Raw genomic sequence first — 57,716 nt, 5'->3', positions numbered from 1 at the left:
TAGGGTATTTTTGGGCTGCTTTAGGCTGGTTTTTGGGCTACTTTTGGGGTGTTTTGGGGCTATTTTTGGGGTGTTTTAGGGTATTTTTGGGCTGGTTTTTAGGGTATTTTTAGGCTGTTTTGGGGCTGTTTTTTAGGGTATTTTTGGCGTGGTTTTTGTGCGTTTTTTGGGTATTTTTGGGGTATTTCTGGGGCTGGTTTTAGGGGTATTTCTGGGCTATTTTTGGGGTGGTTTGGGGCTGGTTTTTAGGTATTTTTAGGGTATTTTTGGGCTGGTTTTTAGGGTATTTTTGGGGTGCTTTTGGGGCTGGTTTTTGGGGTATTTTTTGCGTGGTTTTTGTGTGTTTTTGGGTATTTTTGGGCTATTTTTAGGGTGGGTTTAGGGTATTTTGGGCTGGTTTTTGGGGTATATTTGGGCTGGTTTTTTTTGGGTATTTTTGGGGTATTTTTAGGGTATTTTTGGGGTATTTTTGGGCTGGTTTTTAGGGTATTTTTAGGGTATTTTTAGGGTGTTTTGGTGGGCTGTTTTTTAGGGTATTTTTAGGGTGTTTTGGGCTGGTTTTTGGGGTATTTTTTGGGCTGTTTTTGGGCTGGTTTTGGGGTATTTTTGGGGTATTTTTAGGGTATTTTGGGGGTATTTTTGGGCTGGTTTTTAGGGTATTTTTAGGGTATTTTTAGGGTGTTTTGGGCTGGTTTTTGGGGTATATTTGGGCTGGTTTTTAGGGTATTTTTGGGGTATTTTTAGGGTATTTTTGGGGTATTTTTGGGCTGGTTTTTAGGGTATTTTTAGGGTGTTTTGGGCTGGTTTTTGGGGTATATTTGGGCTGTTTTTTGGGGTATTTTTTGGCCTGTTTTAGGGCTGTTTTAGGGGTGTTTTTGGGGTGTTTTTGGGGCATTTTTGGGTATATTTGGGCTGGGTTTTGGGGTATTTTTAGGGTATTTTTGGGCTGGTTTTTGGGGTATTTTTTGGCCTGGTTTAGGGCTGGTTTTGGGGTATATTTGGGCTGTTTTTTGGGGTGTTTTTGGGCTGGTTTTTGGGTATTTTTGAGGTATTTTTAGGGTATTTTTAGGGTGTTTTGGGCTGGTTTTTGGGGTATTTTTTGGCCTGTTTTAGGGCTGGTTTCTGGGGTATATTTGGGCTGTTTTTTAGGGTATTTTTGGGCTGGTTTTTAGGGAATTTTTCGGGTATTTTTGGGTGTTTTTGGGGTATTTTTGGGCTGGTTTTTAGGGTGGTTTTAGGGTATTTTGGGACTGGTTTTAGGCTGGTTTTTAGGGTATTTTTAGGGTGTTTTGGGCTGGTTTTCGGGGTATATTTGGGCTGGTTTTTGGGGCATTTTTGGGCTGGTTTTTGGGGCATTTTTGGGTATATTTGGGCTGGGGTTTGGGGTATTTTTAGGGTATTTTTGGGCTGGTTTTTGGGGTATTTTTTGGCCTGTTTTAGGGCTGTTTTAGGGCTGTTTTAGGGCTGTTTTTGGGGTGTTTTTGGGTGTTTTTGGGGTGTTTTTTGGGGGGCGTTACCTGCAGCACCTCCACCTTCCTGTAGCTGAGCTCCGGGGGGTGCCTCAGGGTGAGCCCCGGCCCGAAGGAGCTCTCGCCGCGGTTCCGCAGCGTCAGCGTCAGCTCCAGCGCGTCCCCCTCCCCCACCAGCAGCACCTCCCGCCTGGGGAGGGGTCACAGGTGAGGGGGGGGATGGAGAGAGACCCCCCCCCCAAAAAAAAAACCCCCAAAAAAACCCCAAAAATTGGGGAAAACAGCCCCGAAAATAGCCCCGAAATAGCCGGAAAATAGCCCCGAAGTAGCCGCAAATAGCCCCAAAATAGCCCAAAAATAGCCCCAGAATAGCCCCAAAATTAGTCCCAAAACAGCCTAAAATTAGCCCCAAAATTAGCCCCAAAACAGTCGAAAATAGCCCCAAAATTAGCCCCAGAATAGCCCCAAAATAGCTCCAAAAGTGACCCAAAAATAGCCCCAAAAGTGACCCAAAAATAGCCCAAAATTAGCCCCAGAATAGCCCCAAAAGTGACCCAAAAATAGCCCAAATAGCCCAAAATTAGCCCCAGAATAGCCCCAAAATTAGCCCCAAAACAGTCGAAAATAGCCCCAAAATAGCCCCAAAAGTAGCCCCAGAACAGCCCCACAATAGCCCTAAAATTAACCCCAAAATAGCCCCAAAATTAACCTTGAAATAGCCGAAAAATAGCCGGAAAATAGCCCAAAATAGCCCCCAAATTAGCCGAAAATAGCCCTAAAATAAGCCCCAAAATAGCCCCAAAAGTGGCCCAAAAATAGCCCCAAAATAGACCCAAAATTAACCCCAAAATAGCCCCAAAATAGCCCCAAAATTAGCCTTGAAATAGCCGAAAAATAGCCCCAAACTAGCCCAAAATTAGCCCCAAAATTGGCCGAAAATAGCCCCAAAATAAGCCCCAAAATAGCCCCAAAAGTGACCCAAAAATAGCCCCAAAATAGACCCAAAATTAACCCCAAAATAGCCCCAAAATAGCCCCAAAATTAGCCTTGAAATAGCCGAAAAATAGCCCCAAACTAGCCCAAAATTAGCCCCAAAATTAGCCCCAAAACAGTCGAAAATCGCCCCAAAATAGCCCAAAATTAGCCCCAAAATTAGCCGAAAATAGCCCAAAAATAGCCCCGAAATAGCCCCAAAATAGCCCAAATTTTTCCCGCAAAAATAGCCAAAATTTAGCCCCAAAATTAGCCCCAAAATTAACCAAAATTAACCCAAAAATAGCCCAAAAATAGCCCAAAAATATCCCGAAAATTAGCCACTTTTCCCCATTTTATTCCAATTTTCCCCCCAATTTTCCCCAATTTTATTCCAATTTCCCCCCATTTCTCCCATTTTTTCCCAATTTCCCCCCAATTTTCCCCCATTTCCCCCAATTTTATTCCAATTTTCCACAATTTTTTGCCCAATTTTCCCCCAATTTTCCCCCCATTTTTGTCCGATTTTCCCCTATTTCCCCAAATTTCCCCCCCAATTTTCCCTCAATTTCCCTCCCAATTTTTCCCAATTTTATTCCAATTTCCCCCCGACTTTTCCCCCAATTTTCCCCCCACTTTTCCCCAATTTCCCCCATTTTTTCCCAATTTTCCCCAATTTTTCCTCCATTTAACCTCAATTTCCCCCCCAATTTTCCCTCATTTTATTCCAATTTTTCCCCCATTTTATTCCAATTTCCTCTCATTTTTCCCAATTTCCCCCCATTTTATTCCCACTTTTCCCCCATTTTATTCCAATTTTCCCCCAGTTTCCCCCCCAATTTTCCCCCAAATTTCCCTCAATTTCCCTCCCAATTTCCCCAATTTTATTCCAATTTCCCCCCCACTTTTCCCCCAATTTTCCCCCCACTTTTTCCCAATTTTCCCCCAATTTTCCCCCAATTTTATTCCAATGTTCCCCCCATTTTTTTCCCAATTTCCCCCCAATTTCCCCCCATTTTACCTCAATTTCCCCCCTCATTTTTCCCCAATTTTATTCCAATTTTTCCCCCATTTTCCCCCCAATTTCCCCCCCATTTTTTCCCATTTTTCCCCAATTTTCCCCCAATTTTCCCCCATTTTTTCCCAATTTCCCCCCCCACTTTCCCCCCATTTTATTCAATTTTCCCGCCATTTTCCCCCCAATTTTCCCCCAATTTTATTCCAATTTCCCCCCATTTTTTCCCAATTTCCCCCCCCACTTTCCCCCATTTTTTCCCAATTTCCCCCCATTTTACCTCAATTTCCCCCCATTTTTTCCCAATTTTATTCCAATTTCCCCCCAATTTCCCCCATTTTTTCCCCATTTTTCCCCATTTTTTCCCAATTTCCCCGATTTCTCCCCAAATCCTCACCCCGAGAGTTCAGCTCCAGCTCCAGCTCGTCTGGCAGGCGTTGTCGTCGCCGCAGTCGTGCTCGAAGGGCACCTGGCCACGATTTTGGGGCAAATTCGGGAGATTTTTAGCAATCAAAACCACATTAAAAAATATGAAATAATACAAATAAATCAATGTAATCATTTAATAATTAAATCCCTTCAAAAAAGCCCCAAAATCCTCAAAAAAAAACCCCAAAATCCCTCCGATTTTCCCAAATTATCGCATTTTTCCCCAAATTTTCCCCAATTTTTTCCCAAATTCCCCAAAATCCCCCAAAAATCCCCAAAATCCCCCCAAATTTTCCCAAATTGTCCCAAATTTTCCCAATTTTCCCATTTTTTTCCCTATTTTCCAAAAAAATCTCCCCAAAATCCCCCCAAATTTCCCCCAAATCCCCCTAATTTCGCCCAACCCCCCCCAATTTTCCCCAAATTTCCCCAAATTCCCCCAAATCCTTGAAAATCCCCCATTTTCCCCCCATTTTTCCCCCAAATTCCCCATTTTCCCCCAAATTTCCCCCATTTTTCCCCCAAATTTCCCCATTTTTCCCCCAAATTTCCCCATTTTTCCCCATTTCCCCCCATTTTCCCCCATTTTTCCCCATTTATCCCCAAATTTCCCCATTTCCCCCCATTTTCCCCATTTTTTCCCCAAATTTCCCCATTTATCCCCCATTTTTCCCCATTTTCCCCCATATTTTCCCCATTTTCCCCATATTCCCCCATTTTTTCCCCATTTCCCCCCATTTCCCCCATTTTCCCCATTTCCCCCCCATTTTCCCCCAAATTTCCCCATTTATCCCCCCATTTTTTCCCCATTTCCCCCCGAATTTCCCCATTTCCCCCGAATTTCCCCAAATCTCCCCATTTTCCCCCATTTTCCCCATTTCCCCCCAAATTTCCCCATTTCCCCCATTTTCCCCCAAATTCCCCCATTTTCCCCCTATTTTTTCCCCATTTCCCCCCATTTCCCCCCCAAATTTCCCCATTTTTCCCCATATTCCCCCCATATTTCCCCCAAATTTCCCCATTTTTCCCCATTTCCCCCCCATTTTCCCCAAATTTCCCCATTTTTCCCCATTTCCCCCCATTTCCCCCATTTTCCCCATTTTCCCCCCATTTTTCCCCATTTCCCCCCCATTTTCCCCCAAATTTCCCCATTTTCCCCCATTTTTTCCCCAAATTTCCCCAATTTTCCCCAAATTTCCCCATTTTTTCCCCATTTTCTCCCTATTTTTCCCCAAAATCCCCCCAAATCCCCCCGAATTTTCCCCAAATTTCCCCATTTCCCCCCCAAATTTCCCCATTTCCCCCCATTTTATCCCTATTTTTCCCCCCAAATTTTCCCCAAATTTCCCCATTTTCCCCCATATTCCCCCCGAATTTCCCCATTTTTTCCCCTATTTTTTCCCCATTTTCCCCCATTTATCCCCATTTTTTCCCCAAATTTCCCCATTTTTTCCCCATATTCCCCCCATATTCCCCCATTTTTCCCCATTTTCCCCCAAATTTCCCCATTTGTTCCCCATTTTTCCCCCGAATTTCCCCATTTTTTCCCCTATTTTCCCCCCATTTTTCCCCATTTCCCCACATTTTTTCCCAATTTTCCCCAAATTTCCTCATTTTCCCCCCAAATTTCCCCATTTCCCCCCATTTTATCCCTATTTTCCCCCCAAATTTTCCCCATTTTCCCCCCATTTCCCCCATTTTTTCCCCATTTCCCCCCCATTTTCCCCCAAATTTCCCCATTTTTACCCCAATTTTTCCCCAAATTTCCCCATTTTCCCCAAAATTCCCAATTTTTCCCCATTTGTTCCCCATTTTTCCGCAAAATTCCCAATTTTTTCCCATTTATCCCCCATTTTCCCCCATTTTCCCCCAAATTTCCCCATTTTCCCCCTATTTTTTCCCCATTTTCCCCCATTTATCCCTATTTTTCCATAATTTCCCCCATTTCCCCCCATTTTTCCCCCAAATTTCCCCAATTTTCCCCCATTTTCCCCCATTTTCCCCCATTTTATCCCTATTTTCCCCCCGAATTTCCCCCAATTTCCCCCCATTTCCCCCATTTTTCCCCATTTCCCCCCCAATTTTTCCCCAAAATCCCCCCAAATTTCCCCAAATCTCCCCATTTTTCCCCATTCCCCCCGAATTCCCGGATTCCCCCTCTTGCCGTGGCGGTCACTGCGGTGTCCGAGCCGGGTCCGAGCTGTGGCCGGAGCCCTCCGGCCGCGTCCAGGGGGTCCCCGCGGCCCCCGAGGGTCACGCGCAGCGCCAGGGGGGTCAGCGTGTCCTGGGGGCAGCCCTGAGCCCACATTTGGGGCAAAAAAAACCCGAATTTGAGAGCCGAAAATGAAAAAAAAACAAAAAAAAAAAACAAAAAAAAAAAACAAAAAAACAACAACAAAAAAAAAAACCAAAAAAAAAAAAAACCCGAATTTAACCCAAATTTAACCCGGAATTGGGAGCACGAAAATGAAAAAAAAAAAAAACAAAAAAAAAGAAAAAAACCGGAATTTAACCCAAATTTAACCGGAATTGGGAGCCTAAAGTGTAAAAAAACCCCAAAAAAACCGAAAAAAAACCCCCAAATTTAACCCGAATTTAACCCGGAATTGGGAGCAGGAAATGAAAAAAAAAAACCAAAAAAATCGGAATTTAACCCAAATTTAACCCAAATTTAACCCGAATTTAACGCGGAATTTGGAGCAGGAAATGAGAAAAAAAAAAAACCAAAAAAATCGGAATTTAACCCAAATTTGGGGAAAAAAAAACCCGAATTTGAGGGGATTTCAGCGGGGTTGGGAGCAGGGAATGAGAAAAAAGCAAAAAAAATGAAAAAAAAAAAAAAAAAAAAAAAAAAACCGAAAAAAAACCCCCAAATTTAACCCGAATTTAACCCGGAATTGGGAGCCGAAAATGAAAAAAAAAAACCCAAAAAAACCCAAATTTAACCCAAATTTAACGCGGAATTGGGAGCACGAAATGAAAAAAAAAAAAAAAAAAAAAAAAAAAAAAAAAAAAAAAAAAAAAAAAGAAAAAAAACCCCCGAATTTAACCCAAATTTAACCGGAATTTAAGCGGAATTGGGAGAAGGAAATGAGAAAAAAAAACAAAAAAAATCGGAATTTAACCCAAATTTGGGGAAAAAACCCGAATTTCAGGGAATTTCAGCGGGGTTGGGAGCAGGGAATGAGAAAAAAAGCAAAAAATCGGAATTTAACCCAAATTTAACCCGAATTTAACCGGAGTTGGGAGCAGGAAATGAAAAAAAAAACCAAAAAAATCGGAATTTAACCCAAATTTAACCCGGAATTGGGAGAAGGAAATGAGAAAAAAAAAACAAAAAAATCGGAATTTAACCCAAATTTGGGACAAAAACCCCGAAATTAGGGGGTTTCGGCGGGGTTGGGAGCAGGGAATGGGAAAAAAAAACAAAAAATCGGAATTTAACCCAAATTTAACCCGAATTTAACCGGAATTTAAGCGGAATTGGGAGCACGAAAATGAAAAAAAAACCAAAAAAAAATCGGAATTTAACCCAAATTTAACCCGAATTTAACCGGAATTGGGAGCCGAAAATTAAAAAAAAAAACAAAAAAAATCGGAATTGACCCAAATTTAACCTGAATTTAACCCGGAATTGGGAGCAGGAAATGAGAAAAAAAACCCAAAAAAATCGAATTTAACCCAAAATTGGGAGCCTAAAATGCAAAAAAAAAAACAAAAAAAAGAAAAAAAAAAAAAAATTTAACCTGGAATTGGGAGCTCGAAATGAAAAAAAAAACCAAAAAAATCGGAATTTAACCCAAATTTAACCCGAATTTAACCGGAATTTAACCGGAATTGGGAGCCGAAAATTAAAAAAAAAAAAAAAAACAAAAAAAAAATCGGAATTTAACCCGAAATTGGAAGCCTAAAATGCAAAAAAATAAACAAAAAAATGAAAAAAAAAATCCAAATTTAACCCAAATTTAACCCGGAGTTGGGAGCCCAAAATGAAAAAAAAAAACCCCGAATTTAAATGAATTTAACCCAAAATTGGGACCCCAAAACAAACAAACAAAAAAAGAACCAAAAAAATCGGAATTTAACCGAAATTTAACCGGAATTGGGAGCACAAAAATGAAAAAAAATTAATTTAACCCAAAATTTTTGGGGTTTTTGGTCCCAAAATCCCCAAATTCTTCCCCAAAATTCCCCCCAAAATTCCCAAATTTCCCAAATTTTCCAAATTTCCTCCCAAATTCCCCAAATTTTGCCCAAATCCCCCCGAAAATCCCCGAATTTGCCCCAATTTTTCCCAAAAATCCCCCAAAATTCCCCAATTTTCCCCAAAATTCCCCAATTTCCCCCAAAATCCCCAATTTTTCCCAAAATCCCCCAGTTTTCCCCCAAATTTCGCCCCAAATTTTCCCAAAATCCGCCCAAAATCCCCCCATAATTTCCCCAAATTTTCCCCAAAACTCCCGAAAATTCCCCCAAAAATCCCCCATTTTTTCCCAAAAATTCCCCAATTTTCCCAAAATTCCCAAATTTTCCCAAAATCCCCCCAAAATTTTCCAAATTTCCTTCTAAATCCCCAATTTTTCCCCAAAAACCCCCAAATTTTGCCCAAATCCCCCGAAAATCCCCGAATTTGCCCCAATTTTTCCCAAAAATCCCCCCAAAATTTCCCAATTTTCCCCAAAATTCCCATTTTTTTCCCCCAAATCCCCCAATTTTCCCCCCAAATCCTCCCAAATTTCGCCCCAAATTTTGCCCAAATCCCCCAAAAAATCCCTTGAATTTGCCCCAATTTCGCCCCAATTTTTCCCAAAAATCCCCCCAAAAAATCCTCCAAATTTCCCCAATTTTCCCCAATTTTCCCAAATTTTCCCCAAAATCCCTGAAATTTCCCAAAATCCCCCCAAAATTTTCCAAATTTCCCCAAAATCCCCCAAATTTCCCCAAAAATCCCCCCAAAATTCCCCATTTTTTACCAAATTTCCCCATTTTTTCCCCATTTTTCCCCATTTTTCCCCCATTTTTCCCCATTTTTTGCCCATTTTTTCCCAAAATCCCAAATTTTCCCAAACCCGCGGGAATTCTCCCCAAATCCTCGCCTTGTGGAAGAGCTGGAGGCTCTGGCAGTGCCGCCCCACCCCCACCCGGGCGCTCCCGTTTTTGGCCGTTTTGGCCCCAAAATCGGCGCGGGCTCGGGCGCGGCCGGGATCGAGCTCGGCGCGGAACCAGAGCGAGGCCGAGGGCAGCGAGCCTGGGGGGAAAATGGGGGAAAAAAACGGGATTTTGGGAAAAAATGGGGAAAAAACGGGGATTTTGGGAAAAAAATTAAATTTTGGGGGGAAAAATTGGGGGAAAATGGGGAAAATTTGGGGAAAATTTGGGGGGAAAATGGGAAATGTTGGGGGAAAAATGGGAAATTTTTTGGGGAAAAAAAGGGGATTTTGGGGAAAATGGGGGAAAAAACGGGGATTTTGGGAAAAAATGGGGGAAAAAACGGGGATTTTGGGAAAAAATGGGGGAAAATTGGGGAAAAACCGGGATTTTGGGAAAAATTGGGGAGAAAAATGGGGATTTTGGGAAAAATTGGGGAGAAAAATGGGGAAAAAACGGGGATTTTGGGAAAAAAATTAAATTTTGGGGGGGAAAAATGGGTAAAAATGGGGAAAATTTGGGGGGAAAATGGGAAATTTTGGGGGAAGAAACGGAAATTTTGGGGGAAAAATGGGGGAAAATGGAGAAAAATGGGGAGAAAAGGGGGGGAAATGGGGGAAAAATGGGGAATTTGGGAAAAATGGGGGAAAAAATGGGGATTTTGGGAAAAAATGGGGGAAAAAACGGGGATTTTGGGAAAAATGGGGGGAAAAAACGGGATTTTGGGAAAAAATGGGGAGAAAAATGGGGATTTTGGGAAAAGTGGGGGAAAAAATGGGGGAAAAATGGGGAATTTGGGAAAAAATTAAATTTTGGGGAAAAAATGGGGAAAAATGGGGGGGGAAATGGGGGGAAAAACCGGGATTTTGGGAAAAAATGGGGGGAAAATGGGGGAAAATGGGAAAAAAATTAAATTTTGGGGGGGAAAAAACGGGGATTTTGGGGAAAAATGGGGGGAAAAACGGGAAAATTGGGGAGAAAAATGGGAAAAAACGGGAAAAATTGGGGAGAAAAATAGGGAAAAACGGGAAAAAATTTTGGGGGAAAAATGGGGAAAAACGGGAAAAATTAAATTTTGGGGAAAAAAATTGGGGGGAAATGGGGAAAAATGGGAAAAAAATTAAATTTTGGGGGATTTTGGGGGAAAATTTGGGGAAAATTGGGAGATTTTGGGCAAAATTTGGAGAATTTGGGGGAAAATTGGGAAAAATTGGGGGAAATCGGGGAAAACTTTAAATTTTGGTGGGATTTTGGGGAAATTGGGGGCAAATTTTGGGGAAAATTGATGAATTTTGGGGGGAAATTGATGAATTTTGGGGAAATTTGGGGGAATTTGGGGAAATTTTGGGAAATTCAGGGGAAAACTGGGAAAAATTGGGGGATTTTGGGAAAATTGGGGGGAAATTGGGGGCTCAGGTGTGAATTTTGGGGTTCAGGTGAGTTTGGGGTGGGGTTTTGGGGGTTCAGGTGAGGTTCAGGTGGGGTTTTGGGGCTCAGGTAATTTTTTGGGGGGTTCAGGTGAGGTTTTTGGGGGGCTCAGGTGAGGTTTTTGGGGGGCTCAGGTGAGTTTTGGGGGGTTCAGGTGAGTTTTGGGGGGCTCAGGTGAGTTTTTGGGGGGCTCAGGTGAGGTTTGGGGGGTTCAGGTGAGGCTCAGGTAATTTTGGGGGGCTCAGGTGAGTTTGGGGTGGGGTTTTGGGTTCAGGTGAGGTTCAGGTATTTTTTGGGGGGGTTCAGGTAATTTTGGGGGGCTCAGGTGAGTTTGGGGTGGGGTTTTGGGGCTCAGGTAATTTTGGGGGGCTCAGGTGAGTTTGGGGTGGGGTTTTGGGGCTCAGGTAATTTTTGGGGGGCTCAGGTGAGTTTTTGGGGGGGCTCAGGTGAGGTTCAGGTGTGAATTTTGGGGTTCAGGTGAGTTTTGGGGGGCTCAGGTGAGTTTTGGGGGCTCAGGTGAGTTTTTGGGGGTTCAGGTGAGTTTTTGGGGGGCTCAGTTGAGTTTTGGGGGGCTCAGGTGAGTTTTTGGGGGGCTCAGGTGAGTTTTTGGGGGGCTCAGTTGAGTTTTGGGGGGCTCAGGTGAGTTTTTGGGGGGTTCAGGTGAGGTTCAGGTGAGGTTTTTGGGGTTCAGGTGAGTTTGGGGTGGGGTTTTGGGGCTCAGGTAATTTTTTGGGGGGTTCAGGTGAGTTTTTGGGGGGTTCAGGTGAGTTTTTGGGGGGCTCAGGTGAGTTTTTGGGGGGTTCAGGTGAGTTTTTGGGGGGCTCAGGTGAGGTTCAGGTGAGTTTTTGGGGGGTTCAGGTAATTTTTTGGGGGGTTCAGGTGAGTTTTTGGGGGGCTCAGGTGAGTTTTGGGGAGTTCAGGTGAGGTTTTGGCGGGCTCAGGTGAGTTTTTGGGGGGGTTCAGGTAATTTTGGGGGGCTCAGGTGAGTTTGGGGTGGGGTTTTGGGGTTCAGGTGAGGTTCAGGTGAGTTTTTGGGGGTTCAGGTGAGGTTTTGGGGGCTCAGGTGAGTTTGGGGTGGGGTTTTGGGGCTCAGGTGAGGCTCAGGTAATTTTTTGGGGGGCTCAGGTGAGTTTTTGGGGGGCTCAGGTAAGTTTTTGGGGGGCTCAGGTGAGTTTGGGGTGGGGTTTTGGGGTTCAGGTGAGGTTCAGGTAATTTTTTGGGGGGTTCAGGTAATTTTGGGGGGCTCAGGTGAGCTCCGGGCTCTCACCGAAGGTGTCAGGTGTGCCCTTGCTGACGTCAAAGCAGAGCTTGGCCACGCCCAGGGGCTCGCGAAGCTCCGCCCCCTCGGGGCACTCCCGGCTCGGGATCACCTGCGGCTCGAAGGTGACGGCGAGGCGCACCTGGAGCAGCGGCGGCGACCTGGGGACACACCTGGGGTCACACCTGGGACACACCTGGGGTTACACCTGGGACACCTGGGACACACCTGGGGTCACCTGGGACACACCTGGGACACACCTGAGACACACCTGGGACACCTGGGACACACCTGGGACACCTGGGACACACCTGGGACACACCTGAGACACACCTGGGACACACCTGAGACACACCTGGGACCAACTGGGACACACCTGGGACACACCTGGGGTTACCTGAGACACACCTGGGGACACCTGAAACACCTGGGGACACACCTGGGACACACCTGGGATACCTGGGACACACCTGGGGACACACCTGGGGTCACACCTGGGTCACACCTGGGACACACCTGGGGTCACACCTGGGACACACCTGGGACACACCTGAGACACACCTGGGGTTACACCTGGGACACCTGGGGACACCTGGGGTCACACCTGGGGTTACCTGGGGTTACCTGGGACACCTGGGGACACACCTGGGGTCACACCTGGGACACACCTGAAACACCTGGGACACACCTGGGGTTACCTGGGGACACCTGGGGTCACACCTGGGGTTACCTGGGACACACCTGAGACACACCTGGGGTTACCTGGGACACACCTGGGGTCACACCTGGGGACACCTGGGGACACACCTGGGTCACACCTGAGACACACCTGAGACACACCTGGGGCATCTGAAACACCTGGGACACACCTGGGGTTACCTGGGGTTACCTGGGGTTACCTGGGGTTACCTGGCACACCTGGGGACACCTGGGACACACCTGGGACACACCTGGGGTTACCTGGGACACACCTGAAACACACCTGGGGTTACCTGGGACACACCTGAGACACACCTGGGACACCTGAAACACCTGGGGACACCTGGGGTTACCTGGGACACACCTGGGACACACCTGGGACACACCTGAAACACCTGGGGACACCTGGGGTCACACCTGGGGTTACCTGGGACACCTGAAACACCTGGGACACACCTGGGGACACCTGGGACACACCTGGGACACTCCAGGACACACCTGGGACACACCTGGGGTCACACCTGAAACACCTGGGACACACCTGGGATACCTGGGACACACCTGGGACACACCTGGGGTTACCTGAAACACCTGGGACACACCTGGGGACACACCTGGGGCATCTGAGACACACCTGGGACACACCTGGGATACCTGGGACACACCTGAGACACACCTGGGGTTACCTGGGACACACCTGGGGTTACCTGGGGTTACCTGGGGACACCTGGGACACACCTGAAACACCTGAGACACACCTGGGACACACCTGGGACACACCTGGGACACACCTGGGGACACCTGGGACACACCTGGGGACACCTGGGATACCTGGGACACACCTGGGACACACCTGGGGACACCTGGGACACACCTGGGGACACACCTGGGGTCACACCTGGGACACACCTGAGACACACCTGAGACACACCTGGGACACACCTGGGACACACCTGGGGTCACACCTGAGACACACCTGGGGTTACCTGGGACACACCTGAGACACACCTGGGACACCTGAAACACCTGGGACACACCTGGGGTCACACCTGGGGTTACCTGGGGTTACCTGGGACACCTGGGGACACACCTGGGGTCACACCTGGGACACACCTGAAACACCTGGGACACACCTGGGGTTACCTGGGGACACCTGGGGTCACACCTGGGGTTACCTGGGACACACCTGAGACACACCTGGGGTTACCTGGGGACACCTGGGGTCACACCTGGGGTTACCTGGGACACACCTGAGACACACCTGGGGTTACCTGGGACACACCTGGGGTCACACCTGGGGACACCTGGGGACACACCTGGGGTCACACCTGGGACACACCTGAGACACACCTGGGGTTACCTGGGGACACCTGGGACACACCTGGGAAACCTGGGACACACCTGGGGCATCTGAGACACACCTGAAACACCTGGGGACACCTGGGAAACCTGGGGACACCTGGGGACACACCTGGGACACACCTGGGGTCACCTGGACTCACCTGAGCAGCAGCACCCAGCCCAGGTGAGTTTTGGGCGGTTTCAGGTGAGTTTCAGGTGAGTTTTGGGCGGATTTTGGGTGATTTTGGGCGGTTTTGGGGTTACCTGGACTCACATGAGCGGCAGCACCTGGCCCAGGTGAGTTTTGGGTGGATTTTGGGCGGTTTCAGGTGCGTTTGGGGTGAGTTTTGGGCAGTTTCAGGTGTTTTGGGTCACCTGGACTCACCTGAGCAGCAGCACCTGGCCCAGGTGAGTCCTGGGTGGTTTCAGGTGAGTTTCAGGTGAGTTTCAGGTGAGTTTCAGGTGAGTTTTGTGTGGATTTTGGGCGGTTTCAGGTGAGGTTCAGGTGAGTTTCAGGTGAGTTTCGGGTGGATTTTGGGCGGTTTTGGGTCACCTGGACTCACCTGAGCAGCAGCACCTGGCCCAGGTGAGTTTCAGGTGAGTTTCGGGTGGATTTTGGGCGGTTTCAGGTGAGGTTCAGGTGAGTTTCAGGTGAGTTTCAGGTGAGTTTTGGGTGGATTTTGGGGTGATTTTGGGTCACCTGGACTCACCTGAGCAGCAGCACCTGGCCCAGGTGAGTCCTGGGTGGTTTCAGTTGAGTTTCAGGTGAGTTTCAGGTGAGTTTTGTGTGGATTTTGGGCGGTTTTGGGTCACCTGGACTCACCTGAGCAGCAGCACCTGGCCCAGGTGAGTCCTGAGTGGTTTCAGGTGATTTTTGGGTGGATTTTGGGTGGATTTTGAGCAGTTTCAGGTGTGTTGGGGTCACCTGGACTCACCTGAGCAGCAGCACCTGGCCCAGGTGAGTCCTGGCTGGTTTCAGGTGAGTTTCAGGTGAGTTTTGTGTGGATTTTGGGCGGTTTCAGGTGAGTTTCAGGTGAGTTTTGGGTGGATTTTGGGTGATTTTGGGTCACCTGGACTCACCTGAGCAGCAGCACCTGGCCCAGGTGAGTTTTGTGTGGATTTTGGGCGGTTTTGGGTCACCTGGACTCACCTGAGCAGCAGCACCTGGTCGCGCGCCCCCACGGCCAGGTCGGGCAGGTGATCCCCGCTCAGGTCCCGCCCCCCGCTCAGCGATTGGCCGAAGAAACGCGGCTGGGACGGGAACCGGGAGCCCGCGATGCGCTGGACAGGTGAGACAGGTGAGACAGGTGAGACAGGTGAGATACAGGTGAGAGAGACAGGTGACAGACAGGTGAGAGACAGGTGAGAGACAGGTGAGATACAGGTGAGACACAGGTGAGACACAGGTGAGAGAGGACAGGTGAGACACAGGTGAGAGACAGGTGAGATACAGGTGAGAGACAGGTGAGAGACAGGTGAGAGATGGACAGGTGAGACACAGGTGAGAGACAGGTGAGAGACAGGTGAGATACAGGTGAGACACAGGTGAGATACAGGTGAGACAGGTGAGACAGGTGAGACAGGTGAGACACAGGTGAGAGACAGGTGAGAGACAGGTGAGATACAGGTGAGAGACAGGTGAGACAGGTGAGACAGGTGAGACAGGTGAGATACAGGTGAGAGACAGGAGAGACAGTTGAGACACAGGTGAGACAGGTGAGATACAGGTGAGAGAGACAGGTGAGACAGGTGAGACACAGGTGAGATACAGGTGAGATACAGGTGAGACAGGTGAGACAGGTGAGACAGGTGAGACACAGGTGAGACAGGTGAGATACAGGTGAGATACAGGTGAGAGACAGGTGAGACAGGTGAGATCAACAGGTGTGACAGGTGAGATACAGGTGAGAGATGGACAGGTGAGATACAGGTGAGACAGGTGAGACACAGGTGAGATAGGTGAGACAGGTGAGGGACAGGTGAGACAGGTGAGACAGGTGAGGGACAGGTGAGAGATGGACAGGTGAGATCAACAGGTGAGACAGGACAGGTGAGACAGGTGAGACAGATGAGGGACAGGTGAGACAGGTGTGACAGGTGAGACGGGACAGGTGAGACAGGTAAGACCCCCCCCAGGTGAGACAGGTGAGAACCCCCTTGCCCAGGTGAGCTCTCACCTGAGCTCTCACCTGTCCCAGTTGCCCCAGGTGAGCTCTCACCTGTCCCAGGTGCCCACAGGTCCCCCAGGTGAGCTCTCACCTGAGCTCTCACCTGCCCCAGGTGCCCACAGGTGAGCTCTCACCTCCCCCAGGTGAGCTCTCACCTGTCCCAGGTGCCCACAGGTCCCCCAGGTGAGCTCTCACCTCCCCCAGGTGAGCTCTCACCTGAGCTCTCACCTGCCCCAGGTGTCCCCCCTCCCCCAGGTGTTCTCTCACCTGTCCCAGCTCCCTCAGGTGAGCTCTCACCTGTCCCAGGTGCCCCAGGTGAGCTCTCACCTGAGCTCTCACCTGTCCCAGGTGCCCCAGGTGAGCTCTCACCTGAGCTCTCACCTGTCCCAGTTGCCCCAGGTGAGCTCTCACCTGTCCCAGGTGAGCTCTCACCTGAGCTCTCACCTGTCCCAGGTGTCCCCCCTCCCCCAGGTGAGCTCCCCCAGGTGTTCTCTCTCTCACCTGTCCCAGGTGTCCTCCCTCCCCCAGGTGAGCTCTCACCTGACCTCCCACCTGTCCCAGTTGCCCCAGGTGAGCTCTCACCTGTCCCAGGTGCCCACAGGTCCCCCAGGTGAGCTCTCACCTCCCCCAGGTGAGCTCTCACCTGAGCTCTCACCTGCCCCAGGTGTCCTCCCTCCCCCAGGTGAGCTCTCTCTCACCTGTCCCAGGTGCTCCAGGTGAGCTCTCACCTGCCCCAGCCCCCCCAGGTGTTCTCTCTCTCACCTCCCCCAGGTGAGCTCTCACCTGTCCCAGGTGCCCCAGGTGAGCTCTCACCTGTCCCAGGTGTCCCCCCTCCCCCAGGTGAGCTCCCCCAGGTGTTCTCTCTCTCACCTCCCCCAGGTGAGCTCTCACCTGCCCCAGGTGTCCTCCCTCCCCCAGGTGAGCTCCCCCAGGTGTTCTCTCTCTCACCTGTCCCAGGTGCCCCCCTCACCTGCACTCCCCGGGCGCTGACCCCGCCAGGTGCGCCCCTGAACAGGTAAACGGCGCCGCGGGCGTCGTCCTCCAGCGGCGCCCCCACGGCCACCTCGGCGCACCTGTCCCCGTCCAGGTCGCCCAGGTGAGCCAGGCTGGCCCCGAAGCGGCCCAGGGGCTGCCCAGGTGAGCCCCGCAGGGCCGGGGCGCAGCGCAGGTGAGGGCCCTGCGGGGGGGGACAGGTGAGACAGGTGAGACAGGTGAGACCAACAGGTGAGACCAACAGGTGAGATCAACAGGTGAGATGGGACAGGTGAGGGACAGATGAGATCAACAGGTGAGATCAACAGGTGAGACCAACAGGTGAGATCAACAGGTGAGGGATGGGTGGGACAGGTGAGACAGGTGAGACCAACAGGTGAGACCAACAGGTGAGGGATGGGTGGGACAGGTGAGATGGGACAGGTGAGAGGAGAGATAGGTGTGGGACAGGTGAGATATGGACAGGTGAGGGACAGGTGAGATGGGACAGGTGGGACAGGTGAGATGGGTGGGACAGGTGAGACGGGACAGGTGAGACCAACAGGTGAGGGATGGGTGGGACAGGTGGGACAGGTGAGCCCCGCAGGGCCGGGGCACAGCGCAGGTGAGGGCCCTGCGGGGGGGGACAGGTGAGACAGGTGAGACCAACAGGTGAGATGGGACAGGTGAGACCAACAGGTGAGACCAACAGGTGAGATCAACAGGTGAGATCAACAGGTGAGGGATGGGTGGGACAGGTGAGATGGGACAGGTGAGACCAACAGGTGAGATCAACAGGTGAGATGGGACAGGTGGGACAGGTGAGGGACAGGTGGGACAGGTGAGACACAGGTGAGACAGGTGAGATGGGTGGGACAGGTGAGGGACAGGTGAGGGACGGGTGAGACAGGTGAGACAGGTGAGATGGGACAGGTGAGACAGGTGAGGGACGGGTGGGACAGGTGAGAGGAGAGACAGGTGTGGGACAGGTGAGACATGGACAGGTGAGACAGGTGAGTCAGGTGGGACAGGTGAGAGACAGGTGAGAGATATGAGATCAACAGGTGAGACAGGTGAGGGATGGGTGGGACAGGTGAGAGGAGGGACAGGTGAGACAGGTGAGGTGGGGACAGGTGAGATGGGACAGGTGACACAGGTGAGACAGGTGAGATGGGACAGGTGACACAGGTGAGATGAACAGGTGAGACAGGTGGGGACAGGCGGGAACAGGTGAGATGGGACAGGTGAGACAGGTGACACAGGTGAGACAGGTGAGATGGGACAGGTGACACAGGTGGGACAGGTGACACAGGTGAGATGGGACAGGTGACACAGGTGAGATCAACAGGTGAGACAGGTGGGACAGGTGAGATGGGACAGGTGAGACAGGTGAGATCAACAGGTGACACAGGTGGGACAGGTGGGACAGGTGACACAGGTGACACAGGTGACACAGGTGGGACAGGTGACACAGGTGACACAGGTGACACAGGTGACACAGGTGACACAGGTGACACAGGTGACACAGGTGAGGGAGCGCTGAGGCCCCCCGGGTGTGCCTCACCTGCCCAGGTGTGCCTCACCTGTCCCTGCAGCTCGCACAGGTGCACGCGGCCGCCGCTGCCCTCGCCGTAGAACAGCGGCGCCCCCACCAGGAGCCGCACCTGGGGCTCACCTGCCGGGGGGCGGGGCTCACCTGCCGGGGGGCGGGGCTCACCTGCCGCGGGGCGGGGCTCACCTGCCGCGGGGCGGGGCTCACCTGGGCAGGGCTCCAGCGCCAGGAGCGACGCCCCGAAATAGGAGCCCACCTGGGGAGGGGGAGAGACAGGTGAGACCTGGCAGGTGAGACAGGTGAGACCCCCCCAGGTGAGACAGGTGAGACCCCCCAGGTGAGACCTGACAGGTGAGACCTGACAGGTGAGACAGGTGAGACCCCCCAGGTGAGACCTGACAGGTGAGACCTGACAGGTGAGACAGGTGAGACCCCCCAGGTGAGACCTGACAGGTGAGACCTGACAGGTGAGACCTGACAGGTGAGACAGGTGAGACAGGTGAGACAGGTGAGACCTGACAGGTGAGACAGGTGAGATCTGACAGGTGAGACCTGACAGGTGAGACCCCCCAGGTGAGACAGGTGAGACCTGGCAGGTGAGACAGGTGAGACCTGGCAGGTGAGACAGGTGAGACCCCCCAGGTGAGACCTGACAGGTGAGACCTGACAGGTGAGACAGGTGAGACCCCCCAGGTGAGACCTGACAGGTGAGACAGGTGAGACCCCCCCAGGTGTGACCCCCACGTGTGTCCCCCTCACCTGTCCAGGTGTGACCCCCCCCAGGTGTGTGACCTCACCTGTCCAGGTGTGTCCCCTCCCCCCTCACCTGTCCAGGTGTGTCCCTTCCCCCCTCACCTGTCCCAGGTGTGACCTCACCTGTCCAGGTGTGACCCCCCCCAGGTGTGACCTCACCTGTCCAGGTGTATCCCCCTCACCTGTCCAGGTGTGTCACTCACCTGTGTCCCCGTGGTGTGGGCCAGCACCGTCCAGGTGTGACCCCCAGGTGACCTCACCTGTCCCAGGTGTGACCCCCCAGGTGTGACCTCACCTGTCCAGGTGTGTCCCCCTCATCTGTCCAGGTGTGTCCCCCCAGGTGTGTCCCCCACACCTGTCCAGGTGTGACCTCACCTGTGTCCCCGTGGCGTGGGCCAGCACCGTCCAGGTGTGACCCCCTCACCTGTCCAGGTGTGTCCCCTCCCCCCTCACCTGTCCAGGTGTGACACCCCAGGTGTGACCTCACCTGTCCAGGTGTGACCTCACCTGTGTCCCCGTGGCGTGGGCCAGCACCGTCCAGGTGTGACCCCCTCACCTGTCCAGGTGTGACCCCCTCACCTGTCCAGGTGTGTCACTCACCTGTGTCCCCGTGGCGTGGGCCAGCACCGTCCAGGTGTCGCCGGGCCGCAGCAGCAGGACCCTGCCCAGGTGAGCGAACCTGGGCGCGCCCAGCGCCAGCGCCCAGGAGCCGCCCAGCGCCAGGGGCGTGGCCGAGTAACCTGCGCCAGGTGAGCCCAGGTGAGCCCAGGTGAGCCCAGGTGAGCCCAGGTGTGGATTTTGGGGATTTTCAGGGGAATTTTTGGGGATTTCAGGTGAATTTTTGGGGATTTCAGGTGAATTTTGGGGATTTCAGGTAAATTCCACTGCCCAGGTGTGAATTTTGGGGGATTTTCAGGTAAATTTAGGGGGATTTCAGGTAAATTTTGGGGATTTCAGTTGAATTTTTGGGGATTTCAGGTAAATTTTTGGAGATTTCAGGTGAATTTTGGGGATTTCCGGTAAATTTTTGGGGATTTTCAGGTGAATTTTGGGGATTTCAGGTAAATTTTGGGGATTTCAGGTAAATTTTTGGGGATTTTCAGGTGAATTTTGGGGATTTCAGGTAAATTTTGGGGGTTTCAGGTAAATTTTTGGGGATTTCAGGTGAATTTTGGGGATTTCAGGTAAATTCCACTGCCCAGGTGTGAATTTTGGGGGATTTTCAGGTAAATTTAGGGGGATTTCAGTTGAATTTTTGGGGATTTCAGGTAAATTTTTGGAGATTTCAGGTGAATTTTGGGGATTTCCGGTAAATTTTGGGGATTTCAGGTGAATTTTTGGGGATTTCAGGTGAATTTCGAGGATTTCAGGTAAATTTGTATGCCCAGGTGTGAATTTTGGGGGATTTTCAGGTGAATTTTTGGGGACTTCAGGTGAATTTTGGGGGTTTCAGGTAAATTTTGGGGATTTCAGGTGAATTTTTGGGGATTTCAGGTAAATTTTTGGAGATTTCAGGTGAATTTTGGGGATTTCAGGTAAATTTTGGGGATTTCAGGTAAATTTTTGGGGATTTTCAGGTGAATTTTGGGGATTTCAGGTAAATTTTGGGGGTTTCAGGTAAATTTTTGGGGATTTCAGGTAAATTTTGGGGATTTCAGTTGAATTTTTGGGGATTTCAGGTAAATTCCACTGCCCAGGTGTGAATTTTGGGGGATTTCAGGTGAATTTTGGGGATTTCAGGTGAATTTTTGGGGGTTTCAGGTGAATTTTGGGGTTTTCAGGTGAATTTTGGGGATTTCAGGTGAATTTTTGGGGGTTTCAGGTGAAATTTTGGGGGGTTTCCGGTGAATTTTGGGGATTTCAGGTGAATTTTTTGGGGGGCATTTCAGGTAAATTTCCCTGCCCAGGTGTGAACTTTCCCTGCCCAGGTGACCCCACCCCCGTGCCCAGGTGTGTCCCAGGTGTGCCCAGATGTGCCCAGGTGCGCCCAGGTGTGTCCCAGGTGTGTCCCAGGTGCGCCCAGGTGTCCCAGGTGAGTTCCCAGGTGCGCCCAGGTGTGCCCAGGTGTGTCCCAGGTGCGCCCAGGTGCTCTCCAGGTGTGCACAGGTGCGCCCAGGTGCGCCCAGGTGTTGCCCAGGTGTGCCCAGGTGTGCCAAGGTGTGCCCAGGTGTTCTCCAGGTGCTCTCCAGGTGTGTCACAGGTGTGCCCAGGTGCGCCCAGGTGTGCCCAGGTGTTCCCCAGGTGTGTCCCAGGTGTGCCCAGGTGTGCCAAGGTGCTCTCCAGGTGCGCCCAGGTGTGTCCCAGGTGTGCCCAGGTGTTCCCCAGGTGTTCCCCAGGTGTGCCCAGGTGTGCCCAGGTGTGCCAAGGTGCTCTCCAGGTGCGCCCAGGTGTGTCCCAGGTGTGTCCCAGGTGCGCCCAGGTGTGCCCCGGTGTGGCCAGGTGTTCCCAGGTGCTCTCCAGGTGCGCCCAGGTGTGCCCCGGTGTGGCCAGGTGTGCCTCCCTTACCCAGGTAAGCATCTCTGGCATCCTCAGCGTTGCCCAGGTGCTCTCCAGGTGTGCCCAGGTGCTGCCCAGGTGTGCCCAGGTGCTCTCCAGGTGTGCCCAGGTGCTCTCCAGGTGTGCCCAGGTGCTCTCCAGGTGTGCCCAGGGGTGCTCCAGGTGTGCCCAGGTGCTCTCCAGGTGTGCCCAGGTGCTGCCCAGGTGTGCCCAGGTGCTCTCCAGGTGTGCCCAGGTGTTCTCCAGGTGTGCCCAGGTGCTGCCCAGGTGTGCCCAGGTGCTCTCCAGGTGTGCCCAGGTGCTGCCCAGGTGTGCCCAGGTGCGCTCCGGAGCCGTTGAGGAAGGTGCGCGCCCCTCCCCCGTAGGCGAAGGCGCCCCCGGCCCAACCGAAGGCACCGACGGCGCCCAGGACAGGCCCGGCCTGCCGGACACAGCGGTCAGCGGTCACTCAGCGGTCAGTGGTCACTCAGGGGTCACTCAGGGGTCACTCAGGGGTCAGTGGTCACTCAGGGGTCACTCAGGGGTCACTCAGGGGTCACTCAGTGGTCACTCAGGGGTCAGTGGTCACTCAGGGGTCACTCAGGGGTCACTCAGCAGTCACTCAGGGGTCACTCAGGGGTCACTCAGCGGTCACTCAGTGGTCACTCAGTGGTCACTCAGGGGTCAGCGGTCACTCAGGGGTCACTCAGGGGTCACTCAGCGGTCAGTGGTCATTCAGGGGTCAGTGGTCACTCAGGGGTCACTCAGGGGTCACTCAGCGGTCAGTGGTCATTCAGGGGTCAGTGGTCACTCAGCGGTCACTCAGTGGTCACTCAGTGGTCACTCAGTGGTCAGTTGTCACTGAGTGGTCAGCGGTCACTCAGGGGTCACTCGGGGTCACTCAGGGGTCACTCAGCGGTCAGTGGTCATTCAGGGGTCAGTGGTCACTCAGGGGTAACTCAGTGGTCACTCAGTGGTCAGTTGTCACTCAGTGGTCACTCACTGGTCACTGGTCACTCACTGGTCAGTGGTCACTCAGTGGTCACTCAGGGGTCAGTGGTCACTCAGTGGTCACTCAGGGGTCACTCAGCGGTCAGTGGTCACTCAGCGGTCACTCAGTGTTCAGTGGTCACTCAGGGGTCAGGGGTCACTCAGTGGTCACTCAGCGGTCAGTGGTCACTCAGTGGTCACTCAGCGGTCAGTGGTCACTCAGGGGTCACTCAGGGGTCAGTGGTCACTCAGGGGTCACTCAGCGGTCAGCGGTCACTCAGTGGTCACTCAGTGGTCACTCAGGGTCAGTGGTCACTCAGTGGTCAGTGGTCACTCAGGGGCAACTCAGTGGTCACTCAGTGGTCAGTGGTCACTCAGTGGTCACTCAGGGGTCAGTGGTCACTCAGTGGTCACTCAGTGGTCACTCAGGGTCACTCACTGGTCACTGGTCACTCAGTGGTCACTCAGGGTCAGTGGTCACTCAGTGGTCACTCAGTGGTCACTCAGTGGTCACTGGTCACTCACTGGTCAGTGGTCACTCAGGGGTCACTCAGTGGTCAGTGGTCACTCAGTGGTCACTCAGTGGTCAGTGGTCACTCAGCGGTCACTCAGGGTCAGTGGTCACTCAGTGGTCACTCAGTGGTCACTCAGTGGTCAGTGGTCACTCAGCGGTCACTCAGTGGTCACTCAGGGTCAGTGGTCACTCAGTGGTCACTCAGTGGTCACTCAGTGGTCACTGGTCACTCACTGGTCAGTGGTCACTCAGTGGTCACTCAGTGGTCACTCAGGGGTCAGTGGTCACTCAGGGGTCACTCAGGGTCAGTGGTCACTCAGGGGTCACTCAGTGGTCACTCAGTGGTCACTCAGTGGTCACTCAGTGGTCACTCACCGCGCTGACCGTTGCGCTGAACCCCTCCTGCGCCATCTCCAGCTGGAAGGAGCTGCTGTGGGCGGGGCTTGTGCCTGGGGGCGGGGCCAGGTGAGCGGGCACCGCCGAGGTGTGACCCCAGGTGTGCCCAGGTGTGCCCAAAATATCCCCAGGTACCCCCCAGGTGTGCCCAGGTGAGTTCCCAACCCTGCCCAGGTGTTCCCAGGTGCCCCCAGGTGTATCTCAGGTGTGCCCAGGTGCCCCCAGCTGCGCCCAGGTGTGCGCAGGTGCCCCCAGGTATCCCCCAGGTATCCCCCAGGTATCCCCCAGGTGCCCCCAGGTGCCCCCAGGTGCCCCCAGGTGTATCTCAGGTGTATCTCAGGTGTGTCCCAGGTGCCCCCAGGTGCCCCCAGGTGTGCGCAGGTGCCCCCAGGTGTGCCCAGGTGCGCCCAGGTGTGCCCAGGTGAGTTCCCAACCCTGCCCAGGTGCCCCCAGGTGCGCCCAGGTGTGCCCAGGTGTGCCCAGGTGTGCCCAGGTGCCCCCAGGTATCCCCCAGGTGTGCCCAGGTGCCCCCAGGTGTGCCCAGGTGTGCCCAGGTGTATCTCAGGTGTGCCCAGGTGCCCCCAGCTGTCCCCAGGTGTGCCCAGGTGAGTTCCCAACCCTGCCCAGCTGTGCCGAGGTGCCCCCAGGTATCCCCCAGGTGTGCCCAGGTGAGTTCCCAACCCTGCCCAGGTGTGCCCAGGTGTGCCCAGGTGTGCCCAGGTATCCCCCAGGTGTTCCCAGGTGCGCCCAGCTGTGCCCAGGTGCCCCCAGGTGTATCTCAGGTGCACCCAGGTGCCCCCAGGTGCCCCCAGGTGTGCCCAGGTGTATCTCAGGTGTGCCCAGGTGAGTTCCCAACCCTGCCCAGCTGTGCCCAGGTGTGCCCAGGTGTGCCCAGGTGCCCCCAGGTGTATCTCAGGTGTGCCCAGGCGTGCCCAGGTGTGACCCCAGGTGCGCCCAGCTGTGCCCAGGTGCCCCCAGGTGTGCCCAGGTGTGCCCAGGTGAGTTCCCAACCCTGCCCAGGTGCCCCCAGGTGTGCCCAGGTGCGCCCAGGTGTGCCCAGGTGTGCCCAGGTGCGCAGGTACCCTCGATGGCGAAGATCTTCTGGCGCAGCTGGCTCTGGATGCCGCTCAGCGCCTCGAAGTTGTCGACGCGGAACAGGTGGGCGGGGCCCGAGGAGATCACCTGCAGCTCCCGCTGCGCCTCCGGCCGCGCGAACGCGCTGCCCACCTGCCCAGGTGAGGGGGCGTGGACAGGTGAGGGGGAATGGACAGGTGAGGGGGCGTGGACAGTGAGGGGGCGTGGACAGGTGATGGGTGTGGACAGGTGAGGGGGAATGGATGGACAGGTGGGCATGGACAGATGAGGGGGCGTGGACAGGTGATGGGTGTGGACAGGTGAGGGGGAATGGACAGGTGAGGGGGAGTGGACAGGTGAGAGGGAATGGACAGGTGAGGGGGAGTGGACAGGTGAGGGGGCGTGGACAGGTGAGGGGGAATGGACAGGTGAGGGGGAATGGACAGGTGAGGGGGCATGGATGGATGGATGGACATTGATGGATGGACAGGTGGACAGGTGAGATAGAGATGGACAGGTGAGAGGGAATGGACAGGTGAGGGGGAGTGGACAGGTGAGGGGGAATGGACAGGTGAGGGGGAGTGGTCAGGTGAGCATGGAGATGGACAGGTGGGCACGGACAGGTGAGATGAAGATGGATGGATGGACATTGATGGATGGACAGGTGGACAGGTGGGACAGATGGACAGGTGAACATGTGGACAGATGGAGAGGTGGACAGATGGATGGACAGATGGCCGGACATGTGGACAGATGGACAGATGGACAGGTGGACAGACATGTGGACAGGTGGACAGATGGACAGGTGGACATGCGGACAGATGGCCGGACACGTGGACAGCTGGACAGCTGGACAGCAGGACATGTGGACAGATGGACAGATGGACAGGTGGACAGATGGCTGGAGAGGTGGACAGGTGGGACAGATGGACAGGTGGACATGTGGACAGATGGACAGGCGGACATGTGGACAGCTGGACAGCTGGACAGCTGGACAGATGGACAGGTGGACAGATGGACAGGTGGACAGATGGCCGGAGAGGTGGACAGGTGAACAGATGGACAGGTGGACAGATGGACAGATGGACAGGTGGACAGATGGACAGATGGCCGGACATGCGGACAGGTGGACAGCTGGACAGATGGACAGGTGGACAGGTGGACAGACAGGTGGACATGGTGGACAGGTGACAGCTGGACAGCTGGACAGATGGACAGACAGGTGGACAGGTGGGACAGGTGGACAGACAGGTGGCCAGGTGGGACAGGTGGACAGACAGGTGGCCAGGAGCGCCGGCCGGCCCCCAGGGCCCCGCTGACCGCCGGCTCACCCCGATGGCGTAGCGAGTGACCGCCATGGCTTCGGCCAGCGGCAGCACGTCCGGGTAGTCCAGGGGGTCGCCGAAGCGCTCGCCGTCGGTCACCACGATCAGGATGCGCCGCGCGCCGGCCCGAGCGCCGCGCCCGGCCACGAACATCTTCTGCCTGACGGTCAGCGCGGCCGGACACGGCCGGGGGAGCGGTCAGTGGTCAGCAGGGTCAGCAGTCAGCAGGGTCAGAGGTCAGCGGGGTCAGCGGTCAGCGGTCAGTGGTCAGCACGGCCAGATACGGCCGGGGGAGCAGTCAGTGGTGGCCAGATGTGGCCAGGGGAGTGGTCAGTGGTCAGCACGGCTGGACACGGCCGGGGGAGCGGTCAGTGGTGGCCAGATGTGGCCAGGGGAGTGGTCAGTGGTCAGCAGGGCTGGACACGGCCAGGGGAGTGGTCAGTGGTCAGCGCGGCCGGACACGGCCGGGGGAGCGGTCAGTGGTCAGCGCGGCCAGACACGGCCAGGGGAGCGGTCAGCAGGGGTTGGATGTGGCCAGGGGAGTGGTCAGTGGTCAGCGCGGCCGGACACGGCCGGGGGAGCGGTCAGTGGTGGCCAGATGTGGCCAAGGGAGTGGTCAGTGGTCAGCGCGGCCGGACACGGCCGGGGGAGCGGTCAGTGGTCAGCGCGGCCGGACACGGCCAGGGGAGCGGTCAGTGGTGGCCAGATGTGGCCAGGGGAGTGGTCAGTGGTCAGCAGGGCTGGACACGGCCAGGGGAGTGGTCAGTGGTCAGCGCGGCCGGACACGGCCGGGGGAGCGGTCAGTGGTCAGCGCGGCCAGACACGGCCAGGGGAGCGGTCAGCAGGGGTTGGATGTGGCCAGGGGAGTGGTCAGTGGTCAGCGCGGCCGGACACGGCCGGGGGAGCGGTCAGTGGTGGCCAGATGTGGCCAAGGGAGTGGTCAGTGGTCAGCGCGGCCGGACATGGCCGGGGGAGTGGTCAGCAGGGGTTGGATGTGGCCAGGGGAGTGGTCAGTGGTCACTGGGGCTGGACATGGCCAGGGAAATGGTCAGCACGGCCAGACACAGCCGGGGGAGCGGTCAGTGGTCAGCAGGGTCAGCAGTCAGCAGGGTCAGAGGTCAGCGGGGTCAGCGGTCAGCGGTCAGTGGTCAGTGGGGCTGGACATGGCCGGGGGAGTGGTCAGCAGGGGTTGGATGTGGCCAGGGGAGCGGTCAGTGGTCAGTGGTCAGTGGGGCTGGACATGGCTGGGGGAGCGGTCAGTGGGGCTGGACACGGCCGGGGGAATGGTCAGCGCGGCCAGACACAGCCAGGGGAGCGGTCAGTGGTCAGCGCGGCCGGACACGGCCGGGGGAGCGGTCAGTGGTCAGCGCAGCCAGACACGGCCGGGGGAGTGGTCAGTGGGGGTTGGATGTGGCCAGGGGAGCGGTCAGTGGTCAGCAGGGCTGGACACGGCCAGGGGAGTGGTCAGTGGTCAGTGGGGCTGGACACAGCCAGGGGAGTGGTCAGCAGGGGTTGGATGTGGCCAGGGGAGTGGTCAGTGGTCAGTGGGGCCAGACACGGCCGGGGGAGCGGTCAGTGTCAGCGGGGGTTGGACATGGCCAGGGGAGTGGTCAGTGGGGTCAGTGGTCAGTGGGGTCAGCGGTCAGCAGGGTCAATGGTCAGCAGGGTCAGCAGGGTCAGCGGTCAGCGGTCAGTGGTCAGCAGGGTCAGTGGTCAGTGGGGTCATCGGGGTCAGCAGGGTCAGCGGTCAGCGGTCAGTGGTCAGCAGGGTCAGTGGTCAGCGGGGTCAGCAGTCAGTGGTCAGCGGGGTCAGCGGTCAGCGGTCAGCGGGGTCAGCGGTCAGCGGGGTCAGCGGTCAGCGGTCAGCGGGGTCAGCGGTCAGCGGGGTCAGCGGTCAGCAGGGTCAGCAGTCAGCGGTCAGTGGTCAGCGGGGTCAGCGGTCAGCGGTCAGTGGTCAGCAGGGTCAGCGGTCAACGGTCAGCAGGGTCAGCGGTCAGTGGTCAGCAGGGTCAGTGGTCAGCAGGGTCAGCGGTCAACGGTCACTCACAGGACGCTCTGGATGGCCGTGGCCGTGTAGGTGGCGCCGGTGAGCTGCCGGACGTTCCGCAGGAGCCGCGCGGGGTCCGGAAACTTCCGGAAGGTCTTGAAGTCAAAGTGGTCTTGGATGGTGTGGGAGAACTGGGTGAGGGAGAACTGGACAGATGGACAATGAGTGACCACCGGAATGGCCGCTCCAGACCGCCCCCGATGACCAACGGCTGCTGGCGGTCAGTGCGCAAGGTCAACGGGATGAATGACCCAAGATGACCAATGGGTGGTCAACGGTCAGTGTCCATGGACATGAGTGACCCAAGGTGACCACTGGGTGGTCAATGGTCAGTGTCCATGGAGCCGATGACCCAAGATGACCACTGGGTGGTCAGTGGTCAGTGTCCATGGAGCCGATGTCCCAAGATGACCACTGGTCATTGGGTGGTCAGCGGTCAGTGTCCATGGACATGAATGACCCAAGATGACCAATGGTCATTGGGTGGTCACTGGTCAGTGTCCATGGACATGAATGACCCAAGATGACCACTGGGTGGTCAACGGTCAATGTCCATGGCGCCGATGACCCAAGATGACCACTGGGTGGTCAACGGTCAGTATCCATGGACATGAATGACCCAAGATGACCACTGGGTGGTCAATGGTCAATGTCCATGGAGCCGATGACCCAAGATGACCACTGGGTGGTCAGTGGTCAATGTCCATGGATATGAATGACCCAAGATGACCAAATGACCACCGGGTGGTCACCGCTCAACCTCAATGACCACCAACGCTCATTGAGGGTTCACCACTCAATGTCCATGGAGCCGATGACCACAGATGACCACTGGGTGGTCAACGGTCAGTGTCCATGGTGCCGATGACCCAAGATGACCACTGGGTGGTCAACGGTCAGTGTCCATGGACATGAATGACCCAAGATGACCACTGGGTGGTCACCACTCAATGTCCATGGCGCCGATGACCCAAGATGACCACTGGGTGGTCAACGGTCAGTGTCCATGGACATGAATGACCCAAGATGACCACTGGGTGGTCAACGGTCAATGTCCATGGCGCCGATGACCCAAGATGACCAAATGACCACCGGGTGGTCACCGCTCAAGCTCAATGACCACCAATGGTCATTGAGTGGTCACCACTCAATGTCCATGGAGCCGATGACCACCCAATGACCACTGGGTGGTCACCACTCAATGTCCATGGACATGAATGACCCAAGATGACCACTGGGTGGTCAACGGTCAATGTCCATGGTGCCGATGACCCAAGATGACCACTGGGTGGTCACCACTCAATGTCCATGGCGCCGATGACCCAAGATGACCAATGGGTGGTCAACGGTCAATGTCCATGGACACAAATGACCCAAGATGACCAATGGGTGGTCAACGGTCAATGTCCATCGTGCCGATGACCCAAGATGACCAATGAGTGGTCAGTGGTCAATGTCCATGGCGCCGATGACCCAAGATGACCACTGGGTGGTCAGTGGTCAGTATCCATGGACATGAATGACCCAAGATGACCAATGGATGGTCAACGGTCAATGTCCATGGACACAAATGACCCAAGATGACCAATGGGTGGTCACCGGTCAATGTCCATGGCGCCGATGACCCAAGATGACCAATGGGTGGTCAACGGTCAATGTCCATGGACACAAATGACCCAAGATGACCATTGGGTGGTCAACGGTCAATGTCCATGGCGCCGATGACCCAAGATGACCAAATGACCACCGCGAGCTCGCCGCTCCGTCCCACCGCCCCTTGACCGCTGACCACCGGGGTGGGGGGGGGTGTGTCCCTCACCTGGGCCAGGTGAGCGCTCACCTGCGCGTCGTCGTCCCGGAAGCGCCGCATCACCTCGGCGATGAAGGTCTTCATGGTCTGGAAGTCGTGCTGGGCGATGCTGCCCGAGCCGTCCATCAGGAAGGCGATGTCCATCGAGGGCTTCGGACACGCTGCGGACGGAGTGACCGCGGCCCCCGAGTGACCGCGGCCCCCGAGTGACCGCGGCCAGGCCGGACGGGAGGGACGCGAGGGGGTTTTTTGGGGTGGGGCGAGAGAAAGCTCGGTTTTGGGGAGAAAGGTCCAGAAAAAAGCGATTTTTGGGGTTCTACCATCTCCAGGTCAACAAAAATGTGGATTTTGGGTAAAAAAAAACAATTTTTGGGGTTCTACCACCTTGATATCAATAAAAATGTTGATTTTGGGGTGGAACCTCCAAAAAAAGCAATTTTCAGGGTTCTACCTTCTCCATATCAACGAAAACATGGATTTTGGGTGAAAAAAACAATTTTTGGGGTTCTACCTCACCCAGAACAACGAGAACGTTGATTTTGGGTGAAAAAAAACCCAATTTTTGGGGTTCTACCTTCTCCATATCAACGAAAACGTGGATGTTGGGTGAAAAAACCCAATTTTTGGGGTTCTACCCTCGTCCAGATCAGCAAAAATGTGGATTTTGGGTAAAAAAAAGCAAATTTTGGGGTTCTACCACCTAGATATCAATAAAAATGTTGATTTTGGGGTGGAACCTCCAAAAAAAGCAATTTTCGGGGTTCTACCTTCTCCATATCAACGAAAACATGGATTTTGGGTGAAAAAAAACAATTTTTGGGGTTCTACCTCACCCAGAACAATGAGAACGTTGATTTTGGGTGAAAAAAAACCCAATTTTTGGGGTTCTACCTCACTCAGAACAATGAAAACGTTGATTTTGGGTGAAAAAAAACAATTTTGGGGTTCTACCTCCTCGATGTCGCACACAAAGCCAAGATGACCACTGGGTGGTCAGTGGTCAGTGTCCATGGAGATGAATGACCCAAGATGACCACTGGGTGGTCAGTGGTCAGTGTCCATGGAGATGAATGACCCAAGATGACCACTGGGTGGTCAACGGTCAATGTCCATGGAGATGAATGACCCAAGATGACCACTGGGTGGTCAGTGGTCAGTGTCCATGGACATGAATGACCGCAGATGACCATTGGGTGGTCAGTGGTCAATGTCCATGGACATGAATGACCACAGATGACCACTGGGTGGTCACCACTCAATGCCCATGGACATGAATGACCACAGATGACCACTGGGTGGTCACCACTCAATGCCCATGGACATGAATGACCACAGATGACCACTGGGTGGTCAACGGTCAGTGTCCATGGACATGAATGACCCAAGATGACCACTGGGTGGTCACCACTCAATGTCCATGGGGCCGATGACCACAGATGACCACTGGGTGGTCAACGGTCAATGTCCATGGACATGAATGACCCAAGATGACCACTGGGTGGTCAATGGTCAATGTCCATGGGGCCGATGACCCAAGATGACCACTGGGTGGTCAACGGTCAGTGTCCATGGACATGAGTGACCACAGATGACCATTGGGTGGTCAGTGGTCAGTGTCCATGGACATGAATGACCGCAGATGACCACTGGGTGGTCAACGGTCAGTGTCCATGGACATGAATGACCCAAGATGACCATTGGGTGGTCAGTGGTCAGTGTCCATGGACATGAATGACCGCAGATGACCAATGGGTGGTCACCACTCAATGCCCATGGACATGAATGACCACAGATGACCACTGGGTGGTCAGTGGTCAGTGTCCATGGACACGAATGACCACAGATGACCACTGGTCATCCCCTACCTGGGAAGGCGGCCGGGAGGCTCCGGACCGGCCGGAGCGCGGTGTCCAGCTGGACGCAGAAGCCGTTGAGGTGGACGTTGACCCCGCACACCTGGGGGACGATGGGGGCCGCACACCTGGACGAGGAAATTTCGGGGTCCCCGGCCCCGATTCCGCCTCAGAAACGGCGATTTTGGGCAAAACGCCACCGGAACGAAAATCTGGGGTTCCACCTCCACCAAAAAACCCAAATTTTGGGGTGGAACCTCCAAAAAAACCCAAATTTTGGGTTGAAACCTCCTAAAAAGCCCCAAAGAACCCCAAATTTTGGGGTGGAACCTCCAAAAAACCGAAATTTTGGGCTGAAGCTTGCCAAAAACCCAAATTTTGTGGTGGAACCTCCTAAAAAGTCGAATTTTGGGGTGAAACCTCCTAAAAACCCAAATTTCGGGGTGCCCGGCCCCGATTCCGCCTCAGAAACGGCGATTTTGGGCAAAACGCCGCCGGAACGAAAATCTGGGGTTCCACCTCCACCAAAAAACCCAAATTTTGGGGTGGAACCTCCAAAAAACACAAATTTTGTGGTGGAACATCCAAAAACCCCAAATTTTTGGGTGGAACCTCCAAAAAACCCAAATTTTTGGGTGGAACCTCCAAAAAACCCAAATTTTGGGGTAAAACCTCCTAAAAACCCAAATTTCGGGGTGGAACCTCCGAAAAACGGAAATTTTGTGGTGGAACCGCCCAAAAACCCAAATTTTGGGGTGGAACCTCCGAAAAACCCAAATTTTGGGGCAAAACCTCCCAAAAAACCCAAATTTTGGGGTAACACCCCCTAAAACCCCAAATTTTGGGGTGGAACCTCCTAAAACCCCAAATTTGGGGTGGAACTGCCCAAAAACCCCAAATTTTGGGGAGAAAATCCCCAAAAACCCCCGAATTTTGGGATGAAACATCCCAAAACCCCCAAATTTTTTTGGAGGAACCTCTGAAAAGCCCGAATTTTGGGGCAAAACCTCCCAAAAACCCAAATTTTGGGGCAAAACCTCCCCAAAAACCCAAATTTTGGGGCAAAACCTCCTAAACAATCCAAAAATCCTCAAATTTTGGGATGGAACCTCCCAACAAAACCAAATTTTAGGACAAAACCTCCCAAAAACCCCCAAATTTTGGGGCAAAATCTCCCAAAAAATCCAAATTTTGGGACAAAACCTCCCCAAAACCCCCAAATTTTGGGGATAAAATTCCCAAAAATCCCGAATTTCGGGGGTCTCACCAGCGCCGAGTCCTCTCCGGCCGCCAGCGCCAGCCCCAGCGCGGAGGAGACGGCTCCGGGGGGCCCTGGGGAATTTGGGGAGGGGTCTCACCTGGGGGTCCCGAATTTGGGGAGGGGTCTCACCTGGGAATCCCAAATTTGGGGAGGGGTCTCACCTGGGAATCCCAAATTTGGGGAGGGGTCTCACCTGGGAATCCCAAATTTGGGGAGGGGTCTCACCTGGGAATCCCGAATTTGGGGAGGGGTCTCACCTGGGAATCCCAAATTTGGGGAGGGGTCTCACCTGGGAATCCCCCCGGGAATTTGGGGAGGGGTCTCACCTTTCCCGCGGAATTTGGGGAGGGGTCTCACCTGTCCCGCGGAATTTGGGGAGGGGTCTCATTGGGGGGTCCCGAATTTGGGGGAGGGGACTCACCTGGGGGAATCTCATATTTGGGGAAGGGTCTCACCTGGGGGTGTCCCAAATTTGGGGAGGGGTCTCACCTGTGGGGGGGTTCCCCGGAATTTGGGGAGGGGTCTCACCTGGGGATCCCGAATTTGGGGAGGGGTCTCACCTGTGCTTCCTAAATTTGGGGAAGGGTCTCACCTGGGGGAATCTCATATTTGGGGAGGGGTCTCATTGGGGGATCCCAAATTTGGGGAGGGGTCTCACCTGGGGGTCCCAATTTGGGGAGGGGTCTCACCTGGGGATCCCAAATTTGGGGCGGGGGTCTCACCTGGGATCCCAAATTTTGGGAGGGGTCTCACCTGTCCCCTGGAATTTGGGGAGGGGTCTCACCTGTGGGGATCCCAATTTTGGAGAGGGGTCTCACCTGTGGGGAGGTTCCCCGGAATTTGGGGAGGGGTCTCACCTGGGGATCCCGAATTTGGGGAGGGGTCTCACCTGGGAATCCCCCCGGATTTGGGGAGGGGTCTCACCTGGGGATCCCAAATTTGGGGAGGGGTCTCACCTGGGGGAATCCCACATTTGGGGAGGGGTCTCACCTGGGGGAATCCCGAATTTGGGGAGGGGTCTCATTGGGGGATCCCAAATTTGGGGAGGGGTCTCACCTGTGCTTCCTAAATTTGGGGAGGGGTCTCACCTGGGGGTCCCGAATTTGGGGAGGGGTCTCACCTGGGGGTCCCAAATTTGGGGAGGGGTCTCACCTGTGCTTCCTAAATTTGGGGAAGGGTCTCACCTGGGGGAATCCCGAATTTGGGGAGGGGTCTCACCTGGGAATCCCAAATTTGGGGAGGGGTCTCACCTGGGGGAATCCCGAATTTGGGGAGGGGTCTCACCTGTCCCCCCGAATTTGGGGAGGGGTCTCACCTGGGAATCCCCCCGGGAATTTGGGGAGGGGTCTCACCTGGCGCCCGCAGCTCCCGGCACGTTCCCGAGCCGAAGGCGCAGCCGAAGGCGGCTCCGGAGCCGTTCCCGGCCGGGGGGCTCCAACCAAGAGCCTGGCGGGAATTCCGGGAAATTTGGGAATTTTGGGAAAAGTTTGGGAAAATTTGGGGAAATTTGGGAAAATTTGGGGAAAAATTGGAGATTTTTGGGGAAAATTTGGGGGAATTTGGGGGAAATTTGGGGATTTTTGGGGGGGATTAGGGGGACTTTGGGGAAAATTCGGGGATTTTGGGGGAAAATTTGGGGGAATTTGGGGGAATTTGGGGGAAATTTGGGGATTTTTGGGGGGGATTAGGGGGACTTTGGGGGAAAATTCGGGGATTTTGGGGGAAAATTTGGGGGAATTTGGGGGAATTTGGGGGTGGGGTTTGGGATTTTTGGGGAAAATTTGGGGGAATTTGGGAGAATTTTTGGGAAATTTGGGGGAATTTGGGGAAAAATTGGGGAAATTTGGGAGATTTTGGGGGGAATTTGGGGGATTTTGGGGAAATTTGGGGAAATTTGGGGATTTTGGGGAAAATTTGAGGTAATTTTGGGGCAATTTCGGGGTGATTTTGGGTTTTTTGGGAGCATTTTTGGGGTGATTTTGGGGTTTTTTTTGGGAGCATTTTCGGGGTGATTTTGGGGTGATTTTGGGGTGTTTTTAGGGTGATTTTGGGGATAATTTTGGGGTAATTTCGGGGTGTTTTGGGAGCATTTTTGGGGTGATTTTGGGGATAAATTTAGGATAATTTCGGGGTGATTTTGTGGTGATTTTAGACCATTTTTGGGGATAATTTTGGGGTAATTTCGGGGTTTTGGGGTGATTTTGGGGGATAAATTTAGGATAATTTCGAGGTGATTTCGGGGTGTTTTTGGGGTGATTTCGGGGTGATTTGGGGGATAATTTTGGGGTTACTTTTGGATAATTTCGGGGTAATTTCGGGGTGATTTTGGGGTTACTTTTGGATAATTTCGGGGTAATTTCGGGGTGTCTTTGGAGCATTTTTGGGGTGATTTGGGGGATAAATTTAGGAGAATTTCGGGGTGATTTTGGGGATAATTTCGGGGTAATTTCGGGGTGATTTCGGGGATAATTTCGGGGTTATTTTTTGATAATTTTGGGGTAATTTCGGGGTGTTTTGGGAGCATTTTTGGGGTGATTTTGGGGATAAATTTAGAATAATTTCGGGGTGATTTTGGGATGATTTGGGGGTGATTTTGGGTTGATTTTGGGTTGATTTTGGGGTGATTTTGGGGTGATTTTGGGGTTTTTTTTTGGGAGCATTTTCGGGGTGATTTCGGGGTGATTTCGGGGTAATTTTGGGGTAATTTCGGGGTTTTTGGGGAGCATTTTTGGGGTGATTTTGGGGATAAATTTAGGATAATTTCGGGGTGATTTCGGGGTGATTTTGGGATAATTTCGGGGTTATTTTTGGATAATTTTGGGGTAATTTCGGGGTGTTTTTGGAGCATTTTTGGGGTGATTTTGGGGATAATTTCGGGGTAATTTCGGGGTTTTTTGGGAACATTTTCGCGGTAATTTCGGGTTTTTTTGGGACCATTTTCCGGGTGATTTTGGGGTGTTTTTGGGGTGTTTTCGGGGTGTTTTTGGGGTGATTTTGGGGTGATTTTGGGGGTGATTTCGGGGTGATTTTGGGGATAATTTCGGGGTAATTTCGGGGTTTTTTGGGGAACATTTTCGGGGTAATTTCGGGTTTTTTTGGGAACATTTTCCGGGTGGTTTTGGGGTGTTTTCGGGGTGTTTTTGGGGTGGTTTGGGGTGATTTCGGGGTTCCCAGTTTTACCATCCGCCGGCTCCGCTCCAAACTGGGCCACGCTGGCGCCGAAGCCGCTGCCGGGGGTCCCCGGGAACACCTGGGGGGTCTCCAGGTCCAGCCCCCAGGTGAGCAGGGCTGGGGGGGGGGCGGGGTCACACCTGGACGGGCCCACACCTGGCCAGGTGTCCACCCCCATGTCCGAGTGGCCAGTTGTCCACCCCAGTGTCCATTTGTCCACCCCCATGTCCGAGTGTCCATTTGTCCACTCAATGTCCGAGTGTCCACCCAATGTCCGAGTGTCCACCCCCATGTCCGAGTGTCCACCCCATGTCCGAGTGTCCACCCCAATGTCCATTTGTCCACCCCAATGTCCGAGTGTCCACCCCATGTCCATTTGTCCACACCAATGTCCATTTGTCCACCCCAGTGTCCATTTGTCCACCCCCATGTCCGAGTGGCCAGTTGTCCACTCAATGTCCATTTGTCCACCCCAATGTCCATTTGTCCACCCCCATGTCCGAGTGGCCAGTTGTCCACCCCAGTGTCCATTTGTCCACCTCATGTCTATTTGTCCACCCCAATGTCCATTTGTCCACCCCCATGTCCGAGTGTCCATTTGACCACCCCAATGTCCATTTGTCCACTCCAATGTCCGAGTGTCCACCCCAATGTCCATTTGTCCACCCCAATGTCCATTTGTCCACCCCCATGTCCGAGTGTCCATTTGACCACCCCAATGTCCATTTGTCCACCCCATGTCCATTTGTCCACCCCATGTCCGAGTGTCCACCCCAGTGTCCATTTGTCCACCCCAATGTCCGAGTGTCCACCCCGTGTCCATTTGTCCACCCCCATGTCCATTTGTCCACCTCAATGTCCATTTGTCCACCCCAATGTCCATTTGTACAACCCAATGTCCAGTTGTCCACCCCAATGTCCATTTGTCCACCCCAATGTCCGAGTGTCCACTCATTGTCCGAGTGTCCGAGTGTCCACTCGGGTGTGCCCAGGTGTCCCCAGCTGTGCCCAGGTGTGTCCAGCCCCAATGTCCAGGGGGGTCACCAATGTCCACTCCGCCCCAATGTCCGAGTGTCCACCCAATGTCCGAGTGTCCACTCATTGTCCGAGTGTCCACTCGGGTGTGCCCAGGTGTGCCCAGTCCCAATGTCCAGGGGGGTCCCCAATGTCCCGCTGTCCACTCCGCCCCAATGTCCGAGTGTCCGAGTGCCCAGGTGTCCCCAGCTGTGTCCAGGTGTGTCCACTCCCAATGTCCAGAGGGGTCCCCAATGTCCACTCCACCCCGATGTCTGAGTGTCCACCCGATGTCCGAGTGTCCACTCATTGTCCGAGTGTCCAGGTGTGCCCAGGTGTGCCCAGGTGCCCCCAGCCCCAATGTCCGAGGGGGTTCCCAATGTCCAGGGGGGCTCCCAACCCCCAATGTCCGAGTGTCCACTCATTGTCCGAATGTCCGAGTGTCCGAGTGTCCGAGTGTCCACCCAGGTGTGCCCAGGTGTGCCCAGCTGTGCCCAGGTGTGCCCAGGTGTGCCCAGGTGTGTCCACTCCCAATGTCCAGGGGGGTCCCCAATGTCCAGGGGGGTCCCCAATGTCCACTCCACCCCAATGTCCGAGTGTCCACTCAATGTCCGAGTGTCCACTCATTGTCCGAGTGTCCAGCTGTGCCCAGGTGTGCCCAGGTGTGCCCAGCCCCAATGTCCGAGGGGGTTCCCAATGTCCAGGGGGGCTCCCAACCCCCAATGTCCGAGTGTCCACTCATTGCCCGAATGTCCGAGTGTCCGAGTGTCCGAGTGTCCACCCAGGTGTGCCCAGGTGTCCCCACCTGTCCAGGTGTGTCCAGTCCCAATGTCCAGGGGGGTCCCCAATGTCCACTCCGCCCCAATGTCCGAGTGTCCACCCAATGTCCGAGTGTCCACTCATTGTCCGAGTGTCCAGCTGTGCCCAGGTGTGCCCAGGTGTGCCCAGGTGTGCCCAGGTGTGTCCAGCCCCAATGTCCAGGGGGGTCCCCAACCCCCAATGTCCGAGTGTCCACTCATTGTCCGAGTGTCTGAGTGTCCACTCAGGTGTGCCCAGGTGTGCCCAGGTGTGCCAAGGTGTGCCCAGGTGTGCCCAGGTGTGCCAAGGTGTGCCCAGGTGTGCCCAGGTGTGCCAAGGTGTGCCCAGGTGTGCCAAGGTGTGCCCAGGTGTGCCCAGGTGTGCCCACTCCCAATGTCCGAGGGGGTTCCCAATGTCCAGGGGGGCTCCCAACCCCCAATGTCCGAGTGTCCACTCATTGTCCGAGTGTCCGAGTGTCCACCCAGGTGTGCCCAGGTGTGCCCAGCTGTGCCCAGGTGTGCCCAGGTGTGCCCAGGTGTGCCCAGGTGTGTCCACTCCCAATGTCCAGGGGGGTCCCCAATGTCCAGGGGGGTCCCCAATGTCCACTCCACCCCAATGTCCGAGTGTCCACCCAATGTCCGAATGTCCACTCATTGTCCGAGTGTCCGAGTGTCCACTCGGGTGTGCCCAGGTGTGCCCAGGTGTGCCCAGGTGCCCCCACCTGTGCCCAGCAGCGCCAGCAGCTCCCGCGGCGCCATCGCGGCTCCTCCGCGCCCCGAAAAAGCGGAACCGGGGGGGGGTGGGGGAGGGGCAGGAAGGGGTGGGGGAGGGGCGGGGAAGGGGGGGTGGGGGAGGGGCATTTTGGGGTGAAAAAACCCGGAAAAATTAAAAAAAAAAAAAATTAGTTAAAAAGAATTAATTAATTTTAAAAAAAAAGGGGGCGGGGAAAAAAAAATTGGGGAGGGGGGTGGGGGAGGGGCAGGAAGGTGGGGGAGGGGCGGGGAAGGGGGGGGTGGGGGAGGGGCATTTTGGGGTGAAAAAACCCGGAAAAATTAAAAAATAAAATTGATTAATTAATTAAAAAAATTTAATTAATTTAAGAAAAAGGGGGCGGGGAAAAAAAATTGGGGAGGGGGGTGGGGGAGGGGCAGGAAGGGGGGGAGGGGAGGGGAAGGGGGGGTGGGGGAGGGGCGAGGCAATTTGGGGTGAAAAAACCCGGAAAATTTTTTAAAAAATTAATTAATTAATTAAAAATTAAATTAATTAATTAATTTAAAAAAAAATTGGGGAGGGGGGTGGGGGAGGGGCAGGAAGGGGTGGGGGAGGGGCAGAAAGGTGGGGGAGGGGAGGGACATTTTGGGGTGAAAAACCCGGAAAAATTAAAAAAAAAATTAAATTAATTAATTAAAAATGAAATTAATTAATTTTAAAAAAAGGGGGCGGGGAAAAAAAAATTGGGGAGGGGCGGGTGGGGGAGGGGCGGGGTGAGAAAATTTTTGGGGGAAAAAAAACCCCGGAAAAATTAAAAAAAAAAAAAAAATTAATTAATTTAAAATAAAATTAATTAATTAAAAATAAAATTAATTCATTAAAAAAAAAGGGGGGGAGGGAAAAATAAATTGGGGAGGGGCGGGTGGGAAATTTTGGGGTGAAAAAAACCCCAAAAATTAAAATAAAAAAGGGGGCGTGGCCTAAGAAAAGCGGGGGGTGGGGGAGGGGCGGGTGGGGAATTTTGGGGTGAAAAAAACCCAAAAAAATAATTTAAAAAATTAAAATAAAAGGGGGCGTGGCCTAAGAAAAGCGGGGGGTGGGGGAGGGGCGGGTGGGGAATTTTGGGGTGAAAAAAACCCAAAAAAATAATTTAAAAAATTAAAATAAAAGGGGGCGTGGCCTAAGAAAAGCGGGGGGTGGGGGAGGGGCGGGTGGGGAAATTTTGGGGTGAAAAAAACCCCAAAAAATTAAAATAAAAAAGGGGGCGTGGCCTAAGAAAAGCGGGGGGTGGGGGAGGGGCGGGTGGGGAAATTTTGGGGGGGAAAAAAACAAAAAAATTAATTTAAAAAAATTAAAATAAAAAGGGGGCGTGGCCGGGAAAAAAGCGGGGGGTGGGGGAGGGGCGGGAAGGGGAAATTTTGGGGTGAAAAAAAAAACAAAAAATAATTTAAAAAATTAAAATAAAAAGGGGGCGTGGCCGGGAAAAAAGCGGGGGGTGGGGGAGGGGCAGGAAGGTGGGGGAGGGGCGGGAAGGGGGGATGGGGGAGGGGCGGGGAGGGAAATTTTGGGGTGAAAAAAAACAAAAAAAAAAATTTAAAAAATTAAAATAAAAAGGGGGCGTGGCCTAAGAAAAGCGGGGGGTGGGGGAGGGGTGCGGGGTGGGGGAGGGGAAGCTCGGGGGTCACGTGGGGTCCCGCCCCTCCCCCCCCCCCCCTCGCGGGGGGGGGCGGTGACGTCACGGGCGCGAGGAGAGGAAGGAGCCGCTTCCGGCCGGGGGGGGAGGGGAAGGGGAAGGGGAAGGGGGTGGGGGATGGGGCCCGTCCGTGCGTCCGTCCGTCCCCCGCGTCCGTCTGTCCACTCCCCGTGTCCGTCTGTCCGTGCGTCCGTCCCCCGTGTCCGTCTGTCCGTGCGTCCGTCCCCCTGCGTCCGTCTGTCCACTCCCCGTGTCCATCTGTCCGTCCGTCCATCCCCCGTGTCCGTCCGTCCATCCCCCGTGTCCGTCCGTCCATCTGTCTGTCTGTCCGTCCGTCCATCCCCCGTGTCCGTCCGTCCATCCCCCGTGTCCGTCTGTCCATTCTTTGTGTCCGTCTGTCCGTCCGTCCATCCCCCGTGTCCATCTGTCCATCTGTCTGTCCATTCCCGTCCATCCCCCGTGTCCATCTCTCCGTCCATCCCCCGTGTCCGTCTGTCCGTTCCTCGTGTCCGTCCGTCCATCCCCTGTGTCCATCTGTCCATTCTTTGTGTCCGTCTGTCCGTCCGTCCATCCCCCGTGTCCATCTGTCCATCTGTCTGTCCATTCCCGTCCATCCCCCGTGTCCATCTCTCCGTCCATCCCCCGTGTCCGTCTGTCCGTTCCTCGTGTCCGTCCGTCCATCCCCTGTGTCCATCTGTCCATTCTTTGTGTCCGTCTGTCCGTCCGTCCATCCCCCGTGTCCATCTGTCCATCTGTCTGTCCATTCCCGTCCATCCCCCGTGTCCATCTCTCCGTCCATCCCCCGTGTCCGTCTGTCCGTTCCTCGTGTCCGTCCGTCCATCCCCTGTGTCCATCTGTCCATTCTTTGTGTCCGTCTGTCCGTCCGTCCATCCCCCGTGTCCGTGTGTCCATCTGTCTGTCCATTCCCGTCCATCCCCCGTGTCCATCTCTCCGTCCATCCCCCGTGTCCGTCTGTCCGTTCCTCATGTCCGTCCGTCCATCCCCTGTGTCCATCTGTCCATTCTTTGTGTCCGTCTGTCCGTCCGTCCATCCCCCGTGTCCGTCTGCCCATCCCCCGTGTCCATCTGTCCGTCCGTGCGGCCCCCATGTCCATCTGTCCCTCTGTCCATCTGTCCATCCCCCGTGTCCATCCGTCCATCCCCACTGTCCACCTGTCTGTCTGTCTGTCCATTCCCGTGTCCATCTGTCCATCCCCCGTGTCCGTCCCTCCATCTGTCCGTCTGTCCGTCCGTCCATTCCCGTGTCCGTCCGTCCACTCCCCGTGTCCGTCTGTCCACTCCCCGTGTCCGTCTGTCCGTTCCCTGTGATCATCTGTCCGTCCGTCCGTTCCTCGTGTCCGTCCATCCATCCCCCGTGTCCGTCCGTCCATCCCCACTGTCCACCTGTCCGTCCGTCTGTCCATTCCCGTGTCCGTCCATCCACTCCCCGTGTCCGTCTGTCCGTTCCCTGTGTCCATCTGTCCATTCCTGGTGTCCGTCCGTCCCCCTGCGTCCGTCCGTCCATTCCTGGTGTCCCTCTGTCTGTCCGCCCGTCCCTTGTGTCCGTCTGTCCGTCCCCTGTGTCCGTCTGTCCATCTGTCCGTCCGTCCATCCCCCATGTCCTTCAGTCCGTCCATCTGTCCCCCATGTCCATCTGTCCGTCTGTCCGTCTGTCCATCCCCCGTGTCCGTCTGTCCGTCCGTTCGTCCATTCCCGTGTCCGTCCGTCCATCCCCCGTGTCCGTCTGTCCATCTGTCCGTCTGTCCATTCCCGTCCATCCCCCCATGTCCGTCCGTCCATCCCCCATGTCCATCTGTCCATCTGTCCGTCTGTCCATTCCCGTCCATCCCGCGTGTCCGTCTGTCCGTCCATTCCCCACTGTCCGTCCGTCCGTCCCCCGTGTCCACTTGTCCATCCTCTGTCCATCCCCCCGTGTCCATCTGTCCGTGTGTCCGTCCACCCCCCGTGTCCGTCCGTCCGTCCGTCAGCGCCATTAACACCCACGGATCATTCCTAAAAGGGGGCGTGGCTATGCAAATCACCCCCGTTAACACCGTTCAATTAGTTTTAACATGAGGGGCGTGGCTATGCAAATCAGCCCCGTTAACACCGTTCAATTGGCCTTAACATGAGGGGCGTGGTCTATGCAAATCACCCCCGTTAACACCGCTCAATTGGCCTTAACATGAGGGGTGTGGCTATGCAAATCACCCCATTAACACCGCTCAATTGGGTTTAACACGAGGGGCGCGGTTATGCAAATAACGTCATTAACAAGTTAGATGCTTACTTAATTTAAGGGGCGTGGCCATTCAAATCACCGCTATTAACACACTCGATTGTTCCCTTAAGGGGGGCGTGGCTATTCAAATCACCTCCATTAACGCACTTGATAGATCCTTAATGGGGCGTGGCTATGCAAATAACTGTCATTAACACGTTAGATACATATTTAATTTAAGGGGGCGTGGCTATTCAAACAGCCATCATTAACATGTTAGTTATTTAAGTGGGGCGTGGCTATTCAAATCACCGCCATTAACACACTAGATAATTCTTGAAGGGGCGTGGCTATTCAAATCACCGCCGTTAACACGCCCGATCGTTCCCTTAGAGGGGTGTGGCTATGCAAATACTGGTCATTAACATGCTAGATATGTATTTAATTTAAGGGGGCGTGGCTATTCAAATAACCGCCATTAACGCGCTTGATAGATCCTTAATGGGGCGTAGCTATGCAAATAACATCATTAACATATTAGATACGTATTTAATTTAAGAGGGCGTGGCTATTCAAATCACCCCCATTAACACACTAGGTAATTTTTAAGGGGGCGTGGCTATTCAAATCACCACCGATAGTTCCTTAATGGGGCGCGGCTATGCAAATAACCATCATTAACACGTTAGATACGTTTTTAATTTAAGGGGGCGTGGCTATTCAAACAGCCATCATTAACAAACTAGGTAAATTTTTAAGGGGGCGTGGCTATTCAAATCACCGCCATTAACACATTAGATAGTTCCTTAATGGGGCGTGGCTATTCAAATCACCACCCATAGTTCCTCAATGGGGCGCGGCTATGCAAATAACCATCATTAATGTGTTAGATAGTTACTTAATTTGAGGAGGCGTGGCCATTCAAATCACCCCCATTAACAAACTAGGTAAATTTTTAAGGGGGCGTGGCTATTCAAATCACCTCCGTTAACGTTCTAGGTATTTTTAAAGGAGGCGTGGCTATTCAAATCACCGCCGTTAACACACTCGGTAATTTTTAAGGGGGCGTGGCCATTCAAATCACCGCCGTTAACACGCCCGACCGTTCCCTTAGAGGGGGGCGTGGCTATTCAAATCACCCCCGTTAATGCACTAGATAATTACTGAAGGGGGCGTGGCTATTCAAATCACCGCCGTTAACACGCCCGATCGCTCCCTTAGTGGGGGGCGTGGCCATGCAAATCACCGCCCTTACCCACCGCGCCCCGCGGCGCGCCGGAAGCGCTTCCGTGAGGGCGGCCCCGACATGGCGGCGGCGGCGGCGGCGGCGGCGCTGGCCCTGCGGGCCCCGGCGCTGGCCCGGCCGCTCCGCGCCGCTCCCCGGGGCTACCTGGGCACCCCGCGGTGGCCACCGAGCCTCGGGGGGCTCCCGGTGGCCCCGGTGGCCCCGGCGGGCCCGGCGGGCCGGGCCATGGCCGGCCACAACCGCTGGTCCAAGGTGCGCAACGTGAAGGGCCCGCGGGACGCGGAGCGGAGCCGGCTGTGGCAGAAAATGGCGCGGATGCTGAGGGCGGCGGCCAGAGGTGTCGCGATAGCGCCGCGGGGCGTCGCGATAGGCGGCGGGGGGGGGTGTGGTAGAAGGGCTGGCGGGTGGGGGGGGGTGTCGCGATAGAGGGCGGGGGGGGTTGTGGTAGAGGGCGGGGGGGGGTGTCGCGATAGAGGGGGGTGGCGGGTGGGGGGGTGTCGCGATAGAGGAGGAGGAGGGGGTGATGGGACACTGGCATGTCGCGATACCGGGACATAGGGACACTGGGATGTCGCGATATCGGGACATGGGGGCACAGGGACACTGGGATGTCGCGATAGCGGGACATAGGGACACTGGGGTATCGCGATAGCGGGACATGGGGGCACAGGGACACTGGGGTATCGCGATATCGGGACATGGCAGAGGGACGCTGGGATGTCGCGATAGCGGGACATGGGGGCACAGGGACACTGGGGTGTCGCGATAGCGGGACATGGCAGAGGGACGCTGGGATGTCGCGATAGCGGGACATGGGGGCACAGGGACACTGGGGTGTCGCGATATCGGGACATGGGGGCACAGGGACACTGGGATGTCGCGATATCGGGACATGGGGGCACAGGGACACTGGGGTATCACGATATCGGGACATGGGGGCTATTGGGACATTGGGATATCGCGATATTGGGACGTTGGGATATCGGGACATGGGGCTATTGGGATATCGCGATATATCGGGATATTGGGAGAATGGGATATCGCGATACTGCGACATTGGGATATCGGGCACATGGGGCTATTGGGATATCGCGATATATCGGGATATCAGGAGAACGGGGTATCACGATACTGCGACGTTGGGATATCAGGACACGGGGCTATCGCGATATGGGAATATCGGGACATTGGACCGTTGGGATATCGCGATATTCGGACATTGGGACATTGGGCTATCGCGATATAGGGCTATGGGGCTATCGCGACATTGGGCTAGATATGGGGCTATCGCGATATTGGGCTATGGGGCTATCGCCATATTGGGATGCGACACGGGGCCGCCGATATCGCGATATCGCGACACGAAACTCTCGATATCGCGATATCGCGACACGGGGCTGCCGATATCGCGATATCGCGACGCGGGGCCCCCGATATCGCGATACGAGAGCCCCGCCCCTCCCCCCGCAGAGGGCGGCCCGGAGCCGTCGCTGAACCCCGAGCTGGCCGCGGTGGTGGCCCAGTGCCGGTCACTCAACGTGCCCAAGGCCACCATCGAGGGAGCCCTGCGGTCAGCACGGGTGAGTGACCACTGAGTGACCACTGACCATCCCTGAGTGACCACTGCCCACCCCTGAGTGACCACTGCCCACCCCGAGCTGGCCGCGGGTGGTGGCCCAGTGCCGGTCACTCAACGTGCCCAAGGCCACCATCGAGGGAGCCCTGCGGTCAGCACGGGTGAGTGACCACTGAGTGACCACTGAGTGACCAGTGAGTGACCACTGACTGCCCCTGAGTGACCACTGCCCACCCCGAGCTGGCCACGGTGGTGGCCCAGTGCCGGTCACTCAACGTGCCCAAGGCCACCATCGAGGGAGCCCTGCGGTCAGCCAGGGTGAGTGACCACTGAGTGACCACTGAGTGACCACTGACTGCCCCTGAGTGACCACTGCCCACCCCGAGCTGGCCGCGGTGGTGGCCCAGTGCCGGTCACTCAACGTGCCCAAGGCCACCATCGAGGGAGCCCTGCGGTCAGCACGGGTGAGTGACCACTGAGTGACCACTGAGTGACCAGTGAGTGACCACTGACTGCCCCTGAGTGACCACTGCCCACCCCGAGCTGGCCACGGTGGTGGCCCAGTGCCGGTCACTCAACGTGCCCAAGGCCACCATCGAGGGAGCCCTGCGGTCAGCACGGGTGAGTGACCGCTGAGTGACCACTGAGTGACCACTGACCATCCCTGCCCACCCCTGAGTGACCCCTGAGTGACCGCTGATCATCTCTGAATGACCCTGAGTGACCACTGACAATCGCTGACCATCCTTGACTGACTACTGACCAATCCTGAATGACCACTGAGTGACCACTGACCATCCCTGAGTGAGCACTGACCATCCTTGACCATCCCTGAGTGACCACTGAGTGACCACTGACTGCCCCTGAGTGACCACTGCCCACCCCGAGCTGGCCGCGGTGGTGGCCCAGTGCCGGTCACTCAACGTGCCCAAGGCCACCATCGAGGGAGCCCTGCGGTCAGCACGGGTGAGTGACCCCTGAGTGACCACTGAGTGACCACTGCCCACCCCTGAGTGACCACTGACCACCCCCTGAGTGACCACTGCCCACCCCGAGCTGGCCGCGGTGGTGGCCCAGTGCCGGTCACTCAACGTGCCCAAGGCCACCATCGAGGGAGCCCGCGGTCAGCCAGGGTGAGTGACCCGCTGAGTGACCGCTGAGTGACCACTGACCACCCCTGAGTGATCACTGACCAGCCCTGAGTGACCACTGACCATCCCTGACCATCCCTGAGTGACCACTGACCACCCCTGATCATCCCTGAATGACCACTGAGTGACCACGGACCACCCCTGAGTGACCACTGAACGCCTCTGAGTGACCACTGAGTGACCACTGACCACCCCTGAGTGACCACTGACCATCCCTGAGTGACCACTGACCAGCTTTAAGTGACTGCTGTGTAACCAGAGTGACCACTGACTGTCCCTGAGTGACCACTGAGTGACCACTGACCACCCAAGTGACCATTGACTGACCACAGAATGACCACTGACCACACAAGTGACCACTGAGTGACCACTGACCATCCCTGAGTGACCACTGACTGCCCCTGAGTGACCACTGAGTGACCACTGACCACCCCTGAGTGACCACTGACCATCCCTGACCATCCCTGAATGACCACTGAGTGACCACTGAGCACCCCTGACCACTGAGCACCTCTGAGTGACCATTGAATGACCCTGAGTGACCACTGATCATCCCTGAGTGACCACTGACCACCTGAGTACCGCTGACCGCTTCTCTTTGGCCACAGAGTCACTGACCACTGACCGCTCTCTCCGGCCACAGTCACTGACCACTGACCGCTCTCTCCGGCCACAGTCACTGACCACTGACTGCTCTCTCCGGCCACAGTCACTGACCACTGATCCGCTGACCGCTCTCTCCGGCCACAGTCACTGACCACTGACCGCTCTCTCCGGCCAGAGTACTGACCACTGACCGCTGACCGCTCTCTCCGGCCACAGGAGCGTTCCGGCCGGGGGGTCGCAGGTGCTGCTGACCGCTCGGGGCCCGGGGGGGTCACTGCTCCTGCTGGACGTCCGCACGGACAACGTCCGGCGCAGCCAGGCCGAGCTCCGGACACTGCTCGGCCGCTACGGGTCAGTGCTGACCGCTGGGTGACCGCTGGGTGACCACCGGTCACTCTGGGGGGGTTGGTGACCCTTGTGACCCCTGATGACCACTGGGTGACCCCTGATGGACCACTGGTCACTCTGGGGGGGTTGATGATCCTTGGGTGACCCCTGAATGACCCCCACTGACCGCTGATGACCACTGGTCACTCTGGGAGGGTTGGTGACCCCGGATGACCCTGATGACCACTGGGTGACCCCTGATGACCACTGGTCACTCTGGGGGGGTTGATGATCCTTGGGTGACCCCTGAATGACCCCCACTGACCGCTGATGACCACTGGTCACTCTGGGAGGGTTGGTGACCCTGGATGACCCCTGGGTGACCCCTGAGTGACCCCCACTGACCACTGTCCCTCCCTGGTCACTCTGGGGGGGGTTGATGACCCCTGATGACCACTGGGTGACCCCTCAGTGACCCCTGATGACCACTGGTCACTCTGGGGGGTTGATGACCCCTGATGACCCCTGGGTGACCCCACTGACCCCTGAGTGACCGCCACTGACTGCTGTCCCTCCCTGGTCACTCTGGGGGGTTGGTGACCCCTGATGACCACTGGGTGGCCCCTGATGACCACTGGTCACTCTGGGAGGGTGATGACCCCTGAGTGACCCCCACTGACCACTGTCCCTCCCTGGTCACTCTGGGGGGGTTGATGACCCCTGGGTGACCCCTGGATGACCCCTGATGACCACTGGTCACTCTGGGGGGGTTGGTGATCCCTGATGACCCCTGAGTGACCCCACTGACCGCTGTCCCTCCCTGGTCACTCAGGGCCTCGCTGACCGGTGACGTCCGGCACGCCTTCGAGGCCGTGGGCGTGTCCGAGTGTCCGGCCGGACGTTGGCCATGGAGGCCGCGCTGGAGCTGGCCGCAGTGGCCGAGCCCAGGACGTGGTGGCCGAGGACGAGGCCGAGCTCAAGGTGGGTCCGAGGCGGCTCCGGCCGCTCGCTGACCGCTGCTGGTCACTCCTTGACCGTCCCTGGTGGTCATCGGTCACTTCTTGGGTGGAGCAGTGACCGCCCTGAATGACCCTTGACCCCCTACGCTGACCCCTGACCCTTGACCGTTTCCCGATGACCACTGCCCACCCCAATGACCACTGCCCACCCCAATGACCACTGACCACTCCCAATGACCACTGACCCCTCCACTGACCCCTTGACCACTCCCAGTGACCACTCCCAATGACCACTGACCACTCCAAATGACCACCCCAATGACCACTGACCACTCCCACTGACCCCTTGACCACTCCCAATGACCATTCCAATGACCACTGACCACTCCCAATGACCACTGACCACTCCAAATGACCACCCCAATGACCACTGACCCCTCCACTGACCCCTTGACCACTCCCAATGACCACTCCCAATGGCCACTGACCACCCCAATGACCACTGACCACTCCAAATGACCACCCCAATGACCACTGACCACTCCACTGATCCCTTGACCACTCCAATGACCACTGACCCCCCACTGACCCCTTGACCCTTTGCTGACCCCTTGACCGCTCCCAATGACCACTGACCACTTCCGCTGACCCCTCACTGACCCCTTGGCCCCTCCACTGACCACTTCCTGCTGACCACTGACCCCTTGACCCCTCCACTGACCGCTGGCTGACCGCTGATCTCTCCCAATTGACCACTGACCATTCCCACTGACCCCTTGACCCCCCCCGCTGACCACCGGCTGACCACTGACCCATCAATGACCGCTCACCATTCCCGCTGACCCCTTGACCCCCCTGCTGACCGCCGCTGACCGCTGACCCCTCCCCGCAGTTCCTGTGTGACCCCTCGGCCCTGGGCACCGTCCGGCAGCACCTGGTGGCCGCAGGGCTCCGGCCGCTCTCGGCCGCCGTCGAGTTCGTGCCGCGCTCGTGCGGCTGGCCTTGCCGGACGGTCCGAGGGCCGAGGCCCGAGCGGCTACTCCGGGCTCTGGCCGAGTGGCCGGACGTCGTCCGGCTCTTCCACAACATCCAGGACGGCCGGCGGTCACTCCGGGCGGTCACTCGGCTCCGGCCGCGGCCGCCCGGCGCTCAATAAAGGTGTGAGACGTGGTCAAGTGGTCATTGGTGTGGTCAGTGGGCTGGGGGTGGTCAAGGGGTGGTCAGTGGTCATCAGGGGTGGTCAAGGGGTCAGTGGGAGGGTCAGTGGGGTGGTCAGTGGTCATCAGGGGGGTCAAGTGGTCAGTGGGAGTGGTCAAGAGGTCAGTGGGGTGGTCAGTGGTCATCAGGGTGGTCAAGGGGTCAGTGGGTGGTCAAGGGGTTAGTGGGGGGGTCAAGGAGTGACCAAGGGTCAGTGGGAGTGTTCAAGGGGTCAGTGGGGTGGTCAGTGGTCATTGGGGTGGTCAAGTGGTCAGTGGGGGTGGTTAGGGTCAATGGGAAGTGGTCAGTGGGGGGGTCAGTGGTCACTCAGGGTGGCCAGGGGGCCAGTGGGAGTGGTCAGTGGTCACTCAGGGTGGTCATTGGGGGCGGTCAGTGGGAGTGGTCAGTGGTCACTCAGGGTGGTCAGTGGTCAGTGGGAGTGGTCAGTGGTCACTCAGGGTGGTCATGGGGTTGTGTGGTCAGTGGGAGCAGTCCAGTGGATGGTCAGTGGTCATTGGGGGTGGTCATCGGGGGCGGTCAGCGGGGAGCGGTCAGCGGTCACCGCCGGCCACTCAGCGGTCATCACAGCGCGGCCAAAACAACGCCCGAATCTCATCGTGGAGTGACCAAAACCCCTCCGGCCGCCGCGGCCGCGGTCATTTATTGGCGGTCACTCGTCCGAGCCGGCCGGACTGCCCAGGAAGAGGCCGGAGTAGCCGAAGGCCGGAGCGGAGCCTTCGTCCTCATCGTCCTCATCCTCTGTCCCTCGTCGTCCTCCTCGTGGTCATCGTGGTCATCGTGGTCATCGTCCTCCTCCTCCTCCTCCGGCCGGAGACAGCGGCCGAGCGGTCAGCGGCGCCTCCGTTGGGCCTGCGGTCACCTCGAGCCTCGTCCGGTGGCCGGAGCCCGCCGGACACGGGCGTGGCGGCGTGGCGCGGCGAGAGCCGGACGCTGCTCGTCCGCTTGACCAGCGGTCATCTCTCGAGGCCCGCTGACCACTGGTCATCGCTCGGGCCAGGTCTTCCTCCTGCTGACCACTGGTCATCTCTTGAGCCAGCTGCTCTTGACCACTGGTCATCTCTCAATCCCGCTGACCACTGGTCATCCTTCGAGCCCGCTGACCACTGCTCCTCCTTCACCTCCACTGACCACTGCTCTTCCTTCACCGCCGCTGACCACTGGTCATCCTTGGGCCCCGCTGACCACTGGTCATCCTTCGACTCTGCTGACCACTGCTCCTCCTTCACCGTCACTGACCACTGGTCATCCTTGGGCTCCGCTGACCACTGCTCTTCTTCACTCTCACTGACCACTGGTCATCCTTGGGCCCCCGCTGACCACTGGTCATCCTTCGACTCCGCTGACCACTGCTCCTCCTTCACCGTCACTGACCAGTGGTCATCCTTCGAGCCCCGCTGACCACTGGTCATCCTTGGGCTCCGCTGACCACTGGTCATCCTTTGACCCCGCTGACCACTGCTCCTCCTTCACCCTCACTGACCACAGGTCATCCTTGGAGCCCGCTGACCACTGGTCATCCTTCATCCCAGCTCTTCCTCCAGCTGACCACTGGTCATCCTTCGACCCCGCTGACCACTGGTCATCCTTCGACCCCGCTGACCACTGGTCATCCCTCCCGCCGCCCCTCCCGCCCTCCCTCTGGCCGCGGCCGCCCTGGCTCTCCGCGGCCGCTTGGCCGCCTCTCCGGCCGCCTCTCCGGCCGCGGCGGCGGCGGCGGCGGCGCGGTGTCCGAGCAGGCGTCGCGAGCAGGAATCGCCGCTGGCCGCGGGCCAGCGTCCACTTGGCCTCGAGCCGCGCCAGCTCGTCGCAGAGCGCGGCGTTCTCCAGCACCAGCGCCCGCGGCCGCGCGCCGCAGCCGCCGGAAACGCTGCCGGACGCGCTCGGCCGACGCGGCCGGAGGGGCTTGGGCATCGTCCGGCCCGGGGGGCGGGCGCTGTGGGGAGGAAATCGGGGGGAAATCGGTGAAAATTCGGTAAAAATCGGTGAAAATTCAGTAAAATCGACTCCGAATTGGCCTTGGATTGACCCAAGTTGACCAAAATTGACGAAAATTGACCAAAATTGGCCAAATCAGACCCAAATTGGTCTTGGATTGACCCAAGTTGATGAAAATTGACCCAAGTTGGCCAAAATCAACCCGAATTGGCCAAATTAGACCCAAATTGGTCTTGGATTGACCCAAATCGGCCAAAATTATACCCAAATAGACCAAAATTGAACCAAATTGACCAAAATCGAACCAAATTGACCAAATTTGACCCAAATTGGTCTTGGATTGACCCAGGTTGACCCAAATCGGCCAAAATTGACCCAAATTGTCCAAGATCGAACCAAATTGGCCAAAATCGAACCAAATTGACCAAATTTGACCCAAATTGGTCTTGGACTGACCCAAGTCAAAGTTGGGTTGCCCCAATTTGAACAAAATTGACCCAAATTGAGCCAAATCGACCAAAATTGACCCAAATCGACCCAAATTGGTCTGGGAATGACCCAAATTGACCCAAATTGGTCTTGGATTGACCAAATCGACCCGGATTGCCCCAAACGGAGCCGCGCGCCACAGCCGCCGGAAACGCTGCCCGGACGCGCCATCGGCCGGACGCGGCCGGAGGGGCTTGGGCATCGTACCGGCCGGGGGCGGGCGCTGCGGGGAGGAAATCGGGGGGAAATCGGTGAAAAATCGGCGAAAATTCGGTAATAAATCGACCCGAATTGGCCAAGATTGACCCAAATTGGCCAAAATTGACCCAAATTGGTCTTGGATTGACCCAAGTTGACCAAATTTGACCCAAATTGGCCAAAATTGAACCAAATTGACCAATATTGACCCAAGTTGACCAAAATTGGCCAAATTAGACCCAAATTGGTCTTGGATTGATCCAAGTTGATGGAAATTGACCCAAGTTGGCCAAAATTAACCCAAATTGGCCAAAATCGAACCAAATTGACCAAATTTGACCCAAATTGGTCTTGGATTGATCCAAATTGACCCAAATCAAACTAAATTGAACAAAATTGACCCAAATTGGCCAAATTGACCCAAATTGGCCTTGGATTGACCCAAAATTGGCCGAATTTGATCCAAATCGGCCAAAATCGACCCAAATTGGCCAAAATTCACCCAAATTGGTCTTGGATTGACCCAAGTTGACCCAAATCGGCAAAAATTGACCAAATTTGACCCAAATTGGCCGAATTTGATCCAAATTGGCCAAAATTGACCAAATTGGTCTTGGATTGACCCGAGTCAAAGTTGGGTTGCCCCAATTTGAACAAAATTGACCCAAATTGAGCCCAATTGACCAAAATTTACCAAAATTGACCCAAATTGACCAAAATTAGACCCAAATTGGTCTTGGATTGACCCAAGTTGATGAAAATTGACCGAAATTGGCCGAATTTGACCCAAATTGGCCAAAATTGACCCAAATTGGCCAAAATTCAGCCAAATTGGTTTTGGATTGACCCAAATTGACCCAAATTGGCCAAAATTGACCCAAATTGGCCTTGGAATGACCCAAGTTGGCCAAAATTGACCAAAATCGACCAAACTCAACCCAAATTGGTCTTGGATTGACCAAATTTTACCCAAGTTGGCCAAAATTGACCCGAATCGACCCAAAAGGGACCCAAATGACCCAATTTGTGCCATTTTGGGTCAATTTGGGCCAATTTTGGGTCAATTTGTGCCATTTTGGGTCAATTTGGGCCAATTTTGGGTCAATTTGTGCCATTTTGGGTCAATTTGGGTCGATTTGGGTCAATTTTGGTCAATTTGTGCCATTTTGGGTCGATTTGGGTCAAGTTTGGGTCAATTTGTGTCAATTTTGGGTCAATTTGGGTCATTTTTGGATCAATTTTGATCAATTTCTGCCATTTTTGGGTCAATTTGGGTCCATTTTGGTTGATTCAGGTCAATTTTGGGTCAATTTAGGTCAATTTTGGGTCCATTTGGGTCAATTTTGGGTCAGTTTTGATCAATTTTTGCCATTTTGGGTCCATTTTGGGTCAATTTTGGGTGGATTTGGGTCAAATTTGGGTCAATTTGTGCCATTTTGGGACAATTTTGATCAATTTTTGCCATTTTGGGTCCATTTTGGGTCAATTTTGGGTGGATTTGGGTCAAATTTGGGTCAATTTGTGCCATTTTGGGACAATTTTGGGTCAATTTGCTTCAATTTTGGTCAATTCGAGTCAATTTGTGCAATTTTGCATCGATTTGGGTCAAGTTTGGTCGATTTGGGTCAATTTTGGGTCAATTTTTATCAATTTTTTGCCATTTTGGTGCGATTTGGGTCGATTTTCGTCAATTTGGGGCCACTTTGGGTCATTTTGGGTCAACTTTGGGTCATTTTGGGACAATTTGTTTCAATTTTGGTCAATTTGGGGCCATTTTGGGTCAATTTGGGTCAATTTTGGGTGGATTTGGGTCAGCAAATCAAAAACAAAAGACACAAATCCACCCAAAATGACCCAAATGAGCACCAATTGTCCCAAAAAACGACAAAAAATGACCCAAATCCAGCCCGAATTGACCCAAACCGAGCCCGGAGGAGCCTTTGGGGTAAAAATCGGGAAAATCGGGAAAAGGCGGATTTGGGGCGAAAACGGCGATTATTGGGAAAATCGATGGATCCGCAGCGTGGGGCAGCTCCCCTCCCCCTCCCCGCTCCTTCCTCGCGGGGTTTTGGGGCGAAATTCGCCGATTTTTGGGGCAAAATTCGCCGATTTTGGGGCGAAATTCGCCGATTTTGGGACTCACCGGGGCCGGCACGGAGCGGGTGCGACCGGAAGTGAGCGCGGGGGGAACGGAAAGGAGGGAACACCGCCGGAAGTGGGTGGTGAAACCGGAATTAGCAATTAAAAAAAAAAAAATCCGAAAAACGGGAATTTGACCCCAAAACCGGCTCAAGGTCCGGTTTGAGGCCCCGATTGCGTCACGGTTTTGCCTTTTTTGGTGCCAAACCGTCGCGTTTTGGGGCCTCCCTTTTGTGGCTAACGGTTATTTCCGGCTTGCAGCCGCTCTGGCCCGCTCGGAGGACCGCAACTTCCGTTAACCTTAACGATCCTCCCGCTCATCTCTATGGTCATTTCCGCTCCGCGCCATCATTACCTCTCCCCCTTGATGGTTATTTCCGGTCGGAGCCGCTCTGGCCCGCCCGGAGGACCAAAACCCCCCCATTATTCCCAACGCCCCGCCTCTCAACTCTATGGTCACTCCCATTCACCCTTACCGGAGCCGCTCTGGCCCGCTCGGAGGACTCACATCCCCCTCTTTGATTTTGCCCAAAATTCGCATTTTTCCCCCCAAAAATCCAAAATTTCCCCCCAAAAACCCCCAAATTTCCCCCCAAACTCCCCAATTTCGCCCCAAACCCCACGATTCCCATCCCAACCCCCCCATTTCCCCCCAAAACCTCATTTCCCTTCCAAAATCCCCAAAATTTTCCCCCAAAAATCCCCAATTTTTCCCCTCCAAAAATTCAAATTTTTTTGGTAAAAAATCCCCAAATTCCCGATTTTTTCCCCAAAATTCCCGGAGTTTTTTTTTCCGCTCCTCCCTTCCGGTTCCCGCCCCACCCCCAAGGGGGCGTGGCCTCCCCAAATTCCCGGGAAATCGCCCCAAAACTCCGGGTGGGGGAGGGGCAGCGGCGGCGCCATGGAAAGCGCCGAGCCCCAGGTAGGGGGGGAGGGGAAATTTGGGGAAATTTGGGGAATTTTGGGGAAATTTTGGGGAAATTTGGGCAACTTCGGGCGAGTTCGGAGCCGCTTCCGGGTGGGGGAGGGGAAATTGGGGCGGATTTTGGGAGAATTTTGGGATTTTTTGGGAGAATTTGGGGATTTGGGGGGGAAATTTTTGATTTTTTGGGGAGAAATTTGGGATTTTTTGGGGATTTTTTGGGTGAATTTTGGGGATTTTTGGGAGTCCCGGGTTGAATTTTGGGAGAATTTGGGATTGTTTGGGGATTTTTTGGAGAATTTTGGGACATTTTGGGTGAATTTGGGGGATTTTTGGGAGTCCCGGGATGAATTTTGTGAGAATTTGGGGATTTTTTTGGGATTTTTTGGGATTTTTTGGGGATTTTTGGTGCATTTTGGGCAATTTCGGAGCCGCTTCCGGGTGGGGGAGGGGAAATTGGGGCGGATTTTGGGGGAATTTTGGGAGAAATTTGGGGGTTTTGGGGGTCTCGGAGTGAATTTTGGGAAAATTTGGGGGAATTTTTGGGATTTTGGGGGGTCCCGGGGTGAATTTTGGGAAAAATTGGGGATTTTGGGGGGATTCTTTTTTTTGGGGAATTTTTGGGCGATTTTGGGGATTTTTTGGGAGAATTTTGGGGATTTTTGGGGATTTTTTTTGCCATTTTTGGGCTTGAAATACGAATTTTGGCCATTCCCAATGGGATTTTTTGGGGGTTTTTTGGGATTTTTTGGGAATTTTGGGATTCCCAGTATTCCCAGTATTCCCAGTTCAATCCCAGTTCTCTCCCAGTGTTCCCAGTTGGATTTTGGGATTCCCAGTTGGACTTTTTGGGGTTTCCAGGTGGATTTTGACCATTTCTGGTGCGATTTTTTGGTGTTTTTTTGGTTTTTTGGGGGGTTTTTTTTGGGTTTTTTTGGGGGATTTTGGGATTCCCAGTATTCCCAGTTCAATCCCAGTTCTCTCCCAGTGTTCCCAGTTGGATTTTGGGATTCCCAGTTGGATTTTTTGGGGTTTCCAGGTGGATTTTGACCATTTCTGGTGCGATTTTTTTTAGGGTTTTTTTTGGTTTTTTGGGTTTTTTTGGGGTTTTTTTTTGTTTTTTTGGGGAATTTTGGGATTCCCAGTATTCCCAGTATTCCCAGTCCCATCCCAGTTCCCTCCCAGTATTCCCAGTTGGATTTTGATGACTTTGGCCATTCCTAATGCGATTTTTTTAGGGTTTTTTTGGGGTTTTTTTTGGGTTTTTTGGGGTTTTTTAATGTTTTTTTTTTGTTTTTTTGGGGAATTTTGGGATTCCCAGTATTCCCAGTATTCCCAGTCCCATCCCAGTTCCCTCCCAGTTGGATTTTGATGATTTTGGCCATTCCTAATGCAATTTTTGGGGTTTTTTTTTGGGTTTTTTTTAGGGTTTTTTTGGTTTTTTGGGGGTTTTTTGGGGTTTTTTTGGGAATTTTTGATTCCCAGTATTCCCAGTTCAATCCCAGTCCCATCCCAGTTCCCTCCCAGTATTCCCAGTTGGATTTTGATGACTTTGGGCATTCCTAATGCGATTTTTTGGGGTTTTTTTTGGGGTTTTTTTAGGGTTTTTTTGGGTTTTTTGGGTTTTTTTTGGGAATTTTGGGATTCCCAGTATTCCCAGTGTTCCCAGTCCCATCCCAGTTCCCTCCCTGTCTCCGCAGGGCCTGGTGCTGGTGGTGACGGGCGGCTGCGGCTTCCTGGGCTCTCACCTGGTGCAGGTGCTGCTGGGAGGCGGAGCCGGAGCTCCGGGAGCTGCGGGTCCTCGACCTCAACCCCGAGCCCGGGATGATCCCGGAGCGGCACCGTGAGCCCCCAAATCCCCGGGATTCGCCCCGAAATCCCGAAAAAAAAAATGCTGAAAACGTCCCAAAAAATGCCCCAGAAAATGGCAAAAAATTCCACCGAAATCGCCCGAAAAATGCCAAAAAATTCCCCGCAAAAATGGCAGAAAATTCCACAAAAATCGCCCAAAAAATTCCCCCAAAATCGCCCAAAAATCCCGAAAAAAATGCTAAAAAATTCCCTAAAAAATTCCTGCAAGAATGCAAAAAAATTCCACAAAAATCGCCCAAAAATTCCCAAAAATCTGCCCCAAAATCCTGAAAAAATGCTAAAAAAGTCCCAAAAAATGCCCCCAAGAATGCCAAAAAATTCCCCCAAAATCCCGAAAAAAATGCTAAAAAATTCCCTAAAAATTCCCGCAAAAATGGCAAAAAGTTCCACCGAAATCACCCAAAAAATTCCACCAAAATCCCCCAAAAAATGCCAAAAATCTGCCCCAAAATCCCAAAAAAAAAAGCTAAAAAAGTCCCAAAAAATGCCCCCAAGAATGCCAAAAAATTCCACCAAAATCGC

The 57,716-nt window shown here is 54.5% G+C and overlaps 2 protein-coding genes and 2 long non-coding RNA genes across 6 annotated transcripts; 3 read left to right on the top strand and 1 right to left on the bottom strand.

Annotated features, from left to right (window-relative positions):
- Window positions 1–21,250: 21,250 nt before the first annotated feature.
- Window positions 21,251–21,527, top strand: LOC128802914 (uncharacterized). Its single transcript, XR_008435603.1, has 3 exons — window positions 21,251–21,268; window positions 21,301–21,371; window positions 21,509–21,527. It is a non-coding gene; the product is annotated as an uncharacterized LOC128802914 (long non-coding RNA).
- Window positions 21,528–21,917: 390 nt separating this feature from the next.
- Window positions 21,918–38,712, bottom strand: LOC128802913 (integrin alpha-D-like; the record flags this gene model as incomplete). Its single annotated transcript, XM_053969463.1, has 11 exons — window positions 38,654–38,712; window positions 36,130–36,237; window positions 34,302–34,395; window positions 32,956–33,020; window positions 31,701–31,856; window positions 29,866–29,996; window positions 28,026–28,171; window positions 25,985–26,138; window positions 24,662–24,806; window positions 23,559–23,632; window positions 21,918–22,121 (listed from the first exon to the last, which is right to left on the bottom strand). Coding segments are annotated over exons 1-11 (1,314 nt in total), but the record flags the coding sequence as incomplete, so codon positions are not given.
- Window positions 22,147–23,506, top strand: LOC128802916 (uncharacterized). Of its 3 annotated transcripts, none has more exons than XR_008435604.1 (3): window positions 22,147–22,242; window positions 22,951–23,272; window positions 23,458–23,506. It is a non-coding gene; the product is annotated as an uncharacterized LOC128802916 (long non-coding RNA). The 3 variants fall into 3 exon arrangements; XR_008435606.1 differs by having other exon boundaries at window positions 22,951–23,282; window positions 23,487–23,504; XR_008435605.1 differs by lacking the exon at window positions 23,458–23,506 and having other exon boundaries at window positions 22,951–23,099; window positions 23,138–23,384.
- A 5,150-nt stretch (window positions 38,713–43,862) lies between the features above and the next one.
- On the top strand, window positions 43,863–49,592 carry LOC128802912 (uncharacterized). The gene is made up of 12 exons (XM_053969462.1): window positions 43,863–44,139; window positions 45,273–45,382; window positions 45,483–45,539; window positions 45,619–45,696; window positions 45,765–45,842; window positions 45,922–45,999; window positions 46,267–46,344; window positions 46,435–46,501; window positions 47,090–47,204; window positions 47,352–47,486; window positions 48,295–48,457; window positions 49,314–49,592. Exons 1-12 carry the CDS (start codon window positions 43,863–43,865, stop codon window positions 49,575–49,577), a joined length of 1,500 nt encoding a protein of 499 aa, XP_053825437.1. The 3' UTR covers window positions 49,578–49,592.
- Window positions 49,593–57,716: the final 8,124 nt, after the last annotated feature.

Source organism: Vidua macroura, unplaced genomic scaffold, assembly GCF_024509145.1.
Source record: "Vidua macroura isolate BioBank_ID:100142 unplaced genomic scaffold, ASM2450914v1 whyUn_scaffold_212, whole genome shotgun sequence".
Lineage (NCBI taxonomy): Eukaryota > Metazoa > Chordata > Aves > Passeriformes > Viduidae > Vidua > Vidua macroura.
Note: the sequence above shows the minus strand (reverse complement) of the source record. Positions and strands in the feature narration are given on the sequence as shown.

Coding starts and splice junctions, on each gene's coding strand:
- LOC128802912 (XM_053969462.1), top strand. CDS start 43,863: ATGGCGGCGGCGGCGGCGGCGGCGGCGCTGGCCCTGCGGGCCCCGGCG. Junction 47,205..47,351: donor GACCGCTCTCTCCGGCCACA/GTCACTGACCAC, acceptor CTCCGGCCACAG/GAGCGTTCCGGCCGGGGGGT. Junction 48,458..49,313: donor CTCAAGGTGGGTCCGAGGCG/GCTCCGGCCGCT, acceptor CCCTCCCCGCAG/TTCCTGTGTGACCCCTCGGC.